The 72,089-nt window shown below is 44.0% G+C and overlaps 2 protein-coding genes and 1 pseudogene across 3 annotated transcripts; 2 read left to right on the forward strand and 1 right to left on the reverse strand.

The window, feature by feature from the left end:
* The first annotated feature begins 25,724 nt into the window (after positions 1-25,724).
* LOC125508737 lies at positions 25,725-28,707 on the forward strand. Its single transcript, XM_048673529.1, has 3 exons — positions 25,725-26,266; positions 26,450-26,586; positions 27,659-28,707. The coding sequence occupies exons 1-3, from the start codon at positions 26,009-26,011 to the stop codon at positions 28,335-28,337; spliced, it is 1,074 nt and encodes a 357-aa protein (XP_048529486.1). The 5' UTR covers positions 25,725-26,008; the 3' UTR covers positions 28,338-28,707.
* Positions 28,708-30,040: 1,333 nt separating this feature from the next.
* On the forward strand, positions 30,041-42,360 carry LOC125508749 (endoribonuclease Dicer homolog 3b-like). Of its 2 annotated transcripts, XM_048673546.1 has the most exons (26): positions 30,042-30,310; positions 30,398-30,581; positions 30,702-30,815; positions 31,393-31,527; positions 31,685-31,754; positions 32,257-32,321; positions 32,406-32,537; positions 32,691-32,843; positions 34,527-34,662; positions 35,306-35,411; positions 35,505-35,697; positions 35,772-35,932; positions 36,300-36,521; positions 36,793-37,058; positions 37,554-37,828; positions 37,910-38,412; positions 38,509-38,606; positions 38,728-38,936; positions 39,020-39,229; positions 39,693-40,169; positions 40,292-40,573; positions 40,729-41,055; positions 41,255-41,341; positions 41,428-41,503; positions 41,667-41,778; positions 41,918-42,360. In XM_048673546.1, the coding sequence occupies exons 1-26, from the start codon at positions 30,219-30,221 to the stop codon at positions 42,114-42,116; spliced, it is 4,884 nt and encodes a 1,627-aa protein (XP_048529503.1). In that variant the 5' UTR covers positions 30,042-30,218; the 3' UTR covers positions 42,117-42,360. The 2 variants fall into 2 exon arrangements, with proteins under 2 accessions (XP_048529495.1, XP_048529503.1); XM_048673538.1 differs by having other exon boundaries at positions 30,041-30,310; positions 32,257-32,537.
* Positions 42,361-42,498: 138 nt separating this feature from the next.
* Positions 42,499-47,893, reverse strand: LOC125508759 (annotated as a pseudogene).
* Positions 47,894-72,089: the final 24,196 nt, after the last annotated feature.

Raw genomic sequence — 72,089 nt, forward strand, 5'->3', positions numbered from 1 at the left:
AAACCACTTGTGGTTGAAAAAGATGAATCTATCGGATCAAAAAGGATTGTAAAAAGAGTTTTTATTTACCACTCGAGGAACCGCTAGATGGAGTAGGAGATGAGGCCAAGCAGTTTGATCTTCCATGCCCTAACTTGGCGACGTAGGACACCTACGGCGACGGTGGAGAAGACGATGTCCGCGGCCGGCGTGAGGACGGCGTCAGTGAGGTCGCGGCAGTTAAGCGCTTCGTCGTTGGTGTCGTCGAGAGCTAGCGGTGGCTCTAGGGTTTGTGCGAGAAGGAGAAGTGGAAGAAGAGATAATGACTGGGGTGTGGCGTGTATTTATAAGGACAGGGACGGTGCAGCGCTATTACGCAGGTGCCCCTGGCGGTTCACATCTGAAGGACACGTGGCGAACATGCAACACATTGGAGGTTGTTCCATGTTCCCACGCACGCCTGGATTGTCGGGTGGTCGTTCCCGCTTCTCCGGGTTTCAGGAAAACGGATTGAGCATTTAAAACAGATTTAATGTTTTTCTCTGTATCTTCTGCTGACAAGGACGTAGAGAAGACATTCGACAGCTTCAATAGAATGCATATGATTTGGATAGATAGATTTGAGATGGGAGCATAGAAAGGTTAGGGTCCGATCACATTCACTTAGTTCAAAAGATTCAAAACGAGAAGACATAGCTATAAGTAGGGATGAAAACGGAGCAAAAACGGACGGAACTGAGTGCTATCATATTTGTTTTCACATTTTTTGCAGAAGCGGAAACGAATACGGAAATAGATACTACCAGAAACGTACACAGAGCGAATAGAAAGCGGATATGGAAACAGAAATAGGCATTGATCGGAACTTAAAAACCCTTTGAATCATAGAGAAATAAACACAAAAACAAACAAATTTAATGAGTTGTTAACATGGCTACAAAATAATATCATTATGTTAGTAACTTAGCGTAGTATTGTAGTAGTACCGGACAATTGCGTATGGGGTCAAGCTTAGTACATGTGTGGTAGTAGAAGTTGGGCCTTAGATCCATTCTAGTAATTGTGTCATTGTGTTATCTTTGGTGCTTGGGCTACAAAGCAGCTATAGGTCCATAGTAAAAACAGAAATTCCATATTCACGGAAATGAAAAGTTCCATTTCCATGCATGTTCGACCGGAAAACACCGTTCCGTTTTTGTTTCCATTTCCGCATAAAAAATTCCATTTCCACTTCCGTTTTGCAAATTTCCGTTTCCGTTTTCATATTTCCTCTCCGTTTCCATTTTTCCTCTGGAAAAACGGAAAGTTTCCACTCCATTTTCATCCCTAGCTATAAGTGAATGCTGTAGAGGACAGAGCGCTAATATATGAATATATCCGAATAAGACTAACTCGATAGTGAAGATAAACATGAGGACATGTTAAAATTTGAAGACAAACCAAATGTGAAGACATAGCAAATGTAACACCAACAAAAAACACTCCAAACAAAAGTTTGGTGGTGGCGTTACCCACCATATAGAAAGTATTAGACCTAGACACGGCGCACAATTATCGTGGTGCTCCGAAGTCAAATTGTAACATCCCAATTTTCAATTTGGAATGTTATACATTAGAGCATCATGCATATCATATTTTATTTTGCATTTTGGTTGATCCTAGAAATTCTATGCAACTCAATGACCCACGAAGAGAGTTGGGGATTTCGTTATTTTCATATTTGAGTTCTCTCAAATTTTGAGAATAGGATCATTTGATTTTATTTATTTTATCATCAATTATTTCTATTACAAAAATATGAGAGAGGGAATAAAATGACTTTCCCAAAATAAAGAAATATTGAGGATTTAATAAAAAAAATCAAATAAGATTTTATTTCGGAGTTTTTCGGTGTTTTATTTGAATTTAGGAAAAATGTGCGTTTTTCAAAATTGCATTTAGGGCCCAAATAAATGTTCACCTTGTGCGGCTTGATTTTAGAAGCCCGTGAAAATTTATTTCGGAATTTTTGGAGTCCGTTTAGTATTTTTTTATTTTTCTTCCGAGCGGAATAATTAAGAAAAACGAACCGACTTCGGGCCGTACCCGAGCGGGACACCGCCCGGGGGCAGCCTTTAAATAGCGCCGCCCCGAGCCGCCCCAGCCCATCAGCCTCGCCTCGATCCGCATGCGCTGCCGGAGCCGCCGACGACGACGACGACGATCCCGCCGCCTGAGGTTCGACACGCCTCGATTTCCATGCCGAAAAAAAAGAAAAAAACCGCGTTCATCGTTTTTCTTTTTCTCGGATTAAATCCGCGATTTTTCTGATCGTGATTCCTGATCCGATTTTCGTTTTAGTTTAACTTTTCGCTCGTTTATCGGAATCAGGCGATTCAAGTGCCTAGGGATTCGTCTCGAAACCCTCTATCCATTTAACCAACTTAAACAAGTTTTTGCTACTGTAAAATTTGCCCTAGATCCAGATTAGTAGAACGAAGTTGTTTTCTTTCACCGTTTGACTTTCATTGTTTCGTTCGATTTGATTCTTTTTGCCAACTGGAGTTCTTAAGTTGAACCTTCTGGTTAGATCTCTTATTTGAGTTTTACCTGTGCATTAGATGAGTACTTATTGTATGCTTGTTTGTTTGTCTGCGATAGAATGCCCGGAGTGCGCCGCCTGTTACTTCGAAACGTTAGGTTTCGCAGATCATCGGCAAGGCAAGTAACACTTTGATCATACCTTTTCTACTACCCAGTTTTATTGCATTAGATCAATCCTCACACATTGCATGAATAGGATCTAATTAAATTGTGGGATGGGAAGTAGATGAGGTAGTACCTATTACCTGTTTATTATCAAACCTTTGGGAGTTACTTCTATGTTTGCTTATTATGCCATGCTATGCTAGTAGACGTGGATTGGGTGAGTGAAATCCATGACAGATGTGAGATTGTTAATTAATGGTTTATCTAAGGTGGCAACTTAAACACACATCTGGGTGGATTGAGGCACCTGGGTATTCCAGGACTTGCCTGTTTTCTTTTGGACCGCCACCCAGGCTCAAAGGGATCATGAGACTATTCATACTAGAAACTTCCGTGTGCAGCCACAAGCTATTATGGGCTCTAGCATAGTTGACTAAGTCGTGCGAACTCTTACAGTGGTAGACTAGCAGATGTAGGGGATGTAGGTGGTACGGTCTACCCATCGTAAGGTGCTAGCGCTTCTGAAAGACTATGTCTCGGTCATCCGTCTTCTCAAACACCATGTAGTGCGAGAAACCAAACGGAGGCGATCGAGTCTTGTGGGGAAAAGTGCGCAAACCTCTACAGAGTGTAATAAACTAATCATGGTTAGCCGTGTCCCCGGTTATGGACATCTTGAGTATCTAGTACTTGGATTATCATGTGAATCTCAACATGTTACTCTAAATTAATTTTGTTGGGTTATGTTTAATGATGATTTTTAATTGGGATTGAGAATGCTGTCAACCATTCTCAATGTTTAACAACCACCATGATAGTAATTAAATTTTATTCCTTTGAAGTAGGGAAAAATTGGCTTTATGCAAAACTGTAACCATAGAGCTTACACCAGCCAAATATGCATATAGTATAGCTGTTTCATTCCATTACTCTCTATGTGTTACCTTGCCAGCATATTCCATGTGCTAACCCGTTTCGGGCTGCAACGTTAATGTTGCAGACTTTTCAGACGACGATTAAGGAGTTTTAGGTCGTGGTCCTATACTCAGTGATGCCATTGGAGTTGATGGACTCACTTATCTTCCAAGCCTTCCGCTGTTATCGTTATTAGATGGCCTTAAGCCATACTTATTGTAATAAGTTCTCTTTTGAGACACTCGATGTAATAAGTGTGTGATTGCTACTCTGCTATAAATCCTCCGAGTACTATGTGGTGTCAGCATTACTGATCCAGGGATGACACCGGAGCACAGAGATCAGACTGTTTGAGGTCTGGTCGCTACACAAATTCTGCGTTAATGTATTCACACTCAGAGTGTAAGTCTTAATTAATTGAAGATATATGTTACTTCGTGTGTTGCACATCTAAGTCATCAATCATGCATAAGTGTTAGGATGTGTGCATGATCACAGGACATTTAAGGATTCCAAGATATTTAGCTCACACCACAACTTGCAAAACCTTTTCTCATCCAAGGGCTTTGTGAAGATATCTGCCAGTTGCTCTTCAGTGTTGACGTGAATGATATCAATATCTTCCTTCATGACATGATCTCTGAGAAAGTGATGACGGATCTGAATGTGCTTTGTCTTCGAGTGCTGGACTGGGTTGTTGGAAATCTTGATGGTGCTTTCATTGTCGCAACAGAGTGGCACTTACTTCAGATGAATGCCATAGTCTTTGAGTGTTTGCTTCATCCATAGAAGCTGGGCGCAGCAAGATCCAGCAGCAATGTATTCAGATTCAGCAGTGGAGAGAGATACACAGTTCTTCTTCTTTGAAGACCAACACACAAGTGATCGTCCCAGAAAGTGACATGTGCCTGATGTAGACTTGCGATCCACCTTGTCACCAGCATAATCAGCATCCGAGAATCCAACTAGATCAAACTCTGAGCCCTTTGGATACCATAATCCTAGTGTTGTGGTGTAAGCCAAATATCGAAGAATTCTCTTCACAACTAAGTGATGCGATTCCTTTGGTGCCGCTTGGAATCGAGCACACATGCAAACACTAAGCATGATATCTGGCCTAGATGCACATAAATAAAGCAAAGAACCAATCATGGAGCGGTATACCTTTTGGTCGAACTCTTTACCATTGGCGTCAGGACCCAGATGACTTTTGGTTGGCATTGGCGTCATATAACCTTTGCAGTCTTGCATTCCAAACTTCTTCAGGCAATCTTTGAGGTATTTCTCTCGAGATATGAAGATGCCGTTGCGTTGCTGCCGTATTTGAAGACCAAGGAAGAACTTCAGCTCACCCATCATGGACATATGATATTGCTCTTGCATTATCTGTCCAAACTCATCACTGTATTTCTGATTAGTGCAGCCGAAGATAATGTTATTCACATATATTTGGCACACAAACAGTTCACCATCATATGTCTTCGTGAAGAGTGTGGGATCCAGGGAACCAGGTTTGAAGCCTTTGCTCTTCAGGAAGTCTTTGAGTGTGTCATACCAAGCACGAGGGGCTTGTTTGAGTCCATACAGTGCCTTGTTGAGCTTGTAAACCATGTCAGGATGTTTTGGATCTTCAAAACCAGGCGGTTGTGCAACATGCACTTCTTCTTCAATCTTGCCATTGAGAAAGGCACTCTTCACATCCATTTGATACAGAAGGATGTTATGATGATTTGCATAGGCTAGCAGTATGCGAATAGCTTCAAGCCTAGCCACAGGAGCAAATGTTTCATCGAAGTCAATTCCTTCAACTTGAGTGTATCCTTGAGCAACAAGATGAGCCTTGTTTCTGACAACTTGACCATGCTCATCTTGCTTGTTGCGATATATCCATTTAGTGCCTATGAAATTGTGTTTACGAGGATCAGGACGCTTGACCAGTTCCCATACATTATTCAGCTCGAACAGTTGAAGCTCTTCTTGCATATCTTGAATCCATTCAGGTTCCATGAAGGCTTCATCAACTTTCTTGGGTTCAGATATTGAGACGAATGCAAAGTGCCCACAAAAATTTGCTAGCTGTGTGGCCCTTGAACGAGTGAGTGGACCAGGTGCATCGATGCTATCAATTATCTTCTCAATCTGTACTTCATTTGCAACACGATGATGAACTGGACGCATATTTTGCTCTTGCTGATCATTGTCAACGTTTGAAGGATTGTCTTCAGGCTGAGCATTGTCTTCAGGTTGATTAGGTGCAGAAATGATAAGTTCCTCTTCAGGATATACTTTAGATGGTATGATTTCTCCAGTTCCCATAAGCTTGATGGATTCACTTGGTGGAATTTCATCTAGCACATTTGGCAGGTGCTCTCTTTGTGAGCCGTTAGTCTCATCGAACCGCGCATCCACAGTTTCAACCACTTTATAGTGAAAGAGGTTGAAGACTTTGTAGGAGTGTGAATCCTTTCCGTAACCAAGCATAAAACCTTCATGTGCTTTCGGTGCAAATTTTGAAGTGTGATGTGGATCCTTGATCCAGCACCTAGCACCAAATACTCTGAAGTAACTGACATTTGGCTTCTTACCAGTGAGGAGTTCATAGGATGTTTTCTTCATAAGCTTGTGAAGATAAACACGGTTGATGACATGGCATGCAGTATCAATAGCTTCAGGCTAGAACTTTCTTGGTGTCTTGTATTCATTGAGCATCGTCCGAGCTATCTCAACGAGTGTTCTGTTCTTGCGTTCCACGATGCCATTCTGCTGCGGCGTGTACGGAGCTGAGAACTCATGAGTGATGCCCAATGTATCAAGATAAGTGTCGAGGCCGGTGTTCTTGAATTCAGTGCCATTGTCACTTCTGATGTGCTTGATCTTGACGCCATAGTTGTTCATGGCTCGATTGGCGAAGCGTCTGAAGACATCCTGCACTTCAGTCTTGTAGAGGATTATATGTACCCATGTATATCTTGAATAATCATCAACAATGACGAAGCCATAGAGACAAGCAGTAGTAGTAAGGGTAGAGTAGTGAGTAGGGCTGAAGAGGTCCATGTGTAGCAGTTCGAAGGGTTGAGTCGTTGTCATGATTGTCTTCGAGGGATGCTTGGCCCTCGTCATCTTTCCAGCTTCGCAGGCACCGCATAAGTGATCCTTCTTGAACTTGACGCCCTCGATGCCTATGACGTGCTTCTTCTTTGCAAGAGTATGCAAGTTCCTCATGCCAGCATGCCCTAGCCTCCGATGCCAGAGCCAACACTCTGAAGCTTTTGCTAGAAGACATACGGCAAGCTGTGGTCCTGCTGAGAAATCTACCATGTACAAGTCATCTTTCCGATACCCTTCAAAGACTAGAGACTTGTCAGATTCCATTAGAATAAGGCAACGATATTTTCCAAATATCACAATCATGTTCAAATCGCAAAGCATTGAGACAGACATTAAGTTGAAACCAAGGGATTCAACAAGCATCACTTTATCCATGTGCTGATCCTTTGAGATTGCAACTCTACCTAGACCCAATACCTTGCTTTTACCAGTATCAGCAAATGTGATGTGACTTTTGTCAGATGGACGTAAGGTTGAGTCCATGAGAAGACTTCGTTCGCCAGTCATGTGATTAGTACATCCACTATCAATAATCCATTCTGAAGCAGCTTGTGTCATACCCTACAGTGCAGTTAGGGGGATAGGCTTCACGAAGAGCATTGTGAAGCATAAACATTTGACGAGCAAGAGGATTATGAAAGCTTAGATCGAGGTTAGGACTGATAGGACAAATAGCAAGCGACTCAGGAACAAAATACATAATAAGACCATTTGGGCATTTGATCTTGCACCCTACAAGATGTTTTAGGTCCCCAGCAATAGCTTCAGACGCATTTGATTTTCGGCTTTAGACCTTTCCCTGCAAAAGAGAGTTAAGCTTTATTAGACACCCACATCTTCAAGGGTGGCTTCGAAGCAATGAGTCTAAGTGCAGAATCTGAGAACTTTGGCTTTGAAGCCTTGGCAAATAGTTTTGCAGGAGGTGAATGATACTCATAGGAATAAGTAGAGTAGTTCTTGGTCTTATGAACATGGCAGTTCGATGAAACACGCTCATATTCATAGGCATGGGTATGATTTCCCTGCAAAACATTTGTGTTAGTGCGACTCAGGTGAGTCCTCTGTCTGTATGAAGCCTTTGGACCATATGAAGCATGTGGTCTAGGGTTTGTCTTCTTCCCTTGTGGTGTCATGACAACATTCACAGGAAGATTCTCTAGACACCTTTTGGGCACCCAGACTTTCTTCATAGGTGGCCCATTCCTGCAGTTAGTACCAATATACCTGGCAAACACTTCACCATTCTGATTCTTAAACAGTTTATAGTTTGCATCAAAGGATTCATCAATGACAATAGGATTAGCACAAGTGAAGCCAGATAGGGTGGATGGATCCACTGAAGGTTCCTTTGCAGCAACCCATGTGGTTTTGGGGTACTGCTCAGGCTTCCAGTAAGAGCCATCAGCATTCATTTTCCTTTCGAACCCAACACCCTCTTTCCTAGGGTTTCGGTTCAGAATCTGCTTTTTGAGGACATCACATAGTGTATGATGCCCTTTGAGACTTTTGTACATCCCTATTTCAAGCAATGTCTTCAACCTAGCATTTTCATCAGCAATAGCAGTGGCATCCTCGGCAGAGGGGTTAGTTACCACATCAACAGTTGAAGATATTGCAACAGTAGTAGCAGTAGAACATTCAGCAACAGAAGTAGCGTTATCACGCTCAAGGCATTTAAGACATGGTGTTTCACATCCTTCCTGAGCGGGACTGATCTGTTCAGCATGAAGTGACTCGTTTTCCTTTTGAAGATCTTCATGAACCGCTCTCAATTTCTCAAGTTCTTGCTTCCTTTTAAGATAATCATAGGAAAGCTTTTCATGAGTTGTTGAGAGCGTTTCATGACGACTTTCAAGTTCCTCATACTTAACATGAAGATTTTTTATGTCTTCAATTAGGGACTAAGATCGAGTCATTTCAGCGTCCAACAGGTCATTGCTTTTGTCTAACAGTTTTTGAATATGTTCCATAGCTTTCTGTTGTTTAGTTGCAATTTTAGCAAGTGTTTTGTAGCTGGGTTTGGAACCACAATCAGAGTCATCTTCACTGGATGTTTGATAGTGAGCATTGCGTGAGTTTACCTTGGCACCGCGTGCCATGAAGCAATAGGTGGGAGTGGAGTTGTCCTTGTCATTAGCATCGGCGTCGGTGACGAAGTCATTGTCTTCAGTGTTGAAGATGGACTTGGCAACGTAGGATGTAGCCAGACTTGCAATGCCAGAGTCGGACTCCTCCTCGGACTCCACCTCCACCTCCTCAGAAGCAGAATCCTCCTCTGAATCCATTTCCTTGCCAATAAATGCAGGAGCCTTGCCAAATGAGCTCTTCTTGTGTGATGAAGACTTTGAGGAAGACTTGGAAGAAGACTTTGAGTATTTCTTCTTCTTCTTGTCATCAGAATCATATTCCTTGCTCTTCTTCTTCTTGTTGTTCTCATTGTCCCACTACGGACACTCAGAGATGTAGTGACCAGGTTTCTTGCACTTGTGGCATGTTCTCTTCTTGTAGTCATGAGTAGAAGCTTCATCATTCCTTGAGCTGGATCGTGAAGACTTTCTGAAGCCTTTCTTCTTGGTGAATTTCTGGAACTTCTTCACAAGCATAGCAAGCTCCTTTCCAATGTCTTCAGGATCATCAGAACTGCAGTCAGATTCTTCTTCAGATGAGGAAACAGATTTTGCCTTCAAGGCGCAAGTTCGGCCATAGTTGGGACCGTAGATATCTCTTTTATCAGATAGCTGAAACTCATGTGTGTTGAGCCTTTCAAGTATGTCAGACGAATCGAGTGTCTTGAAGTCAGGGCATTCTTGAATCATCAGGGCTAGGGTGTCAAACGAGCTGTCAAGTGATCTCAGGAGTGTCTTGATGATTTCATGCTTGGTGATCTCAGTAGCGCCGAGAGCTTGAAGCTCATTTGTGATGTCAGTGATGCGATCAAACGTGAGCTGAACATTCTCATTGTCGTTTCTCTTGAAGCGGTTGAAGAGGTTGCGAAGGACACTGGTCCTTTGATCTCTCTGGGTTGAGACGCCTTCGTTGACTGTGGCACCCCGGCTCAGAGCGACCGGTTTACCATACATTGCCAGCCCAGAGACCATGTCTTCTGGCAACGCACAACATCTTGGTACAGAATGACAACCACTTTATTAATGCTAGCGGAACAGAGTTACATTACAATAGCTATCGAGGCCAAGCAGCACACTCGGTGCGGCTGAACAATATGTACATTATTTAGTGAACATAAATGGGCCTAGATCTGAACAACTACGTGGCAGCGGAATAACGTCGTGGCGGAAGCTCCATATCATAGGGACACCGATGTGGACACGATCTAGACTCGGACAACGCTCTCCTCCAATGATACTTTCCTGAAATCTGGCATGACATGCCAGGTCAGTACATTGAATGTACTTGCAATCTCACAACAGGCATCGTCATAATGACAAACAATATCATGATATTTAACCAATTATTAAAAATGCAACACTATATGCCTCAAATGTCCCTCGGGATAGCTTACCAACCGTGATCATCTCTAGATCACAAACACACCACCAAAGTGGTCAGATCACAAACACACCACCAAAGTGGTCAGAATACACCACCAAAGTGGTCTTTCTCAAGAACAACTCGTGATCCTTATGGCGATCACAACCAGGACCATCATTTGGTCCCAAATGCCTCGATGGCCTTTCTGCCATCCATCAACAATGCAAAGTTCATCACTTAGTGTGCAATTTTTATTAAACATTGACTCATGGTGGAACCTACTACGAGGTGTCCGTAACCGTGGACTCGGCTATCGATAGATTACACACTCTGCAGAGGTAGCACACTGCACCCACACCACAGAACCCATGGCCTCGCACTCCCATTTGGGTGGACCAACGACATTCCGACAAAACCCCTCCATTGCCACAACACTCTCCCGGCTACTCAGACCCAAATCCCCCAACGGGCTGGCCCTGGGTGGCCCCGTGTCTACCAAAGACACCCCGACCACCGTCGTGGTCAAAACACTCCCACTCGGGGACTCGGTACCATAATCTCATCAACGAGCACACAAGATTATGTCTACTCACCGGGCCAGGGCAAGCACGACATAACCTTCCCTAGATGGAGGCACCGACCAGAGGCCGTGTCAATGGACCGGATCAAGGCCTTCCCACAAAGGCAAATGTGGTTGCACTGGAAAGAAACTCGATTCAGCGGCACCATGACCCAGTCAACGGTATATTCAAGTGGAATTATATTCAGGTTTAACTTTAAAAAAAATGACCGGTGTCATAGCATGCCATGAAATGCAAAATAACACATGCATCATATACTGATAAAAATGACCGATGTCATCCTTATACACACCAAGCATATCGTCAACAACTCAATTTACTCTACTTGCTCAAATGACTCACAACTTAATCAAAATATTTTGCGACAAGTTTTATTAACTTCTTATGCAAGAAAGTAACTTTGATAAATTTCTCATATGCTTGTCAAAAAGATTTCATTATCAACAACTCTTACTTTCTTTATCACTAAGTTGGGTTCAAACATTCTGTAAGACAAACAATATGATTAAACAAGTATTTAACAGAACATTTTCTAACAACTTTTTATCAATCTAAGAGGGCAAAAACATAGCTTTAAATAATTGCTAACATACATAACAAAATTATTTCTAACATCACCTCAAATAAATCTTAGCTTGCTTTATCCACTAAACTAGTTTCAACCATTATGTAACTCAAGCATAACAACTAACCAATATTTAACAGAATATAAATAACTCCATAATCATTTAAATGCATGGATTAATCCTTCCATTCAAGTAAGAAAATCACAAATATTGAAATGGCACCATGAAAATGCTGTTGTGGCTTGCCTTAGTGCAGATGAGGTTCACAAGCCTCCTGGTGATCCTCAAAACAAGCTTCACCTTCTAAAAATAGTTTAAAACACAAAAAGAAAATATCAAGAACACTTCTGAAAATCACCAGAAATTCTAGACAGCTCAGAAAAATCTCATCTTTGGTGAGCTGCTAGATTTCTTATCAAAGAACACAATGCAAAATGAATCAATTCATTTGGACTTATGGTTGAAGAGTTATGACTGTTTGAAGTGTTCTGTAAATTCAAATGAATTTGAAATAGACTGGGGGGGTGACGTCGAAGGCGTAAAGCCCAGGGGCGCCACCACTCGTACCGCTTCACGCACATACTGAGTGGCTGACTAGCGGGCCCCGCTAGTCAGGTGGGGGAAAAGGGAGAGGGGAACAGAGGGGGCCGCCGCTTCGCCGGAGCTCTCGCCGGTGATGAGGGCTCCTTGGCCCAAACGAGAGGGAAGGATGGCAGGAGGGGGTTGAGGCGCACCTGCCCATACACGTAGCGTAGCTAGGGGCAGTCGGACGGCGTCGGAATCAACCTCGCAAGCGGAGGCAGAAGGTGGAGGTCACCGGAGTTGAGGAAGACGGCGAGCAGAGGCCACTCCAAGGGCTCCAGGCGGGCGAGACGGCCTCACCGGAGAGAGGCGGAGGCCCTAGAGGGGTCGCCCAGACCTGGGTGGGGCTGGAGCTACCATGGCGATTAGAGGGGATCGTCGGCGAGCTCAAGCTCAGGGACGGCGGCCCGAGGCCTGCCCGGCCGGGCTCCGGCTTCCTACTCGATCGTGGGGTGTGTGTGAGTGTTGGCTGGTGCTCGAGGGGGCTGGGAAGGGCTCTATATATAGGCGAGCGGCGAGGGTGCTTCGGGCTCCGCCGGTGGACACCTGTCCACGGTGCCCGGTGACGAGCGGCGTCAGTGAGAGGGGGAGAAGGCGACGGAGGTCACGCGGCCACTGTGGGCGGGCGGAGACGAGCACATGATCAAGAGGGTGGCGACGAGCACAGTGCGCTCCGCACTGTTGGGCTGGCCGGACCTTGCCCGTGCTCGTTGCGGCGAGCTCCGGCATCGGCGAGCGCCAGGGAGGAGTTAAGAGCATTGAGAAGATGATGGTGATGAGTTTTGGCATGGTTGGGAAGGCGGGGAAGTGAGCACGCAAGCAACAGAGGCTCGGGCGCGTCGCAGAGCGCGTCGGCTGTATGCCAGCACGCCTGGACGAACGCGGTCACCGTGTGAACTATGACATCAGGTCGATCTAAGAATAAACTCAATGTCTAGTGTGTGGTTCGTGGTATTTTTGAGTGTTACCACGATTTGGTTTGGATCCAGGTGCAGTAGAGAAGTTTTCACACACCAAGTAAGTTTCTGGTCAGTAACTTTGTGATGTTACTGTGGTCAAATGGCTTGGAGTTTGAAGCTGTGCTTTGGAGGCTAGTGATAAGTTACTAAGGTAAAGACGCACAAGAAATTTCAGGTCAAATGGATCAAGTAAAATGGTAGTTGCTATAAAAACCACCATTTCTGTCCAGAATGGAAAAGATTTTCTGTAGCAAAAATATTCCAAAAAGTGATGAAATATTTTTGCTTAGGAAGGTGCACTAGGGTTCATAGAATATTTGTGAATTATCTCATATTTTTCTGAGCCATAAAAATTGGGGTTGCTTTGAAGCAAACAGATCTGGCTTAGGGTTTTAGAGAGAAAATGAATCTTTTTCTTTTAAGAAAAATATTCCAAAGATTATTTTTGGGGTGGATCAGAAGTGAAATAATGATTTAGAAGGGAAGTGAAGCACTTGGGTGAAAGCCAAGGATGCCCAAGTGTTGAAGTCCATATGAAAAGATTCAGAAACCCCAAGTTTCAAAAAATTTCAAATGAAAAATCAAGCAAATAAGAATGGGCAAAACCCAGGCTGTCACATTGACCTTGGAGAGCCAGTCCCAGACTAGCTTCGATGTTTCCAGAGCACTCACACGGCCATACTGCTCTTTGGTCAGATGACCACAGATGATGTTCTTGGCAGTGGAATTCAGTTGAACGAACTTCTTGACATCAGCAGCGGTGACACCTTCACCAGCCTTGAGAACGCCATTCTTGACGACATACCAGAGGTCGACATCAATGGCTTCAAGATGCATGCGCATCTTATTCTTCCAGTAGGGATATTCAGTTCCATCGAAGACGGGGCACGCAGTGGAGACTTTGATTATCCCTGCAGCCGACATAGCTACAACTCCAGGTGGTTAAACCGAATCACACAGAACAAGTGAGTACCTTGCTCTGATACCAATTGAAAGTGCTAGTTATCGACTAGAGAGGGGTGAATAGGCGATTTTTATGGAAGTCTTCAAAACATGGGAGTTTCGAAGACAAACGATAGAAATGAACCTATAACCATGCAGCGGAAGGTAGACTACACTAGAAAAGCCATAGTCAAGTATCCAATGAAGTGAGAGCACGAAGACTAATAGCAGCTAGGCAGTATGGATCAGGATGGAAGATAGTATGAAACCAATCAGAACAAACAATCACACAGTGAAGACAAATGGACAATGCAAACAGGCAATGACTTCACAAGGACCAACTGTAAATAAAGAGATGGGAAGGATAGAACCAGTTGCTTGTTGAAGACAATGATTTGTTGGACCAGTTCCAGTTGCTGTGATAACTGTACATCTGGTTAGGGAGGCTGAGATTTAACTCAGAAGACCGTGTCTTCACTTTATTCCCCTTGAGCTAAGGACACCCAGTCCTCGCTCAATCACTCTGGTAAGTCTTCAAGGTAGACTTCCAAACCTTCACAGACTTCGTTCACCGGCGATCCACAATGACTCTTGGATGCTCAGAACACGACGCCTAACCGGCTGGAGGATTCACAGTCCTCAAGTGTAACAAGTCTTCAGATCACATAGACGAGAAGACTTCAGTGATGCCTAACACTCTTTGGCTCTGGGTGTTTAGGGCTTTGTCCTTGCAAGGATTTCTCTCTCAAAGGCTTTGAGGTGGGTTGCTCTCAAACAACAAAAGCCGTGCACTAACTCTGAGCAGCCACCAATTTATGGTGTAGGGGGTGGGCTATTTATAGCCACTAGGCAACCCGACCTGATTTGTCTGAAATGACCCTGGGTCACTAAGGAACTGACACGTGTTCCAACAGTCAGATTTCAAACACACGCGGTAACTTTACTTGGGCTACAAGTAAAGCTGACTTATCCAGCTCTGGATAAGTTTTGCTCTCATTGTCTTCGCTCGAAGACATAGGTTTTTGGTTAAGCATCACTTCAATCACTCTGACTTTGTTCACTGGGACCCCACTTAACAGTATGGTGGTTCCTATGACTTAACAAAGAAGAAAAAGAAACAACGAAACAACTAAGTCTTCGCGCTCCATAGTCTTCACGCGATGTCTTCTCTTGTCATAGTCTTCAATGTGAATATCTTCACATACCACCTTTGTCTTCAATGTCTTCATACATTTTTAGGGGTCATCTCCGGTAGATAAACCGAATCAATGAGGGACTACTACCTGTGTTATCCTGCAATTCTCACAAACACATTAGTCCCTCAACCAGGTTTGTCGTCAATACTCCAAAACCAACTAGGGGTGGCACTAGATGCACTTACAGTATTGTAAGATAGAAGGAGTAGAGACCGAGCCGGACACGTTTATGATCCGGCCTCGGGATTCTGTAAACCAATGGGCGTCGACCTATGTATATAAAGGGGCGACCCGGTGACGGTTTAGGGACAACACACAACAACTCGAGAGCTAGCCAAAGCGGATTCTCTCCCTGGTGATCGAAACCCTAGCAATTCCATCACAACTGGAGTAGTCTTTTACCTTCATCGTAAGGGGTCGAACCAGTATAAACTCTTGCGTCCTTTGTCCGCTTTAAACCCCTTTAAGCTAACCCGTAGCGATGGCTCCACGGCTAAGTCCTTTCATGAGGACATCTGTCATGACAAAACCACGACAAAGTCCCCATGAGTTGCCTCACATGATCGAATTCATATGATATAATTGGTGGTGTGTTTGTTGGGATATGATGAATTGTCACTTTATGATCAGATTGTTCATTGAAATATACCGAGTCTTTTAAAGTTCCTTTACTATATAATTAAGCAGCTTTGTATGCTCTCTGATTTATTTGTCTACTTTGGCCAAGTTTGATCCGTAGTTCTTCAAAGGGAGTGGTGGAGAGTAGTTAGTTCAATCTTGCGGTGATCTATATTCCAATGATAGAAACATAAAAGACACATATTATATTGTTGCAGTTTTACTGTCTACATTATGCCATCATGCTTACTGCAATGCTCTGTTTATTATAAACTTAATACTTCGAGATGCATGTTGGATAACGGTCTTGGGGTGGAATATTAGTTGTAGATGCAGTTGGATAAGAGTCCACATATCACAGGCGTAATGCCTATATGAGATTATACCGTGAATGATCATAGTCATAAATATAAATATTGCAATTTAATCGTTGCCTAACTGTAATTTGTTTACAATGCTACACTTGTCAGCTTGGAGAGATGCCACTAGTGAACCTATGGCCCGGGGTTCTATTTTACTTCACTGAAAACATCACCAAAAAAATATTCTTTTCTGTATCATATTATTTATTGTATCTATCTATCAGTTCCTACTATACAGTGCAATTTAATCATATAACTGGCAAGACAAGAATCTTGACAGTCTTCTTGACGTGTTGGGGACAAGTTTGCATTGTGTCTTGTATGCAGGTACCCGTGACTTTGTTTGCTGGAAGAACTCTTTCTTGTTTGATAAACCTTGATTATGTACCGAGGGAAATACTTATTGCTAGGTTACTTCACCATTATACTTTAGGGTTACCCAACGACTCTTACAAGAGAGCAAGCACGGTGATGCCAGCCAGCATATGCCAGTCCAACGTGGCGGACGCGTCCGGTCCACTCCATGGTTGGATATAAAGGGCGTCGATCAACCCAGACGTATAAGGGGGGTTTGAGGAGGTCGGTTGGGTCAGAACAAACTGACCAATCACTGACCGGTCAAAACAAAAAGTCTGTAGATACTCTTAGTGAAGACAATATTCCAAATGACGCGCATGTGGTGACTTTAACTCAAGCCTTAAATAGACATTGTATGATTTTTATTTTTGTGAGATAATAGACATTGTATGATGATTTGTATATACTAGATGATACCCCGCGCGTTGCTGCGGGAATTTGAAGCACCATATGAGTAGAATTATGCGGTGAAAAATATTAATAAATAATAAAAAGAGATACAAATATTTATTATTATACCATTGATTATATGATATGATATTAAAAGTCCAAAAATAACTATATAACATTGTATCTTCATATCTTATATACCTAGGAGACTAATGTTGTTCTCCCCGTGCAAATATTATGTTCTTCCCCAATGGCTCTCGCAGCTTCCGCCGAATCTGTTGTTGTACTTCGCCGTTCCAACATCCTCGATCTCGCTCAAAATGAAAATCCCCGGATCTCCCTATGCTATCCTGTGTGTGATGTTGTCCCCTCTACAGCCCCATACTCCATGTGTGTGTTTTCCTGAAGAATCAGTTGATTGGAGTTCTTGGCATAAAAGCATGAGTATATTGTTTGCTTGAGTACAATATCATAAAGAAAAGGTATTCTAGTCAGCCATTCAGTCGACACACCACAACCTGAAGTAGCATAAGAAATTTCAAGATGAATTGCAGTTGAGGGCAGAGCAACCACTCGGCACCATATTGAAATGTACACAGTAAGATTCCATTCTCATATTTAGACAATTTGCAAATAAATATCCTAAATGTTCTGTTTACAAATTTGCTATACTAATGTGTACCAAAGAAAAATAATCTAATTTAATCATAGCGATTCACTTTGAACTATAAGAACACCAAAAACATAGCTCAAAATTACTTCTCAAATGCGCAAACATATGTTAGATGGATTTGTAAGGACCATAATGTAGTTGACAGTAAATTGTAAATAAATAAAATGTGAGATTAATACTTTGTGAATTATATAAACAGAAACCCTGAAGGATAATGACAAATCAAGTGCTTTCATGTGCAACGGACAGTATCATGTATCTCTCCTGGGGATGATATAGTGTTGCTGCAGCTGAGTCACCAATTTGAAGTTGGAGATTAGGATTCTATCAGTCCACTCTACATGGTATGATTTATCATATGTATTTGATGAATCGTAGGTATGTGCCCGTCAGATTAAGGTAAACTGTGAAAAATATTTACCAAGTGGCATCACTAAATATGAACTTGCATATTCCCAATGTAAAAGAGCAACACTCTTCGGAGCATCCCATAACCCGATAAAAAGAGAATAAACATAAACTAAAAGATATAAAAAACATGCAAAAAAATGGTGTGTAGTTTAAGATCAAAAAGGAAGTGAAGTTGTTACCTCAACTGACAAACAAAAGGCTATAAATAGACACTGAACAACATATGTATAGTTAGCAGATACAGATTTATTGTCAAATAACCCAAGAAATGTAATTGTTGTCAGTCCATAATAAAGTAATCAATTGAACTTACCTGTTGAACTACATACCACAGTTTCTAACATATAAAACAAATAATGTTGCAACATAACAATCTAACAGTAAAGAAAAAGGAAGACATGGAATGGAGTAATCAAGACAACCGTATCAGGAAGGACCCTGAGCGACTGGGAGGGCTGCAGATGTGTCCGCCCAGCACACAGGCAACAAAAGGCGATGGATTTCAAGCTTGTTGACTCTCCAGCAGGGTGGAATCTGGCGATTCTATAGCAGAGAAGCGCCAACAAAAATTGGAGAGATTACAGACATGTACAGCTCTATTGTTTCAGTTATTACCAAATCCAAAAATTGCTTAACACTGTCCCAACATGAACAAAGCAGGAAGAAAGCAAAAATATAGGGATGCACTTAAACGTCAATACAACATAGTTCCAGAAATACAGGGGGAGTTCGGGGTAGCAACGAATTAAAAGAAAAGACAAGAAACTGAATCCTGATGAGAACCGAATGACATCTACCTGTTATTGGCAACATAGACACCCATGGTGATGGAGTCTCCAACCAAGCTTCTTCATAACAAACATGGCGAAGGCTGGATGGGAAGTAAATTCTAGCAAATCTATGGCCTCCTTGTATGCCAATAGTTAGCCAGAACACGCAGCGGTAAAAACTGTAAGATGGTGAAGATTGGTGGCGTACCTGGATGGAGTAGTACGCGGTGCGCCGTTGAATGGAAAGAAGACGGAGGATTTATGGGATGAAGCCCAAGGGAGAGGAGCTGAGGGGTCTCGTTGGGAGAATAACTCGGATGATCCGGGAGGGCTCGTTGCGCATCCGTTTCTGCTGCAAGATTTGATGGAGATCAGAGAAGGTGAAAAGAGAGGGGAATCAGAAGGCACATGATCCAGAAGGGCAAGTGGCAAAATCCACGGATCTCCCTATGCTATCCCGCGCGCAAGATTGCCCAGTGCAACACGGGCTATCCTTTGTTTCTATGGGCTTCTAACGACGGACAATCGATTTGACACTTGGCCCAGCCCACCTCCCTGCTTTGCTTCTCATTTAGCCCAGTTTGGGGTCGTCTTCAACCTTCCGCACACGCACTAACAAACATAGGCGCATAGCTACTGTCAAATCCTATCATATTGGAAAATCTAGGCCACGGATTGCATTAACTTCAAACATAAAATTTGTCGTCCTATTCGTCACGGACGCATTCCACCAAAGTCCAGAAGATATTGTATAATAACAAAGGAGATCGAGAAAAGGAGGCAGGCTATGGGGAACGACCGGTGACACTATCGATGGAGCCACCCGAGGGACGCACTATCGAGGGAACCATGCGAGGGGGCAGAAGAGTCCGACTAGGGCGCCACCATAGTTGGAGTGCTTCCACCGCGAGCTAGGTCAAGAAGCCACGGGGACGACCCGTCGCTAGGATGAATGGATGCGCTTTTTTTTGAAAGGAATGGATGCGCTTTTTTTTGAAAGGAATGGATGCGCTTTTGTATACCGTTCGGTTGAAGAAGAAAGCACGGAGAAGTAAGGAACGAAGCGTTATTTCACTTAGCAGTGGCAGCTCTCTGTAATTTTGGCCAACACTTAATCGGACGGCTGTAGAAAGCTGAGCTATACTGCACCAACGGCTGAAACAATTCGGGCGATGTGGCTCATTGTGGTTCTAGTAAAATCAGATAGTGGGGATGAACTTCTTAAGTATATAAGATTGGGGTGCAATATGTGAGTTTTGCCCCGAAACGTTTTCTCTAGGGTTTCGAGTGGCAGGTGGCGGCGCGCGGGCGACTTCACATCTCCGCGGCGTCTCATAGAGATTCAACCCGCAAATCTTCCTATACCGCCTTGATCCTGTAACTCTCCGTGTAGTTGTTCTCGGGGCGATCAAGGGAGACCCTTGGCGGTCTTACCCGCCCTTGGAATGCTCGGGGGAGGGAGGTTTTTAGGGTTTGGGGGTTTGGCGGAGATGGCAAGTTCCAGCAACATGGGAAAGGAGCGTGAAGGAGTTGAGAGGATGATGGAAAAGATGAATCTGACAGAGAGGGAAAGTGCAAAGTTGGTGATCGATGAGGAAGCACAGAAGACACAGGTGCCGCAGTGGGCTCTCATAGGAAAGGTTCTGTACAGGAGGGGTTTTCATGTGAGCACAATTGAGAATGCTTTGCATCCAGCTTGGGGCAATCCGAGAGGGTTGTCCTTTAGCTCGGTGGGAGAGAACATATTTGTGGTTAATTTGGAGACGAAGAGAGATAGGGATCGTATTTGGGAAGGAGGTCCATGGGCAGTTGGAAAGCATGCAGTGGTGTTAGAGATCTTTGACTTCAGATCGAGACCGGATGATTGGAAGTTTGACAAGATGCAGATTTGGGCAAGAGTTACTAAGTTGCCATACAATCTCCTGTGCTCGCCATGGCCAAGTAAGATTGCAGGTTTGATGGGGGATGTCGTGAAAGTAGATGTTGATGCAAGAGGTTTTGCATGGGGGGAGGCTCTGAGAGCAAGAATTTGGATTAAAGTTCATGAACCCCTAATGAGGTGGGTACAGTTAGAATCAGCCGAGACGAAGGAAACAATTTTCTATGATATCCAGTATGAGAATTTACCATACTTTTGTTTTTCGTGCGGGGTGCTGGGCCATTCAGATTTGTACTGCCCAAGGCCAGCAGCGAGAGATGAATTTGGGCGCCTCCCTTACAGTGAAGCCCTTCGAATGTCTAACCAGAAACATAGTTGGGGGAATGCGCAACCGAGGAATCAAAATCATTTTACCGGCAAGGGAAAAGGAGATGAATGGTATGAAGAAGGAGAAGAAGAAGAAGTGGAGGTAGGGGAAGAAGTCACCTCACCGGACAAAACCGCGAAGGGTAAAGTGAAGAATTTTGTGTATCAGTTTAATGCTCGAGGAGGGGGAAACATGGGTCGAGGAGGTGCTGCACCCAGAAATAGAGGCCGGGGTAATGGACAAGTTTATAGGAGGGTAAATATGGATGGGCGAACAGAACCGGTAAATGCTAGTTCTGGACAAGCTCTAATGCTTCTTGACCAAGAGACGTTGGATAAAAAAAGACATAGTGGGGATGATTTGTCTAATGACTCAAGGGAGGAGAAGAGAAAAGCAATGGAGGATGACAAACAAAAGGAGGCGGAGGCTGCGAGTCAGCCCCGCCAGAACCAATGAGTTGTTTGGTATGGAACTGTCGCGGGCTTGGGAACCCGGAGACAGTTCGAGAGATTCACAACATAGTGAGGCTAGAAGCGCCTGCGTTGGTCTTTGTGTGTGAGACGAAGATTGATGGGAAGAGAGTTGGTGAATTGACTACCAGGTTGGGTTTTGCTGGTTGTGTGCCCGTAAGCAGTGTAGGCTTAAGTGGCGGTTTGGCTTTGTTTTGGTCTCATGAAGTGGATGTGACGGTAAATAATGTTTCCTCACAACATATTGATGTTAAAGTTGAAAATATAGGAGGGGATAGAAAGACATGGCATTTTACTGGCTTCTATGCCAAAGCAAGAAGGAGTGAGAGATCTATGAGTTGGGATCTGTTACGTTGGTTGCATGGTCAGTCTGATTTACCGTGGCTTTGCGCGGGAAATTTCAATGAAATTCTTGATAACTCAGAGTATTTTGGTGCAAATGAAAGGGTTGAATGGCAGATGGAAGGATTTCGGTCAGTAATTGATTATTGTCAGTTTCAGGACTTGGGGTACTCAGGGATCCCGTACACTTGGGACAATATGCAGGAGGGTGTTGACAATGTGAAAGTACGGCTGGACCGTTTTTTGGCGGATCAAGCTTTTATACAATTATATGAGGCAACGACGATCAAGCATATCTCTTCACCAAGGTCGGGCCACTGTGTGGTTGCGACAAGGATAAGGAGATTGGTTCAGACTGAGAACTGTGGGCCAAAACCATTCAGGTACGAAGATGCATGGCAGAAGGAGGAGTCACATGATGCAGCTTTTATGGATGGTTGGGAGCAAAGGATTGTCCAGGGTGGATTAGCTGGGCTAAGCAACACACTGATACATATGCAAGACCACCTTAGTGACGGGAAAAATAAGAAGTTTGGAGACATAAAGCGGAAAATTCGAAAAGTACGTAAGGAGTTTGAAAGGGAGCGGTCTAATGCTCTGTACCGTGGGACATCTAGAAGAGAAAGGGAGTTAGCGAGGCAACTGAATGACCTTCTACACAAGGAGGAGATTATGGCGAGGCAGCGATCGAGGGTGGATTGGCTGCGAGAAGGAGACAGAAATACGTGATATTTCCAGGCCCAAGCTTCAGCCCTAAGGAGACAAAACAGAATTCATTCTTTGGTAGCAGAAGATGGGTGAGTATGTGAGTCGGTAGAAGAGATCCATGCCGAGGTACAAAACTTCTACACTGAACTTTACACGGCTCAGCCGGAGTTGGATGTTGAGGCGGTTCTTCATCATGTTCCGGCGAAAGTAGATCAACAAAGGAATGATCGTTTGCTACGGCCGTTCAGAGCAGAAGAAGTGGAGGCCGCATTGTTCTCCATGAAGCCATCAAAGGCGCAGGGGGTGGACGGGTTCACCGCGGGCTTCTTCCAACGCCACTGGCCAGTACTAAAGGAAGAGGTCACTAGTGCAGTTTTGGAGTTTCTTAACGGGGGTGTGATGCCAGAGGTTATAAACAAAACTATGATATGTTTGATTCCGTAAATAAAATTTCCAAAGAACATTACCCAGTATAGGCCGATCTCTCTCTGCAATGTCATTTATAAAATCTGTTCTAAGGTTCTTGCGAACAAGTTAATGGAGATTCTGGATGATGTTATTTCTGAGGAGCGAAGTGCCTTTGTGCCGGGAAGGCTCATTACTGACAATGTGTTGACGGCATATGAGTGTGTTCACTCCATGAAGAGGAAAAGAGGTAAGCAAGGGTGGTGTGCGGTCAAATTGGATATGATGAAGGCATACGACCGGGTAGAGTGGGCATATCTGCAAGGGATTATGCAACAACTGGGATTTGCCGAAGACTGGATATCACTTGTTATGCGGTGTGTTACTTCGGTGAGTTTTCAAGTGAAGGTGAATGGTACGCTCCTCGCACCATTTCAGCCTTCGAGGGGCTTCCATCAAGGGGACCCCATTTCCCCATATCTTTTCTTGCTTTGTGGCAAAGGTTTATCATGTATGTTAAAGAACTATGATAGTGGATGGATTGATCGTGGAGTCCGTATGGGTCTCACAGCGCCATGGATAACGCATTTGCTTTTTGCAGACGACTGTTTGGTTTTTATGAAAGCGGATGGAAGAAGTGCAATGAGACTGAATGAGATACTGGAGGCCTATGAGTTAGGATCCGGTCAGAGGGTGAACAAGTCGAAGAGTTCAGTCTACTTCAGCCCAAACACTGGGGCGTCGATGAAAGTGGGGGTAAGAAATAATTTGCAAATACAGAGAGAAGCCTTGTCTGAGAAATATCTGGGTCTCCCTACAGCAGCAGGCAGAATCACTGAGAGACAATTTCAGCATATTGTGGAAAGCTCAAGGGGGAGAGTTCAGTGGTGGTGTCAAAAATTCATGTCAAGTGCAGCGAAGGAAGTTTTGTTAAAGTCATTGATCCAAGCTCTACCTACCTTCTCTATGAGTTGCTTCAAACTCACTAAGGGGTTGTGCAAGAAAATAACAGCCATCATGGCAAAGTTTGGGTGGGTTGGTTCACTTGACAAACAAGGAATGCATTGGCAATCTTGGGATAAAATGGCAATCCCAAAGAATAAAGGAGGATTGGGGTTTCGAGACCTACAAATCTTTAATGATGCAATGCTTGCCAAGCAAGCATGGAGGTTACTGGATAAACCACAAAGTTTATGTGCTCGTGTGCTTCGAGCTAGGTACTATGCTGATGGTGATATTTTACAAGCAAATTGTCCAAAGAGTGCATCACCAACACGGAGAGCGATTATAATCGGAAGGAATGTGCTAAAGGAGGGGCTTATCAGGAGGATTGGAAATGGACGAACTACAGAAATTTGGCATGACAGATGGTTGCCAGGAACCATCTCAATGAGACCGGTATGCAGGCTGTCCGATGACCCGGTTCAATTTGTTTCGGATCTAATGGATGGTGAAGGACAGTGGGACATGCAATTGATTCAGAGAATGTATACATCCGGATGTAGAAGCTATCATGAGTATACCGCGTCCGAGGAGGGAAACGGAGGACTTTTGGGCTTGGGCATGGGAGAGGTCAGGACTGTTTTCAGTTCGGTCGGCTTACCATGCGATGATGGAGAGACGAGGGACTGAGGCCGCGACACCGTCCAGCTCGACGGACGACTGTGACATATGGAAGGCATTGTGGAAGCTGCGTGTTCAGCCAAAGATCAGAGTTTTTTGGTGGAGGGTTTTAAAAAAATTTCTACCATCACATGGCGAGCTGAATAGAAGGCATATAAGAACAAACAGTGTCTGTCCGATGTGTGGCTGTGATATGGAGATGCTATTTCATGCGTTGACTGAATGCGATCATGCTTGCAGATATTGGGAGGCAGCAGAGGAGTGGTTTGATTTTAAACTACCCAAGTTACATCCATTAACATGGGCAAGGGACTTACTGGACGGGCATGTTGTGAGCAGAGATAAGAGTGCTATAGCTATGTCGGTGATGTGGGCAATCTGGATGAGTAGAAATAAGTACGCACATGAAGAGATCAAGTACCAACCTCTCCGATCTATGGAGATTATTGACGAGTTTATAAAATCTTTGAATTTCCCAGCCCCAGCACCGGTGACTAACTCTTTCATTATAGAGAGGTGGTCACCACCGGAGGAAGGTTGGACGAAAATCAATACTGACGGAGCAGTTTGTAAGCAAAGAAGAGTGGGAGGAGCGACAGCAGTAGCACGGGACCATTCGGGGTCTTTCATTTGTGCGAGACAAACAAAGTATGATGAGCTGACTGATCCTTTGGTGTTAGAGCTGACCGCATGTTGGGATGCAATGCTTTTGGCATTGACAAGAAATCTGCAGAGGATTGTGATGGAAACGGACTGTCAGACAATTTGTAATCTATGGAAGGCAGAGGAGGACAGGTCTGTTGGATCTCTGATGATCCGTGAGATGAAATCATATCTCACAAATTTGCAGGAATTTAGATTGAACTTTGTTCGTAGAAGTGCTAATATCCCTGCTCATCTTTGTGCTAGGGGGCACTAGTTTTGACTGATCAGTCTGTTGATCATGATGTAATTCCTGAATTCCTGATTGCGGCTGAGCAATCAGATTATGTTCCGCCTAGTTAATAAAGTGCCAGGAGGGCGGTTCTCAAAAAAATAAATATAGGATTGGTGTGTGTGCACGTCTATGATGTGCTCAAGAACTTTCTCTTCTAAAAACATCGGTTAAAAAAAACTTTCTCTTCTAAAAACAATGAATGTCAGCTTTCAGATCAGTTTGGCCAAAATACGCAACCAGCCAACCATCCGAAACTGCAATGTCAGGCGAGCGATATAGTAGCGGCCAGCTCAAACCATATCTGGAACCACTTTAGAAAAATCACGGGCACATCAAACCGCCGAACGTTTTCCTTTTACAAAGTTTCGAGCTGAACTGTCAAATGCTTCACAAGAGGAGACGGAGGAGTGCCACGTTTCTCTTTTCTCTTTCCTGCGTCCCCTTCTCCCCCGACCCCGAGCCGCGTCAAACAAAACAACCTCGTGGGAGCTCTCTCTCTCTCTCCTCCGCACCCGGCCTCCTCTCTCTCCTCTCCCCCTCCTCCCCGCTCGCCAATTCCTGCGCCATCATCCACCCCCCGCCCTCGCGGCCACCGGAACCCGCCGCGTCTGACGGCGAGCCCGCGGCGCCCCGCCCGCGAATCCGGGCCGCCCGCGCCCAGATCCGCCCCCCCGCGGCGCCCCCGGATGTCATGAGCCGCCCCCATTTGCCCAAAGACCACGCCTTCCCGCGCGCGAATGGGTTCTTCGACCGCCGCCTCTGCGAGATCGAGGAGGCGGACGCCGCGGCCGCCCTAGCCGCCGACCAGTCCTGGTCGGGGTCGCCGTCGCAGTCCACCTCCCCGTCGTCGGCGTCGTCGCTGCCGATGTCGTCGTGCGGCCAGTACATGCTGCACCGGGTCGGCAAGTTCGACACCCTCGCCGGCGTCGCTATCAAGTACGGAGTTGAGGTAATGCGACGGGACTACTCCTCTCTCCTCAGGGCCTCCGGCTTCTATATTAGTACTATATACATACACATTGGAATACCAGAGGGGATATAAAATAACTGTGTTTAACTTCTAGCTGTTTCAGGTAGCATATTGACGATAATAAGGTGTTTGAATGAGTTGTGTTTTTTGATTGATGCCTAGGTAGCTGACGTCAAGAGGCTGAATAGCCTCTCGACTGACCTCCAGATGTTTGCACACAAGACGCTGCGGATTCCACTCCCTGGAAGGCATCCTCCTCCACCTTTCCAGCAGAATGGTTCATACGAGTGTGATGACAGGTATACGGAATACTAGTATGTTGCTTCCCTTTTTCTTCTAGAAAGGCATTAACATGTGACTACTTTTAAACCATGCCCTTAGTGAGTTGGCAGTGCTGTTGATCAAGTGTTCAGCTTAGTGTTGTGTGTATCGATACTCTAGAATTGTTACTACATCGCTACAAGTTTTTTTCAAATCTGTATCAGGATCAAATGAGTATTCCGCGTTGGATTTTATTGGAGCACTGGTTAAGGTAGTTCTGGATACAAAATTATAGCATTAAGTGAAGCTGGAATGGGAGTATGGTCTCGTAGTCTCATGCAATAACTCCTTAGGCACTCGAAATGGAGCCAGAATTATTACCTTATTTTCTCCTAACCATGTCTCCTTTATGAAACTAAGGTTTTGCTTTTGCATGAAGCTTTTCCTTCACGAATGCATGCATGCTATAAGTCGTATCACGTAACGGGAGGAGTTGAAGTTGCAACAAAATTTCAGTAGCCAATTTATCTGTATGACGTGCCATTAATCAGTTTGGCGGTTACATAACTTCGGAATTTTGGATTCTGACTATGAATGGTTGGATGATTACATTTTTATTTTGGCAGTATTTGCCTGTGCTATAAATTGTCGTGCCCTGCAGTTTATAAATTGTCCATATTGAACATAAGTTAAGCTGACACACCAAGGGCCTTGAAGGCAGGGAAAATGGAGAAACCAGATTTTGACGAACTCTCAAACCCTCAATCTTCTTGTGCTTACACATACTGGCCACAATTTTCTCCTTTGTAACAAGGCATGTAGATTCTCGTCACTTTCTGAAATAAAGTCAACAAAAATAGCATTCACTGTGAGGATGAGGTACTTTTGGATATATTTGACTACGGCAGTGTTTTGCCCATAATCTATTACTACATGTTTTAATATTCTGTTCTACGTACTTGGGATCGCAAATGACTCTTGTTTTCTGCCTTTTAGATCTTACAACACTTCATGAACCTACTACTTGCTACGTTTCTGTTCGTATCATTACAATTTTTTGCTGGCTCTATTTTATGTATCATCAGGTATAATAGTATAATACTATTTCAGGGAATGTACTCCACGGCGTCTTCATGATGATCTATTGGAATCAGTTTTGCGAACACCAAGACACAAGGTTTCGCCAGCCATGAGCCTTTTGCAGGGATACTATGGTCTCACACCACCCCCAAAGAGGGATCCAACACAAGAAGGCACTGAGATGCCAGTATATGGAAAAGGCAAATCAATTTCCTTGGTTGACGAGCCGTGGTCTGCAGAGACACCAAGTCCCAACACGTTCATGTTTGAGCATAGGAAACCCAGAAGCCAGACAATGGGTTCTCTTGTGAATGGCGAGTCTGAGGAGAATGGAGATGGTGAAAGGCCAATAAGGAGGCGCCCAAAAGCTGACGGCGAGTTGCTACCTAGGGAGGAAAATGGCAGTGCCTTGTTGTCACGGGCGGGAAAAGGCCTCGCATTGAGGCCAAAGTCGGGCACTCGACCAGACATGAACAAGAGCCATCAGAATCTTATCGCGATGTCGGAGCCTTCGTTTGACGGCGGGCTTCAAACCGTAAAAAAATCGTCGAGCACCCCTGAGTTCCAAGAGCCAGAGAGCAACAGCAGCTCCTCGTCCATATGGTCAGCAAGCAAGTGGAGCTTGAAACCAGACGCTTTCGCCCTCCCTCTTTTTGACAGCATTCCAAAGCCAATCGCTGCTTGGAAAAACAAGGCGGCCCGAGATTAGCAGCTTTCCCCATCTCTTGGCCGCCCACCTGATTCTTTGCCTGAACTCTGGCTATATCCCATGTAAGCCCGTGGAGGAGCTTGAGCTCAGGCCGGCACCGGTCCTCCTAGCTACGAAAGCAATGCAGGAAGGACCTCGATGGCAGCCTCTGATTTGCATGGTTTGTCATGCTATATATGTTGGAGATGTTGTGGCGGGTAGAGGCGTTACTTGTCTTCACATAATCTTATAGAAGATGACACAGAGCCTTGGGTATTCTTTTGTACACAATTGGAGATAATGTAGGATGAATAGGTGGGCTATATGTTGTATGTGTGATCCCATTCCCATACACTAATATAGAAAAGATTGGTCTTATTTCACGAGTTTATTCATGTGCCTTTTGGCGTGTGCTAGCTGTTCAACTATACTGTGTATCTCAAGAAAAAAGAATAAAATGCAGCTCATTTCTCTACAGTTGGGTGTTCGTAAACGTGCTGGTTCGGAGGTCCTGTCGGTGATGCGGGAATCTCCTCAAAAACCGAACATCTCATGTGAAGTTCATGCAAAATTAGGTTGAAAACATTCATAATGCGTTTCAATTTATTGATAGAAAGAAACAGTCATTGATAAAAAGAAACAGAATAAGTACATGAAAAGATACACCACATGGCACAAACAAATACATGAGAAGGCATGGGCATATCATTTCATTGATAGAAAGAAACATAATAAGTATATGAGAAGATACAATACATGGCACGAACAAATACATGAGAAGGCATGTGCATGGTACCTGGAGCAGAGAGACAAGTGGCACTCACCCCGAGCATAGAAAAAACACAAACTAAACCCATCAAGCCTAGGGCCAGGCCGAACTGGCATGACGTCTAACATCTCTAAAGCCAACACCGTCGACGCAGCGAGGAAGCATGATAGCGTCTTCAAAAGAGGAGTGATGCTATGAGGCACCATCATCCGTCCTGAAGAACCAGACCTAAAATTTCCCCCGTTGCTTAAAGAGGAGCATAGATAAACACCATGACAACGCCTTCAAGAAGGAAAACAACACCCGCGAGCGGCGCCGCTGCTGCCATTGTGGGCCTGGCCTAAGTCCGAGCAATCCCATTGCCGCCAGATCAAGGTCCAGAGGTAAGAAAGCCAGCCTACTGGTCGAGACCACCACCTCAAGATAGGGGAGGGGGGGTTGCGCTTGCCGGCATGGGGTGGCACCTGGGCGTCCTCAAAAAAAGCGAGCTTTGTGACTGGCACACCATGAAGGTGGACATGGCTGGGAAGGCGACATAGTAGAGAGTGCCGATGCCGTCGGCAAAGCCAGGAGCTGAATGGGAAGGCAGGTCCGAGCTGGCGGAGGCGGAGCCGACAAGCCGAAGGCTACAAAGGACACAACAACCGGAGCGTCGAAGTCGAAACCGCACCGACAAAGGACGCTGGCAGATCATGTATGCTGAAGAACGCATGTCCATGGGCGAGAAACTGTCGTTTCTTCGAAAATAGAAAAGAGAAAAAGAACAAGAAAAACAATGGGTGCAAAGGTTTGAGACGTTCATGCGGTTGGCATGATGACCCCACAAAGAATACCGCGGACAAGAAGCATTTAGGCTTTTCTGACAAGATGACCCCACAAGTCAGCCGCCCGGATGAAGCCTCCATCACTCTCACTCATTTCCTCCCCCCAAACCCCCTCTCCGCGCCAACGAACGCCGCGCAACCCACACCTCCGCTTCACGCACTTCGCCTTCTCCCCTCCTCCTCCTCCGCCCAGTGTCCCACCTCCCGTCCCACCACCGGCGCCGATTTATATACACGGCTGGCCTACAGACATGCGCTTGCCCCACCCCACCCCCGCCTCGCCCACTCGCCCGCACCGAACCCAACCCCATGGCCATGGCCGACGACGACGACGGCCCCCTGCCCCCGCCTCCGCCGCCGCCGCCGCCTCGCCGCCCCCACAGGCAGCTCCAGCCGAGGAGGTCGCGCATTACTCTCTCCACAGCTCTCTGGCGCCCGCATTCCTAGAGCTGACGGGGGTTACCCATTCTGTGTCTGTGTCGGCGCAGGTACCAGGTGGAGGTGTTCGAGGCGGCGCTGCAGGGGAACACCATCGCGGTGCTCGACACCGGCTCCGGGAAGACCATGGTCGCCGTCCTGCTCGCGCGCCACCACGTGGGCCGCGTGCGCGCCGGGGAGGTGCCCCGCCGGATCGTCTTCTTCCTCGCGCCCACCGTGCACCTCGTCCACCAGGTGCGCTTCTGCACTCTGCAGCGACCGATTCGCGACGGCAACGTCTGCGCCATTTTTTCGCCTCGCGTTCGCAGCTTCCATGGCCCTGATCGCTGGTTGCTGTCTGGGCTCGCGCTGTAGCAATTCGAGGTGATTCGGGAGTACACAGACCTCGACGCCGCGGAGTGCTACGGAGCTTCGGGGGTCGGCGACTGGAGTACAGACCGCTGGAACAAGGAAGTTGGGAGCAAGGAGGTAAGTGTCAGGTTTTACTCTATCCCGCGGCACGGTCATTGGTTGATCCGAATGCACACTGAATTGGTACACGTACCGTGCTCACCAAGTGCTTGATGAATGACTTGTTGACAAGGAACCAACATTGTTAGTTTCTGGGTCGTAGCAGCTTCGGATCGCATGTAGATTGAGGACATTTGTTATCGGAGTAGTATTCTTTAGCGTGAGGGCAGTCGACTAAAGCAATTTGCTGAAGGGCCGTGACTATGAAATAGCTGGGGTCTGGAGTCTGGACACAAGTCCTAATAAAAGAAAATTTCCTTTCAATGCAGTCACTGCTAAATTTGGACACTGCTTCGAATCCACATGTTCTCACAACTCTTGTAAATATGTTGCTTAAAAAAACTCTTGTAAATATGCCACCTGGTAAAGTTATCTGGATTATGTGTCTTTCTAAATTCTAATCCAGTTTTGTGGATATTCCTATGTTTTTTACCTGCCGTATTGCGCTTATTATGCGTTCTATTGACAACTTTGATTGAAAATATGAATTTTCCTGGGACAATGATCTTATTATGCGTTCTATTATGTGTTTCAGATTGCTGTTATGACGCCCCAGATATTGTTGGATGCCCTGAGGCATGCCTTTGTAACAATGAGTGCAGTGAGCCTGCTAATATTTGATGAATGCCATCGTGCCTGTGGAAACCACCCATATACACGAATAATGAAGGTAATGGGATTTTTCTTGTTTTAACAACATCTGTAGATATGCTTTGGCTTGCCTCATGCAGTTTTTTGAAAGTAAAGAAGTTTCGTAGGATAGCAGTATTTTTCATAGTTTGGCATGTCGAATTTCCTAACGGTTTATTTCTCTTTTGAGTCTGTAGGAATTTTACCTTGGTTCTCAGTGGAGGCCAGCTGTATTTGGAATGACAGCATCTCCTGTTGCTACTAAAGGCAAGAATTCTACACATGACTCGTGTGCTTCCTTTCTTTCTACCCTCTGCGATTATTCTTCAGCAAATATTTCCAGCAAACGACCGCTATTTTGGTTCTTGAAATCAGCATGTTGTATGACTGTTATGTACCATGTGTCGTGCTCTTATCTTCTCCCCCACAAGATCATACACTTGCTGAAGTGCGATACTCTGTTGTGCCAACAGTGCCCTACTGCTGTACACTATATATAAATTGCAGTTAGCTACCTGTACATTATTGCTTCCTTCTTCATCTGGATGACTGGGAACACAACTTGTACGTTTGACATGATTTTTATTGGTTTATTTCATTTTGACAAAAAGGAAAATTGTGCCTGCTATTCATCCTACCTGAAGGCACTTGCGACTCGGGACCAATTTATCAAATCAAAATTATTTTCCTGCACTAGGATGATTTGTTAGACGCTAACTTCAGTGGTGGAGAGGCAAGTTTCACTTCTAAAAATTACCGTCCTTTTCAGGCACTTGCACGGTACAAGATTGTGAAGCACACATTGGTCAACTTGAACTTACATTGGATGCAAAGGTTACCTCAGCATCCTCAACTTCTTTCACTTTGAATTTCATTGAGCCTTTGGAAATGGTCTCCATACCTTACATGCCATTCCAGGTATATATCATAAAAGATCGTAGTGAACTTGAGAGCTTTTCCCCTCCTGCAACAATTGTGCACGAATACTATGATGCTTACTCGATTGATTTCGAAGATCTGAAATCGAAGCTCCAGATATTGTATGAAGAGGTGATTTAATTTAACTATGTTTTGACTCATTCATAAGATACATCTGTAGTTTGGACTTTGGATTAGCCACACCTATAATGCGTTGTATTTCTCGCTTTGCATCTATATTACTGTACAAATGTTTATTTGTTAAAAGTTGGCATTGTTGGGCAGTATGATGCTTTGTTGGCTAGTCTGCAAGAATCGTCACCAAATAAATTTGAAGACACGAATAACATATTAGAGACATCAAGAAAGACCTTGTTCAGATACCATGAGAAGATATTTTATGGCCTAAATTATCTTGGTCCAATCATCACCGCTGAGGTATTGTATAATCTAATCATTGAGTAGCTTTACCAAATTTTTCGTAAGAGTTACAATGGTTATTGTTCTATCTGATCTAATTCGTTGACTTCACATAAGTCCCTGATTCTAACTGAAGTTATTCAAACTTTTTGGCCATGTGTAGAATATTCGCGTTGGCAAATTCCTAGCCGATATACTATCACAATATCCCTTATGTTCAGCAGTTGCTGATAAGATCTTTGAATTAGCGATGATGGGCAGAAATTTTACCTAACATTAAGAAGATTAACTGCTTTGCAAGGTCATTTAATATGTTTTTAGTGTGGAGAAAATCGTGCGCATCAAGTCTCTTGTACACTTTGAGGGAAGAAATGCTGCATCACGAGCAAGTAGACTAGCGATTTAGCTACCTATATGAACCTATCATTTTCCTCTCAACGGAAAAGTATATTTCTTAGCATTATGCTGCTGTTGAGTTCGTCCCTAATCCTTGAAGGCCAAAATAATGGAGTAAATGGACTGTTAAATTGCCAGGATTGTTTTTTATTTGAGGGAATGCCATCATGACTTAGCTTTATTAACTTCAAAAAACGTTTACATCGTCTATGAGCTTACTGACCACAAAGTCAGGTGGCTCGTCCAACCAACTAAAGGAAGACCTATTACAATAACTAAAGTTTGCTAGGACATGAGTCACTTGATTACATGAACTATAACAATGCTTATAAATGACCGTCCCAATCAAGGAACTAATATCAACACATTCCGCGAAAATTGCCGCCGCCGAATCCCACCAACTAGTTTGCCCGGTGTAATAGTTAATGACCTGCAGGGAGTCTGATTCTGCTTCTACTCGATTAAATCTGAGAGAATTAGCAAGAGCAAGTCCATCTCTCATCGCCATTGCCTCCATTGTGATCACATCTGCTGCAAGAGGAATGAATTTACCATTTCCAGGATTGTTGGTTAACAAAGGATCGCTTTATGTTGATATGGAACATATCTTCTCATGAAGTATAAGCTGCATGTGAGGAGATGCTTGAGTCTACTAAAAGGTCTACTAGTATTGTCATTCAAATGATTGTGAAGCGTATTAATTGGTCACAATACTACTTTTTAATTTGCTGTGAACTGACCATTACACTTACACCTATTATCTTGGTAAATACATTAAAATTCTAAATTAAGATGCTCACAAGGGGGGGGGGGATATGGACGCCCCGGTAATGTTGCTTTGGTAACATGACGGACCGAATGTGTTAGATGAGGCAAAATAGCGTAGTTAGAAGTCGGACAGAATAATTTAGTTGAGGTAGTTACTGAACCATCTGAGCTGCAACTTGAGTTAACCTATATTGAGTTGAGTGTAGAGTTTGCTCCTGGGACATTGTACGAAACATCACGAAGAAACCATACACTGAGATTTCTTGAGAATAATGGTACCATTTTTCCATTTTCTTGTGCCTCACCATATAAATTGTAAATTGGGTCTCTTTAATGTATACTATTTGGAAAAAGATACTAGATTCTTCCCTACCATTTCCACAGTTCCAGTCTTATTAAGAAGGTTGTGGTCCAACCATTTCCCTTGCCTGTCGCAGTTAGCATACCTTTTTCATCATTCTTCCATACCATTTTTTATTATATGAAATACTAGATTTTTTCCCCTGGAGAACAAACTGTGTATTGTTTTCTTAACAGGTAGTGAAGATATATAATGAAAGCATTAAGACACTGGGTGATTCTGAAGATTTTCTCTTCTCGAAAGCTAGCTTCAGCCTGCATGTAGCTTATTTTAAAGAAGCTTTAGATTTAATTGAGGAAGTATTGCCACATGGTAAGCCACAAACAAATATCCATCAGTTAGATGTGTTATATCTGTCTGTTTTCACTTGTTATTGCTCATAAATAGTAATATACTCCCTCCGTCCCATAATGTAACGTCTTACATTATGGGACGGAGGGAGTAGTATACAACTAGAATCTGCAGTATCTTTCTGTATATAATAAAGGGGTAGGTTATAAAATCAGTTGCAAACTGCATTAAGATCCTCCGAATCCTTAGATAAGTTGTATTTATTTCAGTACTTTGCCTGCTATATCTCGAAATAAAATAATGGTTCTACACAAACCTCTTAATTTGCACACTCTATGGAGGTGAGCTATGAGGAAGTACCTGCAATGTGTATTTCTATAGCAAATAGCCGAATAGGGAGTTAAGTGGGTGATCATCAACCATTCAGTAGCCATATGTGCTGCACATATACTGTCCATTATTTTGGGTTGAATGTAGGGCACTCCTCGTTGTGTGAATCTATATCCTTAAAGACTGAAATCGCCTGTTTCTTAATGCACCTATGTGTTTTGATTTCTGAAGCATTGCATTATTGATATCTCACTAGACTGAAGCAGCTTGGAAACTACAATGTAGTGCATTGATAGTTTCTTCTTCTAATTCTGCTGATGTAATTGCATCATAGGTTATGGTGAACTAATGAAATCAGAATCTGGTTCTGCGGAATTAATTAAAAGGGGGTATATTTCTTCAAAAGTGGATGCTCTAATCAACATTTTTAAATCATTTGGGTAAAGCCATATTCTGCTCAAGATGCTTAGTTTTGCCTACTTGTGCTCTCGTGTCAGCAAAAAAGGGTAAATCCACATGTATTTTCTCCACAGGTCATCAAACGAAGTGCTTTGCCTAATTTTTGTAGATAGAATTATGACAGCTAAAGCTGTTGAGAGGTTCATGAGAGGAATTGTTAGTTTCTCTAGTTTTTCAATTTCTTACTTGACTGGAGGGAGTACATCAAAAGATTCTCTGAGCCCAGCAGTGCAGAGATATACTTTAGACTTGTTCCGATCTGGAAAGGTATGCCATTTAAATTGCAAAGATTGATTTAAACAGGATTCAAAATGATACATTAACTCCATGTCAATTTCTAGGTGAACTTGCTTTTCACCACAGATGTAACTGAAGAGGGTATTGATGTACCTAACTGTTCTTGTGTCATACGCTTCGACCTGCCCAGAACTGTTTGTAGCTACGTTCAATCTCGTGGTCGTGCCAGAAGGAGCAGCTCAAATTATGTTCTTATGATTGAGAGGTACAATAATCGTCGCAGTTCATAAGTTGCATGCTGGTATAGCATATTAAATTATAGAGAAATTTTTTGGCCACCATTTATTCTTATTCTAAGCACATTTATCATGCATATTATATTCATAGATTGGGTACAATTTATGCCTCATAATCATTAATTTTTCTGGAAAAGGATATGCTCTTCTACATAATTTGGTTTGGCATGAACGGTATTTTTTGTCAGTCAGCACTCAGCAGTCTGAGTTTCTAGCCCAGGAATTCCTGAATCTCGATCCTCTCATCTAAACAATATTACAACCATGTTTAAACATTGTTTTAATAATTTTTATGACTACCTATTCACCTTTTGATACTTCACATGAAATTTTCAGGGGAAACATGGATCAGCAGGAACAAATATTCCGCATAATACGGACTGAGTACTATATTAAACACTTCGCTCTGTATAGGCACAAAAACCCCAATGTTTCATCCTCTGAGTGGCCTATGCAAGATAAGTATGCATACTATGTTGATTCAACAGGAGCAACTATAACTGCAGAGTGCTGTGTTGATCTGATCCGTAAATATTGTGAGAAACTTCCTAAAGATAGGTACACATATGCTTACCATTTTTGTAGCTTTTGTTGCTCTGTCAGCCTGCTTGGTAATGCATCTCATGCATAATCACTAAGAATTCTGGTGTGCTTAAGATTCCTGAACTGTGATGCAACCAATTACATGGATAGCATGTTGGCGAAAATGTTGGTTAATCTGATTGTCACACACAGCACAACGAAAAACTATTTCTCATACTTCCCATGGCACGATCTTACTGTCTTTCATTAGATAGAAGTGATTGATCATTGTAACATTCTTCTGCAGGTATTACATGCCAAAGCCTTCCTTTGCGGTGGCTATCGAAGATGGATCATACCAATGCACCTTGACTTTGCCTCCAAATGCGGCGTTTCAAAGGATAGTTGGCCCTTTATGCAGTACAAGTAATTTAGCCAAGCAGCTTGTATCCCTAGATGCGTGCAAGAAATTGCATCAGCTAGGAGAACTCAACGATCATCTTCTACCCTTCACCGAAGAACCTATTGAAATTGATGTTGCTTTAAGAGATGGGAAATTCCTTTCTGGACCAGGTATGTGTATACCCTTTTTCAGTCTTGCTCTCATTAAAATTCTTTAGATAAGAACATTTATTTGCCTGTTTTGCTATTTTCTTTCACTCATCTATTTTATACACTTCATCAATATAACAGTGATCAGAGTAAGACTGAGCTTGCCCATTTGTCGTACATGGTTAAACTTGTGCAACTAATGCTGGTGGGCTTTGTTTTTATTGTTTTGCACAGTAATGCAACTCTGTGTGTATGAGGTTGTCTTTTGGTCATGTTTGTGCAATGTTTGGGGCAAATATGAAGTATCTCCCGACTGTTGAGATCTGCTGACCTTACGTAGTTATTCTCCATTCTTTACTTTACCATTCCATCTGAGTGGTGCTGTTACATTGCATACTGCTGTCTGTAGTGAACTGTGCAAGTTTCAACAGCAATCCCTTCTTCCAAAATGGTATGCATGCTTCTCTCGTCGTAGATGATAACGATGTTCCCATTGTTTTTTTCTCATTTTGGCAGGAACGACCAAAAGAAAGGAGCTCCATGGAACAAGAAATGTTCTTGCCCTGTCAGGATCGTGGATTCATGAAAGTGAAAGTGTCACATTGAATGCTTATAGATTCGATTTTCTTTGTGACCAAGAGGGTGAAAACTATGCTGGGTTTGTTCTCTTAATGGAATCAGCACTTGATGATGATGTAGCTTGTTCTAAAATGGATCTATTCCTGATCCCTAATAAAATGGTGTACACCACCGTAACTCCGTGTGGAAAAGTTCAACTGGACAAAAAACAGGTTGTTCAAGAAATAATTGCATACTGTAATTCTCTTCTATAAAGTTTGTTTGGCCATCGCTTATTTTTGTCATTTCTTCAGCTACGTGACGGGAAGTTGTTCCAAGAATTCTTTTTCAATGGAATATTTGGTAGATTATTTCATGGATCTCGAACAAGTGGAGTGCAAAGGGAATTTCTTTTCAGAAAAGGTCATGAAATACAATGGAGCTCAGAGAGCATGTACTTACTTTTACCTTTGAGGCACTCACCACACATCCAGCAAGATTTAAACATATACTGGGAGGCAGTTGAATCCTGCACCCAGGCGGTGGAGCAGTTGAGAAATTTGTATCTGGAAGATGAAAATATCCGTGCAAATTTTATTCAACATAGAAGTATCAAGGAGAAAGACATTATTCATCTGGCCAACAAATCTCTTCATTTTTCTAGCATCAAAGATTCAGTTGTGCTATCGCTTCATACTGGAAGGATATACTCTGTTCTTGACTTGATCTATGACACAACTGCTGAAGACTCGTTTGAAGAGATGTATAATGGAAAAGCTTCACCGTTTTCTTCATTCATGGACTACTACCGTGAAAAGTAATACCTCTATTACATGTCTTAAACTCTTAATTACAGTAAAATTTATTCTGACATGCTTCCTGACAAACTTCTCTTTTTACTACTCTTTTGTAGGTATGGTATTGTTATTCAACATCCAAAACAACCGTTGTTGCTGTTAAAGCAAAGCCACAATGCACACAATCTTCTTTTTTCAAAATCGAAGTACATAGGTACTAGCTATAAATCCTAGTCCGGTCCAGTTCCCCTTTTCCCGTTATGATGAATTGCAAGATAGCTGTTGCTTTACTATTTGGTCTGCTTTTACATGAAACTCTACATAACCTATGGCAGATGGTTCTACGGGTGATCCTTTGCTCATGGGAAAAGAGCAAATACACGCCCGGGTCCCACCTGAATTGTTAATCCACATTGATGTGACAATTGAAGTTCTCAAATCTTTTTATTTATTGCCTTCTGTAATGCATCGACTTCAGTCTCTCATGCTAGCCAGCCAGCTCCGCAGAGATATTGGTTACACTCAACATATACCAAGTTACCTGGTCTGTTCTCTTTCGTGAGAATATAATTTTATTGCTATGGCTGGTTATGCATACCTGAATAATTTGATCCGTTTCAATGTCAGATTTTGGAAGCTATCACAACTTTAAGGTGCTGCGAAACATTTTCCCTGGAGCGTTTAGAATTATTGGGAGACTCAGTACTAAAATATGTGATAGGATGTGACCTGTTTTTAAGGTATCCTATGAAACATGAAGGTCATCTTTCTGATATGAGATCAAATGCTGTCTGCAATGCTACGCTTCATAAGCACGGAATCTGGCGATCCTTGCAGGTGGATGGCCTAAATCCAAGCCTATTATAATGGTTTCCACTTCCTGAAGTTTATGATGAGTTCTAGTATTAGACAAATAATTTTAATTTAGTTAGTTCATGTGCACTTGGCCAGTCAACCAGTTATATTTGAGCCTTCCCTGCATTAAATAAATAAATATTTGAGCCTGAGGGCCAACAGTCACATATGAACTTCATATAGCAAGTGGTTTTCTTCTGTTCTGCTCTTGAGTTTTAATTTTGTTTGAGCCCATGCCAGTCAGATGTTTTCTAGAGGTGCTTCGTCAATGTTCATTCAAAAAGCATGTTTGATGATATTGTAAAAAGGCAGAATTTATATACAAGCAGAGTCAAGTTGCGTATAGGAGATAGAATATAACCTAGATACCGTTGAGATTTGCAAGGTTGAGAATACAATTCCGAGGTGTGTATGTTTACTGGCTATTTGTTATCTTGCTTTCCAGGGTTACGTGCGGGATAGTGCATTTGACCCACGGCGTTGGGTTGCTCCTGGGCAGATATCTTTGCGCCCTTTTCCTTGTAACTGCGGAATTGAGACTGCATTTGTTCCAACTAATGGAAGGTATATCAGCGACGACCCATCTTTTGTCGTTGGAAAACCATGTGATAGAGCTCACAGATGGATGTGCTCGAAAGCAATATCTGATTGTGTTGAAGCCCTAGTTGGAGCATATTATGTCGGTGGTGGCATAGTTGCTGCACTTTGGGTTATGAAGTGGTTCGGTATTGAAATAAAATGCGATAGGAAGTTGGTACAGGAAGTAAAGCTCAACGCATCTTATATATGCTACTTACCTAAAATAAGTGTTATTGAGGAGTTGGAAGCAAAACTGAAGTACAACTTCTCAGTCAAGGGCCTTCTACTGGAAGCCATAACTCATCCATCTCTGCAGGAATTAGGGGTTGACTACTGTTACCAGGTCAGTGTATAGCAGCATATTTCTATATTGGTTCGTGGGCAATCAGAAATTGCTTCAAAACAAGATATATCCATGTCTTCTGTCCTTAACATTTTTGCGTCTAACTTGTGCCTTTATTTCAGCGTCTGGAATTTCTGGGTGATTCTGTGCTGGATCTACTAATTACACGCTATCTCTATGTTACCCATACTGATGTTGATCCTGGAGAATTGACAGACTTACGTTCCGCTTTGGTTAGTAATGAGAATTTTGCAGAAGTAGTTTTAAGAAATAACATTCACAGTCATCTACAGCATGGGTCTGGAATACTTTTGGAGCAAATCACAGAATATGTTAGATCCAATTTGGAGTGCCAAGGGAAGGTTAATAAATTCCTTCAACATGCTACATGTAAAGTACCTAAGGTTAGAAATACAGTTTCACTTATGTTCATTATCTTAACAGCCTACCTTTTCAATTTTGTGCTTTTATTGTTTCTGCGATGGCCTTTTCTCTGTGAAGCCTTTCCCAGCCAACATTACACGTAGAAGTTAATAAGATTATTTTCTTTGTTTTACAGGTGCTTGGAGACATTATGGAAAGCATTGCCGGTGCAATATTTGTAGACACAGATTTTAATGTTGATGTGGTTTGGAAGATTGTTGAACCGTTGCTTTCCCCAATGATAACCCCTGATAATCTTGCATTGCCACCTTATCGCGAGTTGTTAGAGCTGTGTAGTCACCTTGGTTATTTCATAAATTCAAAATGCAGTAGTAAAGGAGAAGAAGTAAGTATAGAGATGTCAGTGCAATTACGAGATGAACTGCTGATAGCGCAAGGACAAGACAGAAATAAGAAGAGTGCAAAGGCAAAAGCAGCAGCTCGTATATTGGCAGATCTGAAGGTAGGTTCTTTAAACATAAAGAGGAATGCTGTATTAGTGTGTAGTTCATGACAGTGCCTCGTGGTTTAAATTGTTGTTCAGTTGAATCGGTAGCAGAACTATATCCTGAGCATACTAGCTGATGTTTTCTGCTTAGAAATTAGATGATTTGTCTATGCCATTTATCTATGACAGAAACTGATGTTTAAGTTTGAAGCAGAAAAGAGGCCTTTCAATGAAACAATGTCCTTCTAAAGCTAAGCAGTCGGGTATTATATCTTCGGACCAGCAGTATCCTTTGGCAAGTGTAAGCTTCCACATAGTTTTCCAGCAAATGCTTTAACAAAGTGGTGTATTTTATTATAGATAATGACTATTATTACTTTTCTGTAGTTGGAATCACCACTTGATTATTGTCAGGTGAATGTCAATCCTAGCCTAGGAGGCCTTCCCTCACTGAAAGAAGCAGGTATCTGACGATTCCCATTTTGATCGTCCTTTGGTTTAATTGTGTTGCTTGATAGTTCACAGCCTGTCAAACATGACATACTAAAATGTATATATACCTTTTTCTCTTTGCACGGATAAGATGCATGTCTACTCAGTAACCATGCAATTTTGTTTGTTTTCAGTTGTTCTTCGGCTCAAAATGGACAAAGGTGGACCACGAAGTGCTCTTTTTAAGCTATGCAAGAGGTTGCAGTGGCCAATGCCAGAATTCGAATTTGTGGAACAAAGGTTCAGGTATGTCCAGGAATACAAGATATATATGACCTCTAGCAGCCAAAACAAAAACTCCATTCCACTTGAATGTTGGCAATGCCGATCCTTCTGGTCTTCTCACGAAGATGTGCTAAATTCTTGTACTGGTTTGATGCAACAGGACTCCTATTGTTCTGGACGGGGTAACCACAACGAACTTCAATAGCTTCGTGTCAACCATCACCTTGCACATACCTGATGTAGCAGCCATTACACTTCAAGGTGAGCGGCGAACTGACAAAAAGAGTTCCCAGGATTCAGCATCGCTGACAATGCTCCACAAGCTTCAAGAGCTCAAGGTCTGTATATGCAAGACTTAGCAAAGCATCATGGATCCACTTGCCAGCTAACTGCTAAGGCTCGTTAACATGGGGATCTGATCCTCCATCCCACAGTGAATTATGTTGAAATTTTTTATGAGAGGCCCAGTGGTGGTGCTAGATTATCCTGCAGGATATCTCAGAAACAATTAGTGCTTGTCTTCCGAAAAAAACAATAGACAATTTCACTTGCTGGACAAAGAAAACATTTTGCAAGAATTGATATCGGTTTGGTTTGAATCCACATTTGGGTCAACTATCGACCTTAGGTTCTTAGTGGAATTGAGTGCAATTTTTTTAGCTCCTTAGCAGAGTTCACATGTAGTTACATTTCTCTACTTCACTCCACAAATGTCCCATCAAACCTGATTTCTATAGTTTTTTTCCAGCTAAACCTGATTTCTATAGTTGGTAGCTCTCTTACTTACTGTACAAATTTAACCAAACAATGTATAATAACTAAGAAACAAGCCCAACATGGCATGCCATATCCCAAAACCACTCCAAACCGAACAATTTACAACACCAGCTGCTGCTGCCACTGCCAACATGACCACTATATACAAAAGCGCGACGACGGCCTCTTGCCGCCGGCTCTGTCCAGCAACCCACACATGACCACCTTCTTGTGCTCCTCCGCGCACAAGTAGTCCAGCGCCACCCGGTCGCCGAGCCTCCGGCTGCTGCCGCCATCGGCAATGCCGCCCCTGGCGTCGGTCCGTGCAGCCCCGAGCCACCGCGCGCCGTACATGCACGAGCACAAGAAGAGCACCGCGGTGACGCGGCCGAAGAACACGATCACGCCCAGCGTCGTGGCCGCCGTCCACAGGCCGCCTGCGGAAGGCTCGGCGCTGCCACGGTCGAGCTGGAGCGAGTGGAACCTGGACGACGGGGCTCGCCACACGCCATCGGCCGGCCTCGGGAAAGGCGGGCTGATCGTCTCCGGCCGCACAGGCGCCGTCTCTTTAGCGCAGCTCGTGGTTGGCGCGGCGTCGTCATCGACCGTTCGCCATGGCTTGCTCCGTTTTTGCTTCTTGGCGCCGCCGGAGCCGCCAACCTGCAGCTGCAGAACATTGGCAATGGGCAATTAGCCATTGAGTAGGACCATAGGCACTGCATTGATCCATAGCTGGAACTAGCTTTTTATTAGCAAAACAAAGGGGCTAAAAGAAGTGATATCATGTCAATCTCAGAGAGTGAACTTTAGAGGTCCATGTACGTAAACTAAACAAATTTGGAAAATGAAGGTACCTTGAAAATTATTTTTTTACTATGATAACATCGTAGATGTTTGACCTAACTCAGGACAGTTTGGCAAGACGCAACTAGCCTGGAAATAAGAATTGCTGTTTTTACCGCAAGATGAGACAATTAGACCTCTCTTCTTTCAATAGAAGTTTGCCCGTGCTACATGACTGGTCGTCTAAGTGGCTCCTAACTTGTACCCACTTGATAGTGTTGCTATTATGTTTGGCAATGAGTTAGACATTTTTGCTCGCAAAAAGGAGGTTGAAACCCCCGGCCTTTGGATGCACACAACCATATTTTATTAATAGAGTTCAAGGCAACAATGCCAAGAACATTAACAAGGAGAGTACAAAACATATGCTACCATGGACAAACCATCACAAGGCATGAAATTAACATCAAAACTTCTTCCGCGGCAATGCCTTCAAGAAGGAAGGAATAGAGATGACTGCAAGCTTCAGAATCCTTGTTTGGGTGGGAGCTACAACTTTGGTTTGGTCATTTTTAGCTATGTATAAATGATATGGTTTTCAATAATTAAAACTTCTTTCACTAGAGGCTTTGTTCTTGGTCTGTTCTTCAGCGAATGGAGTACCAACACATGGCCAAGAAATTTGTTACCTAATATATATGGATGGTGGTGTAGAATATCGGCCTTCCTATAGGCATGACTTTTGTCACCTGTGGTTGTATAATTTTGTCTACTTGTAATGCGTGTGGTGGTTGTATGCATCATATTTATTCAAAGGCTACTGTAAACTCGTTATTCTTGCATCTCTCTGATGTGATGCTATGAATCAGTAAAAATGTCATTATTAAAGGAATAGGCACTAAAAAAGTTAAAGGTAAAAATTGAAGTGGGCCATAATATTGCTACAAGAAGCTCGTGCAAAGGGAGGGGGCGGGACCGAGGGCTTCGGTCCAGTTGTTCTAGGGGTAGGAATAGTTTTGGGTATGTCTCTGATCGACAGTGGCGAGATAAAGGTGCTATTAGCACAAAATAAGGTCTCCCCACCTCGCCCTCGTTAGCGCTTCATACCTTCGGGAGGCATGTGGAGGATGGTGTGGGTCCTTGCAGGCGACACTTGGTGGATGGTGGTGCTTCATCGTTGAGATGGTCTTGTGGGCTCTAACCCACCTTGAATTCGTTCGGTGGGACGAAATCGACGGAGCTCCACAAAGATTCTTGTCGTCTCCTCGGGGCGGCGAGGATAGAATTTCTCATCGTGCGTGCCGACGAGTTTTGGTGTCTGTTGCTTCATATTGATACGCGGTTCAACGGTGGGGGTGCATCATTGGCTCTTTCTAGCGGTAGCTGATAGTGATTGTTCGGTGGTCCAGCAATCTTGGTGAAAATTTTCTTATGTTTGGGGTGCTTTATACTTTCGATGAACCTTTAAAATAGATCGTGGTCCTTTAGAACAAACAAAAACAATTAACATTGGTCTCACCACTAGACCACATTTCCAATGGTTAAAAAATGTCAAAATGGTGTAAAAATGGGGATTGCTATTTCTAGTTAGTTGCCTAAAAATAGTTATTTTTAATTGATTAAGTCGTATGACGATAAAGGGTTTCCCCTCGGTTTATACTATAAAGCAAGGACCAAGCACACGACACAACAAGCTTGCGGGGTTTGCGGCACAACCAAGTCCAAAGAAAAAAGAGAGAAAGAAAAAAAAACAAATGCCAACACCGACAGATCGACGAAACGAAGAAGACTAAAGTTGTTGCACCCACCGGAGAAGTCCCACCGCGCTCCTAGTACTCCGAAGCACCGCGTACCGAGCAACACCTTCAATAAGGAAAGCGACAATGACGCCGCTGCTGCCCGGACGAGTCCTAGGGTTTTCCCCGGTACGCGAAGGCCAGTGGGGAAGGGGTACACCCAAGGCCCTTCAGGAAGGAAAGGCGGACAAGTCGATAGGGATTTCTCCCGACCCCAAGAAACCACCACCGCCGGGGCGATCCGGAGTGCTTCACCCAACTTCTGCCCACCAGCATGCGTCACCATGGTCACATCGCCCACCACAACGCCACATTGTGGTCACCGACACGAGGCCTAGAGGAAAAGGAGGGAACAACGAAATCGGGGGCAACAACAACGCAGTTGAGTGGGAGGGAACAACCTCCGCTGCCCACGCGCTAACCGACCGGACTTGACAACGAGGGACACACAATGCCCCTACCGGCCTGGCCAGGCCTAGGGCCCACGAAGCCCCCTCTTTTTGCGCTGCAGCATGCCCACTGACAACGCTGCCACCACCCGGAGACCACCACAACACCACCCTGACCTCCAGGGAGCTGCGCCGCCAAGCAAGGAACAGCCGGCCTGCCCCGACCCAGATGGGGCCCAAATCTAGGCCGAGCGGGCGCCGCCGTCCAAGCAAGCACCCCGCAGCCAACGGCAGCGCCGCCGCACCAAAGATCATCCAGGTCTGCGGGATTCACACCCCCAAGTCGGACCGCCAACAGCCGCACCGCAACACAAAATACACTTTTCAGTTAAGACAAATACTGCGATCTAAGCATAGCTTAAATGGTTAGGTTCCTTCTAGTGGAACCAACCCAGTAGGGTTCAAGTTCTAGACTTGGCAGTGGCGGTCTCATTTTTCTATTTTATTTTAGGTCTTTCGGCAATGTGCATTCAGTTGTAGGAGACATTCCTGTTGACTACGAACGCGTCTGTGGCGACTTTGTCAATTTTAAGATTATGTGCCGACTCAGTTTTTTGGAGATGCTCATAGGAATAGGATGCATGCATGCGTTCGTATGGGTGATTGTATATGCATATGTACTACGTATGTACTGTGTTCAAAAGAAGTAAGACAAATAGCTAAGAAAAACAACATGGTATCTAAAAACCTAATACTCTCTCCGCCCCAAAATAAATGTCGCTGATTTAATACAACTTTAGTACATCGATACTTATTTTGGGATGGAGGGAGTACGATATCCTAGTTGAAAGATATGTATGGTATACGTGTGCCTGCATGCCTCACCTAGTAAAAATAGCTAAGAAAAGGACCCTAATAAGTATTGAATGTCATGTACGAGCATATGGCAACTCCGAACATTTTTGACGGCAAGTTTAGTGACGTGAGAATGACAACTTTAGTTGTCAATTATGGCAACTTTCATGCTTTAATTTTTTTGACAAGAACTTGCATTGTGTCACTGAAAATTATCATCCTTGCGTAATGAGAATTGCCATCGGAATACATCAAAGCCGGAGTGCCACGCATCTGACGTGTGGCACTTATCATTTGGGTAAGAAAAAGGACAAAGTTACTTAGGCATACTGCGGTTGGAAAAATTGAGTTGCCACAATCCACCACTAATCCACACACAACCCCTTTAGTATACTTGGAGTACTCAGCAAGGCATGACATCCGATTGTGTGTTATTTTAGTTTTTGTAAAATATATATGCCATTTTAGAGGTCCTTCCGCCATCAGGCAAGCTGCCAAGCACGTAGGTGCAAGTTTCATTAGTAAACGCACACGTGACGCGCGGGATAAAAGTCGCTAGTCCAAAACCTCATAACAGTGACGCGCCGGAGACCCAAAACCCCGTCGCCCCTCTGTCTCCGTCTCTCTTCTTCCGCGGAATGGCCGGCGTTGGTGGGTCAACCACGCAGCCCCGGCCCCGTCTCCATCTCCATCCCGTTAAACTACTGCGTACCCACCTGCTAATTAATTAACCAACCACGCAAGCAACTGCCAAGCCTAGCGCTTGCTGATACCAGTCGGGAAACAAGATCATTAATGGCCATGGCGATCGATGGGTGTTCATGCATGTGACGTACCTTTGGTAGGAAGCTGCTTCCCGACGAGACGGACGCGAGCGCCTTCTTGACCTGCAGCGACCTGAGCAGGAGCAGCAGCAGCTTCCTCCTCCGCTTCCCCTTGTTCTTGCCGCCCGCCTCCGAGCTCTTGCCTCCGCGGCTCTTCCGGAGCCACCGCCACGACCACGAGAACCACGACAGGCTGAGCCTCAGCCTGAGCCTGAACCTGCGCCGGCGACGCCTCCGCCGCTCCGGCGCGGCCGGTACACGGGAGCCCCAGAAGCAGAACGGCAGGCACGGGCAGCCTCTGCCCCGGCCGCCGTGGCTGCTGGCGACGTCGTCTTCGTCCATGCCGACGGCGGCAGCACAGGCACAGCTCTCGTGGGTCGATCGGCACGTATGCACTGGTGGTCCGGCCGCGCGCGCTAGAGAAGTGCGTGGCGGTGACGCGGCAGGGACGACGGCGGCGGCATGCTGCGCGGCCCAGTCCGGGGACAAGAAGTCCGAGCTCGGAAGTGCTTGGATTCTTGGTGGCCGGTTGGTCTGATCAAGAGAAGCTTTTAGGCGACGCGATTGTGAGGAATTTGCAAAGGTGGGAGACAGACGCGGTCTCGCTCTACGCTCTAGGCATCACGACGGCAGCTCATGGAAACAGCCCTGGCACGTTGAGCTTGCTAGCTAGCCTCCAGTTTGCAAAAGCTAAGAGGAGAGCAAATAAACAAAATTCAAGGTCGTGGTCGCCTAACCGGCTTTGTAGCTATCAGCAAGCTTGCAACTAAAATGTTTAAAATAGAGGAAAGGAACCCGCAAATACAAAAAGGTGAACATGGCTCCACCCGCACACACGTGAACAATAAATTTTTAAAAATTGCTAGCCAAATAAAAATTTCTTAAATTTCGAGATACCAATTGATCGGTTTCGTGAAGTATTGGCATCCGTGATATTCTTAGTAGAGAAATAACAATTGTGATTTACTATTCATCAAATAGTATTTTTTATAATTAATGTTATGCCCATAGTTGTGTCTCTATTTTTTTTGCCCCTATTTTCAAAAACCGCTCAAGCCACTTTCATTCCTCTTATGCATTTGCCCTTTGACCGTTTGACCGCCACTCTAAAAACTTTATAATAAATTGACATTGACTTAGAAAAATACAAATAAGATGTTAAAATGTTCAGAAAACATAACCTATATATGCATGCCATTTGCATTCACGACAAAAGTGTTGTTTAAAACACATGTGATTGTTAATATTATTAAAACTAAAAATATATGAACAACACTTTTGCATTAATGCAACTGACATGCACATATAAGTGATGTTTTTTTAACATTTTGATATTTTTTAGTTAATATAAATTTGGTATGAAGCTTTTGATGGGAATCGTTGCATGGAAAACAAAAAAAAATTTACGCACACGCAATGATCTATCCATGAAGATGCATAGAACGAGGGGGAGAGTGTGTCTACGGGTACGTAGACCATAAGCGGAAGCGTTTCTCAATGTGGTTGATGTAGTCGAACTTCTTCACGCTTCAACCGATCAAGTACCGAACACACGACACCTCCGTGTTCTGCACACGTTCAGCTCGGTGACGTTCCTCGCCTTCTTGATCCAGCAAGACGTCGAGGTAGTAGATGAGTTTCGTCAGCACGACGGCGTGGTGACGATGATGGTGAAGTGATCCTCGCAGGGCATCACCTAAGCACTACGAAAATATGACCGGGAGAGTAAACGGTGGAGTGGGGCGCCGCACACGACTAAACAAATGTCTGGGATGTGCTAGGGCGCCCCCCCATATATATAGGTGGAAGGGAGAGGGGAGGCAGCCAGGAGGCGCCCCAAGTAGCCCAAATCCTACTTGGGGTCCTCCCAAGTGGTGCGCCCCTGCCTTATTTGTCGGAGGAGGAAGGAAAGAGGGGGAGGGGGAAAGGAAGGGGGAATCCTATTCCCTTTCTTTCCTTTCCTCCTTCCCCTTTTCTTCTCCACTTTGGCCGGTCCATATGGGGACGCACCAGCCCCTCGTGGCTGGTGCATTCCCTCTTGGCCCATAAGGCCCAAATCTTTTGCAGGGGGTGTCCGTAACCCTTTCCGGTGACCCGATAAGTACCCGGTACCCCCCGAAACACTTCCGGTGTTCGAATACTATCGTCCTATATATCAATCTTTACCTCTTGACCATTTTGAGACTCCTCGTCATGTCCGTGATCTCATCCGGGACTCCCAACAACATTCGGTCACCAAATAACATAACTCATATAATACTATATCGTCATTGAATGTTTAAGCGTGCGGACCCTATGGGTTCGAGAACTACGTAGACATGACCGAGACACCTCTCTGGTCAATAACCAATAGCGAAACCTGGATGCCTATATTAGCTCCTACATATTCTACGAAGATCTTTATCGGTCGAGCCGTTATGACAACATAAGTAATTCCCTTTGTCCATCGGTATGTTACTTGCCCGAGATTCGATCGCTGTTATCTTCATACTTAGTTCAATCTCGTTACCGGCAAGTCTCTTTACTCGTTCCGTAATACATCACCTCATGACTAACTCCTTAGTCATTTGCTTGAAAGCTTATGATGTGTATTACCGGGAGGGCCCAGAGATACCTCTCCGATACTCGGAGTGACAAATCCCAATCTCGATCTATGCCAACTCAACAAACACCTTCGGAGATACCTGTAGAGCATATTATAATCACCTAGTTACGTTGTGATGTTTGATAGCACAGAAGGCATTCCTACAGTATTCCGGAGTTGCATAATCTCATAGTCGAAGGAATATGTATTTGACATGAAGAAAGCAATAGCAATAAAACTGAACAATCATTATGCTAAGCTAACATATGGGTCTTGTCCATCACATCATTCTCCTATGATGTGATCCCGTTATCAAATGAAAACTCATCTCCATGGTTAGGAAACCTTAACCATCTTTGATCAACGAGCTAGTCTAGTAGAGGCTCACTAGGGAAACGATGTTTGTTTACGTATTCACACATGTATTAAGGATTCCGATCAATACAATTCTAGCATGAATAATAAACCTTTATCATGAATAAGGAAATATAAAATAACAACTTTATTATTGCCTCTAGGGCATATTTCCTTCAGTCTCCCACTTGCACTAGAGTCAATAATCTAGATTACATTGTAATGAATCTAACACCCATGGAGTCTTGGTGCTGATCATGTTTTGCTTGTGGAAGAGGCTTAGTCAATGGGTCTGCTACATTCAGATCCGTACATGTCTTCCAAATTTCTATGTCTCCCTCCTTGACTTGATCACGAATGGAGGTTAAGCGTCTCTTGATGTGTTTGGTTCTTTTGTGAAATCTGGATTCCTTCGCCAAGGCAATTGCTCCAGTATGGTCACAAAAGATTTTTTTTGGACCGGATGCACTAGGTATTACACCTAGATCAGATATGAACTCCTTCATTTGCTGCTTCCGAAGTAGCTATGTACTCTGCTTCACACGTACATCCCGCCACGACGCTCTGCTTGGAACTGCACCAACTGACAGCTCCACCATTCAATATAAATACATATCAGGTTTGTGACTTAGAGTCATCCAGATCAGTGTCAAAGCTAGCATCGACATACCCATTTATGACAAGCTCTTTGTCACCTCCATAAACGAGAAACATATCCTTGGTCCTTTTTAGGTACTTCAGGATGTTATTGACCGATGTCCAATGATCCACTCCTGGATTACTTTGGTACCCCCTGCCAGACTTATGGCAAGGCACACATCAGGTCTGGCACACATCATAGCATACATGATAGAGCCTATGGCTAAGGCATAGGGAATGACTTCCATTTTCTCTGTATCTTCTGCCGTGGTCAGGCTTTGAGTCTGACTCAACTTCACACCTTGTAACACAGGCAAAAACCCTTTCTTTGACTGATCCATTTTGAACTTCTTCAAAACTTTATCAAGGTATGTGCTTTGTGAAAGTCCTATTAAGCGTCTTGATCTATCTCTATAGATCTTGATACCCAATATATAAGCAGCTTCACTGAGGTATTTCATTGAAAAACTTTTATTCAAGTATCCTTTTATGCTATCCATAAATTCTATAAGTGCATCTAGTGCCCCTTAGTGATTTTGGTGTATTGAAGACTTATAGGTTAAGGGACTAATGCGTTTGTGAGTGTACATAGGTCTATAAGTCTATGAGGAGTTTGATATTTACAGAGAAAGTTGACCCCTAAAAATGAAGTTCTTCGACTGAAGAATTTGGATTTCTGAAGACTTTTTGAAGACTTTGAAAGTGAAGAAATTGGTGTGATCCTGAAGACTTGGTATTCATTCGAGGAACATGAAGCGTGAAGACTTTTGTTTTCATAGTTTCTTTTTCTCTTTCTTGAGTCATAGGAAACACCATACTGTTAAAGGGGGTCGAGGAAATACTAAGAAATTTTTTCCAAGTGATGCTCAAACTCAAATCCTACACCTACCAATCCCTTCGAGTGAAGCCATTGGAAATCTCATACAACTAAGTCAATTTCTTCAGTGACAGAGATGAAGTTCTTCTGGTCTCTAAGAAATTTGTTCTGACTGAGGAGTTAGGAATTCGCTAGTGCGGATTGCCTACACAGTGAGGAACATGATGGCCTTGAGGAATTTGATACTCAAAATTCCGACCGTTGCTATGCTATGTGCCAGCTGTCCCAAAATATCTACCCACCTAACGGTCATATCATTGAAGGGCATTTATGTCTTATCATGTCGGGCTGCTCCCTAGGATATAAATAGCCGCCCCCTACAACCACTAGCTGGTTGGCTGCTCCGAGAGAAACTGGCACTTGTCATTTGAGAGCATCCCATTCTCCGAGGACTTTGAGCGAAAATCATCAAGTGAGGAAAACCCAAACCCAAACACCTACAAACCCCACGTGATTGAGCATCACTGAAGAGATTGATCCTGCGTGGATCCGACGCTTGTTACCTTTTAAGATTGTGCGTCTTCCAGACGGTTAGGCGTCATGGTCTAGAGCATCCAAGAGGAAATTGTGGATCGCCGAGTGACCGAGTCTGTGAAGGTTTGGAAGTCACCTGAAGACTTACCACGAGTGATTGGTTGAGGTCTGTGTGACCTTAGCTCAAGGGGAATACGGTGAGGACTAAGTGTCATGAGCTGCGTGTTCAGGACTGGGTGTCCGGGACTGTGTGTCCTCTAGTTTAAATACCTAGCCGCCCTAACCAGACGTATAACCGTCACAACAGTTGGAACTGGTCTACCAAATCATTGTCTTCACCGAGCTAACCGGTTCCATTTCTTCAACCCTTCCATTTCCTCATTTCTGTTTTGTGTGCTTGTTCATATCTGTTTGGAGACTTTGACTGAAGACTTTCTCTATTTCCTCAGCTCAATTTCTTCAGTCTGTTTGTCTTCATTCTGTTTATCCCGTGTCTACGCTTTCTGTACTCTGTGCTTGTTTTCATTTCATCATGAAGACCATGCTCATGTTCTGTTATGTTTACTTCTGAGTACTTATTCCGCTGCAAGTAGTTCTTCACTCAGGAATTTCCTCACCCTGAAATTCCTCAGTGAAGAATTCATAAAAATCGCCTATTCACCCCCCCTCTAGTCGATATAACGCACTTTCAATTGGTATCAGAGCAAGGTACTCCCTTGTTCTGTGTGATTTTGGTTTAACCGCCTGGAGTTTTAGTTATGTCGACCACAGGAATGAAGACTGTGACATGCCCCATCTTTGACGGTCATGACTATCCCAAGTGGAAGGCCATGATGAAGAAGCGCCTCATGGCGATGAACAGCGAACTCTGGCACCGAAATTTGTCTTACTGACCTATGCAAGATGGCGGAGGCTGATGATATTCGCAAGTACACGCTACTAAACCTCACGGCGAAGGACATCATCTGCTCCAGCTTGTCACAAAACTAGTTCAGGAACGTTATGCATCTCAACCATGTGAAACTCATCTGGGACCGACTCTCTGAGGTCTATGAAAGTCATCGATCTCACCACGAAGCCTGGTTCGAGGACTTCATGGAATCGCGCAAGGCTATGAATTTCAATCCAGAATCATCATCCTTTGCACCATGCCTTATGGCAAAAGGTGCCAAGGTAACTGAATGCTACTTATCTGAGTCTAGTGATGATGAATCTGGTGATGAATTTGGACCCAATTATGTCAAACTTGTTTCCCTTGCCACTAAACAACAAAGAGCTTTGGAAAAAGTTCAAAACATGCTAAATGAGAGCGACGATATGTTGGGTGAAGAAATGGATCGTTCCAAAGATTTGGCTGAAAGTCTTCAGGGACTCCAGTCCAAGTTTGACAATCTTCAAGGTCATCATAACACTCTCCTATCTGATCATGAGAAGCTTTCTTATGAATTTCTTCAAAGAAAGCAAGATCTTGAGCAGTTAAGAGTGAGTTATGAAGATCTTTAGAAGGAGCGATTCATTACTTGCTCAACAGATTAGCGCTACTCAGGATGAATTTGTTCCTTCATGTTTGAAGTGCATTGAACGTGAAACTGCTAACTCTTCACCTGAATGCTCAAATACTTCCATTGCTGCAAATTCTTCAATTGCCTCTGCTATCACTAATTCCTCATCTGAGGACATTGCTAGTATCACTGATGATGCATGGCTGAAGGAATTGTATATGACATGCATGTACAGAAGCCTCAAAGGGCATCAAGCTCTTTGTGACGTGCTTAAAAAGCAGATCCTCAACAGGAACCCTAGGAAAGAGGGTATTGCCTTTGAGAGGAAACTTAATGCTGATGGGACCTACTGGAAACCTGAGCAGTATCCCAAAACCTCATGGGTTGCTGCAAAGGGACCTTCAGTGGATCCATCTACTTTATCTGCTTTACATGTGAATCTTCATATTCTTCTGATGAGTCAATTGACTCCAACTATAAACTGTTAAAAAATCAAAATGGTGAAGTATTTGCTAGATATGTTGGCACTAACTACAGGAACAGTTCTCCTATGAAGAAAATCTGGGTTCCCAAAAGGTGCCTTGAAAATCTTCAGGTGAATGTCAACATGACACCACCTGTGAAGAATAGGAACCCCAGATCAAATTCTTCATATGGACCAAATTTTTCATATGGATCCAAGTCCTCATACGGACCAAACTCCTCACGTGGATCAAATTCCTTAAAAGGATCAAAGTCCTCATATGAGCATCATCGTGCTAACCTGTCTGTTTCGTAGGGAAGATCTAAGGATTATGGATATGTGCATTATTCTTCAAATCATTATGTTCATAAGTCCTCGAAGAATTTCTCTGCATACTCTTATGCTTACCCTAATCCCTCTTATGTGAAACGAAGTGGATTGGCATCTATGCCACCTTTCTCTTATGGAGCTCACAGAATGATGAACTCTTTGCCACCCCTTCAGATGTGGGTGGTGAAGAAAAGGAACTAATCTCTTATGCAGGGTCAGGTCTCTAGACGAACTTAATCATCCGAAGAATTTGCTGGAGACCTGATTATGCTTGAAAGGATGCAAGCTAATCATGAAGAAATGAATTTTCATTTCTCACGTCCTCCATATTGCTTTATCTGTTCTATTGCTTGATGAAATTGAGCTGATGAAATTGATATCATATTCTTCACTGATGAAGTATATGCGTTCGTAAATTGCACTAATTCATCTGCAGGATGATCAACCCAAAGCCACTGAGTGCGTCCTCGATAGTGATGTACAAATCACATGACTGGTGACAGGAGCTTATTGATGGACTCTGCTTTATCTCCATCACACTGAAGCATATCACCTATGCTAACAAAGGCAAAAGCAAGGTATTAGGTCTAGGTAAGGTTGCAATCTCAAAGGATCGACACATGGACAAAGTCATGCTTGTCGAGTCCTTACGGTTCAACCTCATGTATGTCTCAATGCTTTGTGATCTTGATATGGTTGTTGTCTTTGGAAGGTATCATTGTGTTGTGATCATGGAAGCTGACAATTCCAAAGTCTTTGAAGGCTTTAGGAGAGGAGATTTGTATATTGTTGATTTCTCTACAGGACCACAACCTGCTACATGTCTACTTGCAAAAGCTTCAGAAGGCTGGCTATGGCATCGACGACTTGGTCATGCTGGCATGAGGAATCTGCACACGCTCGTGAAGAAGAAGCATGTCATTGGCATCGAGGGTGTCAAATTCCTCAAGGACCATTTGTGTGGAGCTTGTGAAGCTATAAAGATGACCAATGCCAAGCATCCAGCGAAGACTATCATGACTACTACTTGACCATTTGAATTGCTTCACATGGATCTCTTTGGCCCTACTCACTATGCCACATTTACTAATGCTGCATCTTTATATGGCTTTGTCATTGTTGATGATTATTCTCGATATACATGGGTGCATATCATCACTTACAAAACTGAAGTGCAGGAAGTCTTCAAACGATTTTCCTCGAGGGCTTCAACCAACTTTGGTGTGAAGATCAAGCACATCAGAAGTGATAATGGAACTGAGTTCAAGAACACTGGTCTTGATGACTATCTTGATGAACTTGGTATTACTCATGAGTTATCTGCTCCTTATACTCCTCAGCAAAATGGCGCCGTGGAGCGCAAGAACATGACTCTTGTTGAGATGGCCCGCACTATGCTTGATGAGTACAAGACGCCTCCTTGCTTTTGGCCTGAGGCAATTGATACTGCGTGCCACATCATCAACAGGGTATATCTTCACAAATTCTTCAAGAAGACTGCATATGAACTCCTCACTGACAAGAAAACCAGTGTGAGTTATTTCAAAGTCTTCGGTGCTAAATGTTGGATTAGAGATCCTCATCATAGTTCTAAATTTGCATCGAAAGCACATGAAGGTTTTATGCTCGGTTATGGTAAGGACTCGCACACCTATAGAGTCTTCAACACCTATCACCACAAGGTTGTTGAAACTGTAGATGTGCGGTTTAATGAGATTAATGGCTCGCAAAGAGAGCACCTACCTCCTGTGATAGATGAAATACCTCCCGGGGAATCTATTAAGTTCAAGGTTACCGAGGATGTCATTCCTACCGAAGAATCTGCTGAAGAAGTCATTTCAGAACATGAAGAACGTCATGCTGATGCACCCGAGGAAAATGGTGCTGAAGAAAATGCTGATCAAATTCCTCAACGACAACCCGCTCATCCTCGCGTTGCAAATTAAGTGAAAATTGAGAAAATCATCAACGCCATCAACATTCCAGGTCCTCTCACACACTCAAGAGCTTCACATTTATCTAACTTTTGTGGGCACTTTGCTTTCGTCTCTATCATAGAGCCTACTAAGGTAGATGAAGCATTTCTGGAGCCTGAGTGGATTCAAGCTATGCAAGAGGAATTACATCAATTCGAGCTCAACAACGTCTGGGAACTGGTCAAATGTCCAGATCCTTACAAGCACAATATCATCGTCCCAAAGTGGATCTACCGCAATAAGCAAGATGAAAATGTCCTTGTGGTGAGGAATAAGGCATGACTTGTAGTGCAAGGCTACACACAGGTTGAAGGAATTGACTTCGATGAAACTTTTGCACCTGTTGCTAGACTTTAAGCTTGTCGCATAATACTTTCTTATGCTAACCATCATGGCATCATCTTATATCAAATGGATGTGAAAAGTGCATTACTCAATGGTAAGCTTGAGGAAGAAGTATATGTTGCTCAGCCCCCAGGTTTTGAAGATCCAAAGCATCCTGACAAAGTCTTCAGACTCAATAAGGCCCTCTATGGCCTCAAGCAGGCCCCACGGGCGTGGTATGATACTTTGAAGGAATTTCTCATGAAGAAAGGCTTCAAACCCGGTTCACTTGACCCAACTCTTTTCACTAAATCTTATGATGGTGAATTGTTTGTGTGCCAAATTTATGTTGATGATATCATTTTCCGCTGTACTGACCAACGTTACAGTGATGAATTTACCTATATGATGAGTGAAGAATATCAAATGTCTATGATGGGAGAATTGAAATTCTTCTTAGGTCTTCAGATTCATCAACAGCGCAATGGCATATTCATATCTTAGAAGAAATACCTCAAGGATGTACTGAGGAAATTCGGCATGTAAGATTGCAAAGGAGTCAAAATCCCTATGCCCACAAATGGCCATCTATGCACTGATGAAAATGTTATTGACTCGATCAAAAGGTATACCGCTCCATGATTGGTTCTTTATTGTACTTATGTGCATCTAGGCCAGATATTATGCTTAGTGTTTGCATGTGTGCCCGATTTCAAGCTACACCGAATGAATCACACCATAAGGTTGTGAAGCATATTCTTCGATATCTACCTCACACACCAACGCTTGGATTATGGTACCCCAAGGGCTCGACTTTTGATCTCATTGGATTTTCAGACTCAGACTATGCTGGTGATCGTGTGTACCACAAGTCAACATCTGGCACATGCCATTTCCTTGAACGATCCTTGGTCTGTTGGTCCTCGAAGAAACAGAATTGCGTATCACTATTTACTGCTGAAGCTGAGTACATTGCTGCTGGTTCTTGCTGTGCTCAACTGCTATGGATGAAGCAAACTCTCAAGGACTACGGCGTCAACGTGAAGAATGTGCCACTCTACTGTGACAATGAGAGTGCCATCAAGATTGCTCATAACCCAGTTCAGCACTCGAAGACAAAGCACATTCAGATTCGTCATCATTTTCTTCGTGATCATGTGTTGAAGGGCGACATCTCTATTGAGCATGTGAAGACTGAAGAACAGCTAGCCGATATCTTCACTAAGCCCTTGGATGAGAAGAGATTTAGCAAGTTGCGGTGTGAGCTAAATATCTTAGAATCTTCAAATGTTCTTTGAAAAGGACACACATCCTAACACTTATGCAAAATTGATGACTTAGATGTGCAACACACAAAGTAACGTTTTTCTTCAATCAATGAAGACTAACCATCTAAGTGTGAAGAAATTAATGAAGAATTTGATTCTCAGAACCCTATGACAATTGTACGCGGTGTCTGAAATCATCATTCTTATACGGTGGGTAACGCCACCACCAAAAGTTGAAAAATCCTCAATCTGAGTTTTTCCTCTCTATGAAATCCCTCAGTTGTTATTCTACTTTGCATTGTCTTCACTCTTTCCGTTGTTATTCTTCATTGTCTATATATATGAGTTTATGTCCTCTACAACATTCACTTATTGCTAATTCGTCAAGTTGCTTGTTCTGCTAAGTGAATGTGATCGGACCCTTCCCCCTCTATGCTAAACTCAACCCAGTCTATTCACAAATTCTTCATGTGCGTTCTATTTGAAACTCATTCAAAATCTTCATTGTGTCCTTGTCAGCTGAAGAATTTGCGAATGAAACTTTAAAACGTATCTTATCTAAATTTTCGACTTTGCCACTCAAACAGTTACACATTCCATGATAATACTTATCCTATTCACCCACGATCGCACACGATCATCACCTCTCAGTACATGGGTGACACATGTCACACGAGTGAGAAGGGCCAGGGGCACGTTCGTCCAATTTCCTCGGGCGAGCAGTTTTTCACTTTGGCTATAAATACCCCTCTCCTTTCCTCACTTTGTTTTTACTCTGCTCGACCTCACTCCCTCGCTGGAGCTCTCAAACCCTAGCGCCGCCGCTACTTCCATCATCGCCGGTGAGGAAGAGCTTCACTGCCTCGACCTCGTCGCCGCCGTACTCACGCCGGCCGCGGATTTCTTCACTCCGCCGCCGCCGTAGCTGTCTTCCTCAGCCAAGTTAGGGCGTGGAAGATCTGAATTGATGAGCTTCAAGTCTACACTTCACATTTCGTCGTGTTCTTTGTCAAGGGTAATTAAAAGTTACTTTTACTGCCCTTGTTGATTCGGATGTTTTCTTCAAATCTTCAAAAGGTGTTTATTCTTCAAATCTTCACACACTGGACACCTCTCATAACATTTGTTCTTGATCTGTTTCCCTAAGCAACATTTTTCTTCAAGATTCCTCAATTGTGTGGATTTTTCAATCTGTACAACTCTGGAACCTAAGTCAAAGAACGCTTAGTGAAATTCTTCAAGACTCAACTGGTCAAATTCCTCAAACTTGTTCTTATTGCAAAACCTTCTGATAACACATATGACCTCTCCAAATTCCTCGCAACTATACTCTGTTCACAGGTACACATGTCCGCTGCTTGTCGGATGTGGGGTTCCGGCAAACTCTTAAGGTTCGAACACTGGGGTGCGCGCGAAGTCTTCCCTCCTATCGATCTACGCTCTAGCTCTCTAAGATCTTGCGGTCTAACTCGACGAACTCGCAACACAGAAAGACACGGGGTTTATACTGGTTCGGGCCACCATTCTGGTGTAATACCCTACTCCAGTGTGGTGGTGATGGATTGCCTCTCGGGCTGATGATGAACAGTACAAGGGGAAGAACAGCCTCCTGAGGTTGAGGTGTTCTTGTGCGTATGAACTTGTAGGGTCTCTCCCGATCTCTATCCCTCTCCACACTATGGTGGCGGCTAGTCCTATTTATAGACGCCCTGGTCCTCTTCCCAAATATTGAGCGGGAAGGGAGCCAACAATGGCGGGCTAATTTGAAGGGGGACAGCTAGTACAAGCTATCCTGACAAAAATAGTCTTCGCCCGCGCAAAGCTCTGGTGGTGACACCGTCTTGGGCTCCACGATGACCTCGGTCTTGCAGTCCTTCTGGTCTTGGTCTTGTTGCACCAAAATGGCAACCTTTGCCTGATGCCTCGGTACTCCGCGGCTGTGCTTGCCTCCTTTGCACCAAAGAGGAAATAAGGACGCTGCACGCGCTGGCGCCCGCCTGGTGTTGTGCGTCATGGCTCACGTCACGAGAGCCTCGTGAGGTTCACCTTGCCTTGATATCTCCGCTCCTCATGAGCCTGCCTGGCTCGGGAACCCCAGAGGAGGTCTTGCGTCGTCCGCCTCGCGAGGCTTGGCCCCTCGCGAGGGTCTTGAGTGCCTTGTTGGTGAAGATGGGTCGTACGGCCTGCTGGCTCAGCCACGCCACGGGCCGTAGGCAGGCAAGTCTGGGGACCCCCATTCCCAGAACACTGACACTAGCCCCCGGGCCGCTTCGCGGTGAAGCCAAGGGTCAAGTTCGGAGCACCGCGGGCCCCCAAAAGCCTGTGACCTTGGTTGATGCGTGGCGGTTGATTGGACGTGGGCGTCTCCGCTTCCCCACATTGCCTCGGCAACTGCTTGACCTGACAAAAGGCTGGCGTGGGCGGCACTTGCCTTTATTGCTTCTTCCTTGCCTCGCTCCAGATCTGCTTTCTCGCTCTTCGCCGCCACTATCTCCAGATTTGCTCCACCCGTGCCCTGCTTCTGCCGCTCATGGCGCCACGCAAGGTCAAGACTTCCTCGGCCCCGGCTTGGTACGAGCCGGCCCTCGAAGCACCCACAGTTACGGAGAAGAGCCTCGCCTCCGTGCGCTTGCTGACGGCGGGCGAGAGCAATGAGTGGGGGAAGACGGAGCTCCGGCTTGCCTCCGACGAGCCGGAGCCTGATGGGAGCACCTTCTTCCCCTTCTTCTCGAGCAGCGTCGCCGTTGGGTTGGTCCCTCCTTTTCTGATTTCTTTTACAAAGTCCTCGACCACTATGGTCTGTAGGCGTTGCATCTCCATCCCAATTCTGTCCTCCTTCTGTCCATCTTCGCCTACTAATGTGAGGCATACATGGGCATCATGCCGTCTGTGGCGCTCTTGCGCCATTTCTTCTTCCTCCGTGTCAGCGAGGGTCACGTCTCCGGATGCGCCAACTTAGTTGCGTCCGGCAAGTCCAACTCGATCTCAAGCACCAGGAAGAGGGCCGACAACATTCGATCCAAATGGATCATGGTGGACGCCAAGCTCGCCCATCCGTGTCTGGTGCTGCCGACGGAGGTGCCCCGGCAGGGCAAGGAGTGGCCTAGGGCGGAGCTTGCCGATGAGCGGGCATCATCAGTGTTGGTACAGATGATGACTGACCTAAAGCCGGGCAATGCGAGGGCGGCCAAAATAACGGGAGCGATGCTCCTGAGGGAGTTCTTGACGCTGCGGGTTGCCCCACTCCAGGCGCACGCGCGCCCCTTCTGGGAGCTTGAAGGAGGGGAAAACAAGGCCCGCCCGAGGCCGGGGGACCTGCCTGACGATGAACTGGACGCCGTCCTGCGTCTCATAGTCGGAGAGAATCAGGAGTACCCGCCTAGCGCCTTCATTCCCCTATTCCAACGCAGGGACCGGGAGGAATTCATTGTCTCCAGGCCGACCTTTGATGCGCGCGGGCTGGTGCCGCCGGTGTTTTCGGGAGCTCCTACGGCGCAGAAACCGGTGGAGGTGTCTTCTGGCGAGTCCCGCGGAGAGGGGGAAGAGGAGGCGGACTCGGAGGAGACCCCGGAAGAGGTGGGGGAGACCTCCCCTCCGAGCAAGGCCGAGATTCTCCGCGCCCTTCCTGATGATGCCGAGGCCGACGCCTACCAAGGGGAGAAGGAGCAACCCCTCGTCCCGACGAAGGGTAGGTCGTCGCTGGTGGCCCGTGGTGCCGCCTCCACCCCAACACCTCTTGGTGCTGGATCTGGTTCTGCCTCCACATCGCATGGCGCCGCCGGAGCCCGAACGCCTGCTCCTCAGGCCCCGACGCTGTCAGGCTTCAAGCTTCTCAAGCGGTCGGTGGAATACATCACAGTGGATCGGTAAGTGTCTTAAGCTTCGTATTGCCCTTGTTTGCACCCGTTGTTTCCTGATGCTCGCCCCTGGTTGATCAGGCTGACATCTTCGGCGAAGAAGAGGAAGGAGGATGCGGCAACCGTGCCCCCCTCCGCAGGGAAAGGAGGCAGCAGCGCCCGCATCTTCCTAGCTCGGTCGTCCTCGCGGGGCCAAGAGGAGCATCACCGCGTGGAGTCAGCCCCCATGGCCCCGCTGGCTCCGGAGGTGCCGGTACTTGGCGCGGCTGATGAGGTCCCAGCTGCTTTGGAACCTGCGGTCTCCCAAGCCCTGGTGATGATGTCGCTTCCTCCTACTGCTGCACCTCCACTCCCCGGTCCTTCTGCTCCTGCTGCCATCTTGGAGTTCGGAGATGACCCAGCTACAGGCAGATGTTCTGAGCACAGACCCGCGCCTGGTGGCCGGGCGCCTGGAGCTGGCCTCTGGCTGGCTTCACTCCGATCTGGCGGTTCCCGCGGCGCTGGGCCAGGCTGCTGTGGCTTCCGAGAAGGAGAAGCAAGAAGCCGTCGGCGCTGCAGCCGATCGTGAGGCGGCGCTGAAAGACGCCAAGGCCGCCCGTGACCTATGCCAAGTGCTGGAGGGCGAGTTGCAGAGCCTGTGCGACAAGCACGCCAAAGAGGTACGCCACCGCCAAGCAAGGGAGGAGGAGATGAAGGTCCGAGAGGAAGCCGTCAAGATCCGTGATGCTGAGCTGGCGGAGCTGGGGAAGAAGCAGGCCGCCGAGTGATACGTCTCCAATGTATCTATAATTTTTTATTGTTCCATGCTATTATATTATCTGTTTTGGATGTTTATGGGCTTTATTAGACACTTTTATATTATTTTTGGGACTAACCTATTAACCCAGAGCCCAGTGCCAGTTTCTGTTTTTCCTTGTTTGAGTATCGCAGAAAAGGAAAATCAAACGGAGTCCAATTGACCTGAAACTTCACGGAACTTATTTTTGGACCAGAAGAAGAGGTCCACCGACGTACTTCTTCCTCCCATATATACCCATATACCCTAAAACTTCGAGGAGCATAATAGATCGGGAGTTCCGCCGCCAGAAGCCTCCGTAGCCACCAAAAACCAATCTAGACCCATTCCGGCACCCTGCCGGAGGGGGGAATCCCTCTCCAGTGGCCATCTTCATCATCCCAGTGCTCTCCATGACGAGGAGGGAGTAGTTCTCCCTCGGGGCTGAGGCTATGTACCAGTAGCTATGTGTTTGATCTCCCTCTCTCTGATGTTCTTGAGGTGGCATGATCTTGATGTATCACGAGCTTTGCTATTATAGTTGGATCTTATGATGTTTCTCCCCCTCTACTCTCTTGTAATGGATTGAGTTTCCCCTTTGAAGTTATCTTATCGGATTGAGTCTTTAAAGATTTGAGAACACTTGATGTATGTCTTGCCGTGCGTATCTGTGGTGACAATGGGATATCACGTGATTCACTTGATGTATGTTTTGTTGATCAACTTGCGGGTTCCGCCCATGAACCTATGCATAGGGGTTGGCTTCGTCGTGATTCTCCGGTAGAAACTTTGGGGCACTCTTTGAGGTTCTATGTGTTGGTTGAATAGATGAATCTGAGGATACTTTAGGTGACATTGGAGTATCTAGGTGACATTAGGGTTTTCGTTGATTTGTGTCTTAAGGTGTTATTCTAGTATGAACTCTAGGGCTGTTTGTGACACTTATAGGAATAGCCCAACAGATTGATTGGAAAGAATAACTTTGAGGTGGTTTCGTACCCTACCATTATCTCTTCGTTTGTTCTCCGCTATTAGTGACTTTGGAGTGACTCTTTGTTGCATGTTGAGGGATAGTTATGTGATCCAATTATGTTATTATTGTTGAGAGGACTTGCACTAGTGAAAGTATGAACCCTAGGCCTTGTTTCCTAGCATTGCAATGCCGTTTATGCTCACTTTTATCATTAGTTACCTTGCTGTTTTTATATTTTCAGATTACAAAAACCTTTATCTACCATCCATATACCACTTGTATCACCATCTCTTCGCCGAACTAGTGCACCTATACAATTTACCATTGTATTGGGTGTGTTGGGGACACAAGAGACTCTTTGTTATTTGGTTGCAGGGTTGCTTGAGAGAGACCATCTTCATCCTACGCCTCCTACGGATTGATAAACCTTAGGTCATCCACTTGAGAGAAATTTTCTACTGTCCTACAAACCTCTGCACTTTGAGGTCCAACAACGTCTGCAAGAAGAAGGTTGTGTAGTAGACATCAAGCTCTTTTCTGGCGCCGTTGCCGGGGAGGTGAGTGCTTGAAGGTATATCTTTAGATCTTGCAATCGAGTCTTTTAGTTTCTTTCTTTTATCACTAGTTTAGTTTATAAAAGAAAACTACCCAAAAATGGAATTAAGGGTACCTCATATGCTTCATCTTTTTAATATCTATCATGAAAATAAGGATTCCGATAATTGTGCTCAAGTGCTAGAAGAAGAATGCATTAGAATGTTTGGCACTAAATATTTGAATGATGAGCATGATTGCAATGTTGCTAGTATGAATTCCTTGAATATCTATGATGCTAATGATATGCAAAGCCACAAGCTTGGGGAAGCTATGTTTGATGAGGATGATATTTTTTGTCCCCCAAGTTTTGATGAGCAAATTTATTATGATGAAAGCATGCCTCCTATCTATGATGATTATTGTGATGACACATATGCTTTAAAGAATAATGATAACAATGAAACTTGTCATCTTGATTTCAATTTTCAATCCCATGATACTTAATTTGTTGAGTTTGCTCCCACTACTATTCATGAGAAGAAATTTGCTTATGTGGAGAGTAATAAAAATTCTATGCTTGTAGATCATGAAAATAATGCTTTATGTGATAGTTATATTGTTGAATTCATTCATGATGCTACTGAACATTATTATGAGGGAGGAACATATGCCTGTAGGAATTGCAATAATATCAAGTTTCCTCTCTATGTGCTTAAAGTTTCAAAGTTATGCTTGTTTTGCTTTCCTATGCAAGTTGATTCTTATTCCCACAAGTTGTTTGCCCACAAAATCCCTATGCATAGGAAGTGGGTTAGAGTTAAATGTGCTAGCCATATTCTTCATGATGCTCTCTTTATGTTACAATTCTTATCTTCTATATGAGCATCATTGAAATCATCATGCCTAGCCAGGGGCGTTAAACGATAGCGCTTGTTGGGAGGCAACCCAATTTTATTTTTGTTCCTTGCTTTTTGCTCCTGTTTAGTAATAAATAATTCATCTAGCCTCTGTTAGATGTGGTTTTATGTTTTAGTTAGTGTTTGTGCCAAGTAGAACCTTTGGGAAGACTTGGGGAAAGTCTTTGCGATCATGCTGTAAAAAATAGAAACTTTAGCGCTCACGAGATTAGCTACAACTTTTTACTGGAGAGTGCTATTTTAGTTGATTATTTTTGAAGATGATTAATAGATAAATTACTCACGTCCATAAATTTATTTTAGAATTTTTGGGGTTCCAGAAGTTTGCGTTAGTCACAAATTACTACAGACTATTCTGTTTTTGACAGATTCTGTTTTTCGTGTGTTGTTTGCTTATTTTGATGAATCTATGGCTAGTAAAATAGTTTATAAACCATATAGAAGTTGGAATACAGTAGTTTTAACACCAATATAAATAAAGAATGAGTTCATTACAGTACCTTGAAGTGGTGTTTTGTTTTCTTTCGCCAACGAAGCTTACGAGTTTTCTGTTAAGTTTTGTGTTGTGAAGTTTTCAAGTTTTGGGTAAATATTCGATAGATTATGGAACAAGGAGTGGCAAGAGACTAAGCTTGGGTATGACCAAGGCATCCCAAGGTAATATTAAATGACAACCAAAAGCCTAAGCTTGGGAATGCCCCGGAAGGCATCCCCTCTTTCGTCTTCGTTCGCCGGTAACTTTACTTGGAGCTATATTTTTATTTACCACATGATATTTGTTTTGCTTGGAGCGTCATTTTATTTTATTTAGTTTTGCTTGCTGTTTGAATAAAATACCAAGATATGAAATTCTTAAATGTTAGAGAGTCTTCACATAGTTGCATAATTATTAGGCTACTCATTGATCTTCACATATATCTTTCGGAGTAGTTTGTTGTTGCTCTAGTGCTTCACTTAAATCTTTTAGAGCACGGTGGTGGTTTTATTTTATAGAAATAGATGAACTCTCATGCTTCACTATATTATTTTGAGAGTCTTTAGAACAGCATGGTAGTTTGCTTTGGTTATGAAACTAGTCCTAATATGATGGACATCCAAGAGGGATATAATAAAAACTTTCATATAGAGTGCATTGAATACTATGAGAAGTTTGATACTTGATAATTGTTCTGAGATATGGAAATGGTGATATTAGAGTCATGCTAGTTGAGTAGTTGTGAATTTGAGAAATACTTGTTCTGAAGTTTGTGATTCCCGTAGCATGCACGTATGGTGAACCATTATGTGATGAAGTCGGAGCATGATTTATTTATTGATTGTCTTCCTTATGAGTGGTGGTCGGGGATGAGCGATGGTCTTTTCCTACCAATCTATCCCCCTAGGAGCATGCGCGTAGTACTTTGTTTCAATAATTAATAGATTTTTGCAATAAGTATGTGAGTTCTTTATGACTAATGTTGAGTCCATGGATTATACACACTCTCACCCTTCGACCATTGCTAGCCTCTCTAGTACCGCGCAACTTTCGCCGGTACCATAAACCCACCATATATATTCCTCAAAACAGCCACCATACCTACCTATTATGGCATTTCCATAGCCATTCCGAGATATATTGCCATGCAACTTTCTACCGTTCCGTTTATTATGACACGCTTCATCAATGTCATATTGCTTTGCATGATCATGTAGTTGACATCGTATTTGTGGCAAAGCCACCATTCATAATTCTTTCATACATGTCACTCATGAGTCATTGCACATCCCGGTACACCGCCGGAGGCATTCATATAGAGTCATATCTTGTTCTAAGTATCGAGTTGTAATTGTTGAGTTGTAAGTAAATAAAAATGTGATGATCATCATTACTAGAGCATTGTCCAAGTGAGGAAAGGATGATGGAGACTATGATTCCCCCACAAGTCGGGAGGAGACTCCGGACGAAAAAAAGAGGCCAAAGAAGCCCAAATAAAAAAAGGAGGCCACAAAAAAAAGAGAAGGCCCAAATAAAAAATTTAAAAAAAATAAAAAAAATGAGAGAAAAAGAGAGAAGGGGCAATGCTACTATCCTTTTACCACACTTGTGCTTCAAAGTAGCACCATGATCTTCATGATAGAGAGTCTCCTATGTTGTCACTTTCATATATTAGTGGGAAATTTTCATTATAGAACTTGGCTTGTATATTCCAATGATGGGCTTCCTCAAAATGCCCTAGGTCTTCGTGAGCAAGCGAGTTGGATGCACACCCACTTAGTTTCTTTTCTGAGCTTTCATACCCTTATAGCTCTAGTGCATCCGTTGCATGGCAATCCCTACTCACTCACATTGATATCTATTGATGGGCATCTCCATAGCCCGTTGATACGCCTAGTTGATGTGAGACTATCTTCTCCTTTTTGTCTTCTCCACAACCACCATTCTATTCCACCTATCGTGCTATGTCCATGGCTCACGCTCATGTATTGCGTGAAGATTGAAAAAGTTTGAGAACATCAAAAGTATGAAACAATTGCTTGGCTTGTCATCGGGGTTGTGCATGATTAAATACTTTGTGTGATGAAGATAGAGCATAGCCAGACTATATGATTTTGTAGGGATAGCTTTCTTTGGCCATGTTATTTTGAGAAGACATGATTACCTGGTTAGTATGCTTGAAGTATTATTATTTTTATGTCAATATTAAACTTTTGTGTTGAATCTTATGGATCTGAATATTCTTGCCACAACAAAGTGAATTACATGGATAAATATGTTAGGTAGCATTCCACATCAAAAATTTTGTTTTTATCATTTACCTACTCGAGGACGAGCAGGAATTAAGCTTGGGGATGCTGATACGTCTCCAACGTATCTATAATTTTTGATTGTTCCATGCTATTATATTATCTGTTTTGGATGTTTATGGGCTTTATTAGACACTTTTATATTATTTTTGGGACTAACCTATTAACCCAGAGCCCAGTGCCAGTTTATGTTTTTTCCTTGTTTTAGAGTATCGTAGAAAAGGAAAATCAAACGGAGTCCAATTGACCTGAAACTTCACGGAACTTATTTTTGGGCCAGAAGAAGCCCACGGAGTATCGGAGATGCACCAGGAGAGTCCCGGGCTGCCCACGAGGGTGGAGGGCGCGCCCACCCCCCTGGGCGTGCCCCCTGCCTCGTGGATAGCCCGGAGGTCCACTGACGTACTTCTTCCTCCCATATATACCCATATACCGTAAAAACTTCAGGGAGCACAATAGATCGGGAGTTCCGCCGTCAGAAGCCTCCGTAGCCACCGAAAACCAATCTAGACCCGTTCCGGCACCTTGCCGGAGGGGGAATCCCTCTCCGGTGGCCATCTTCATCATCCCGGTGCTCTCCATGACGAGGAGGGAGTAGTTCTCCCTCGGGGCTGAGGGTATGTACCAGTAGCTATGTGTTTGATCTCTCTCTCTCTCTCTGATGTTCTTGAGGTGGCATGATCTTGATGTATCGCGAGCTTTGCTATTATAGTTGGATCTTATGATGTTTCTCCCCCTCTACTCTCTTGTAATGGATTGAGTTTCCCCTTTGAAGTTATCTTATCGGATTGAGTCTTTAAAGATTTGAGAACACTTGATGTATGTCTTGTTGTGCATACCTGTGGTGACAATGGGATATCATGTGATTCACTTGATGTATGTTTTGGTGATCAACTTGCGGGTTCCGCCCATGAACCTATGCATAGGGGTTGGCACACGTTTTCGTCGTGATTCTCCGGTAGAAACTTTGGGGCACTCTTTGAGGTTCTATGTGTTGGTTGAATAGATGAATCTGAGATTGTGTGATGCACATCGTATAATCAAACCCACAGATACTTTAGGTGACATTGGAGTATCTAGGTGACATTAGGGTTTTCGTTGATTTGTGTCTTAAGGTGTTATTCTAGTATGAACTCTAGGGCTGTTTGTGACACTTATAGGAATAGCCCAACAGATTGATTGGAAAGAATAACTTTGAGGTGGTTTCGTACCCTACCATAATCTCTTCGTTTGTTCTCTGCTATTAGTGACTTTGGAGTGACTCTTTGTTGCATGTTGAGGGATAGTTATGTGATCCAGTTATGTTATTATTGTTGAGTGGACTTGCACTAGTGAAAGTATGAACCCTAGGCCTTGTTTCCTAGCATTGCAATACCGTTTACGCTCACTTTTATCATTAGTTACCTTGCTGTTTTTATATTTTCAGATTAGAAAAACCTTTATCTACCATCATATACCACTTGTATCACCATCTCTTCGCCGAACTAGTGCACCTATACAATTTACCATTGTATTGGGTGTTGTAACATCCCAAATTTTCAATTTGGAATGTTATACATAGATCATTCATGCATATCATATTTTATTGCATTTCCATTCCACAATCCTCGAAATCCTAAGCAACTCAACGACCCTCGGAGAGTGTTGGGGATTTCCTGGTTTTCATATTTGATTTTTATCAAATAATGAAATGAGGATTTTTGATTTTGATTATTTTTCTCTCCAAAAAATATTTCATAATAAAATATATGAGAGGAGATAATATGACTTCTCCAAAATAATTGAAATATTGGAGGAAGAATCTTAAAGTCATTTATTTGATTTTATTTGATTTTATTTGGATTTTATTTGCATTAGAAAAATTGCACGTTTTCAAAATTGCATTTTAGGGCCAAGAAAATGTTCATCTCGTTCTAAATATTTTATTTAGAAGGTGAAAATTTGTTTTGGCATTTCTGGATTTTTATTTTATTTTCTAGGATTTCTTTTCTGTTCGGCGAAATTATTAAAAAAAAACTTCCAGCCGATTAGGCCGAAACCCAGCCGGGCCGGCCCACTCCCCCCGCGCGCCGTCTCCCACCCACAGACCGAGCCGCCGCCGCCTCAGACGAGGAGTCCGACCGGGACCCCTCCTCGCCGCCGCCTTGGCCCCTCCTCCAAGCCGCCCCCTTTACATACTGCGCCGCCCGAGCCGCGCCGCCGCCTCCCGCCGCCCGCGCCTCGCCACCGCCGCTGCAGCCGCGCCCCGTCGCCGCTCGCCGTGCCGCGCCGCCGTCGCCTCGCTGCCGCAAGCCGCCACCCAAGCCCCGCCTCGCCGGAGGTACCACGCCGATCCGCCGCCGCCGGTTTTTTAAGAAATCGATTCGGTTTTTTTGAAAACCCTAGTTCGTTTTTTAGATCGGTTCGCCGGTTTTTCCCGGTTCCTCTATTTAGTGGACGTTGGTCCGTACGTTCGTTTTAACGAACGGTTTTCGCTCGTTAGTTATAGATAACGAACGCTCGTTCGTTAGTTTTCTTTTTATCGGATTTTTCCGCGATTATTCTTGATCGTGATTTCTGATCCAATTTTCGTTTCTGTTTATCTTTTCGCTCGTCTATCGGAATTAGGCGATTCAAACGCCTAGATCTTCGTCTCGAGACCCTCTTTTCGCTTAACCAACTTGAACCAGTTTTTGCTACTGTTAAATTTGACCTTAGTTCAGATTAGTAAACGGATCTTGTTTCTTTCGCCGTTTGAGTTTCGTTGCTCTGTTTGGTTTGATTCTTTTTGCAGACCGGAGTTCTTAAGTTGAACTTTCTGGTTAGATCCTCTTATTTGAGTTCTCCCCGTGCATCTTTGCTTGCTGTTTATGTATGCTATTGTTTGTTTGCGATAGAATTCCCGAAGTGCGAAGTGTGTTATTTGGAGTCTCTAGGTTTCGCGGATCGTTAGCAAGGCAAGTAACACATTGATCATACTTTTTCCATACCCAGATTTTATGCATTAGTTTCAATCCTCAAACATTGCATGATTAGGATGCCATTAACATGTGGGTTGGGAAGTAGTTGTTGAGGTAGAACCTATTGCCCTGTTATATTCCAACCCTTGGGAGTTACTTCTACGCGTTGCTTATATTGCTATGCTATGCTCGTAGATGTGGTTTGGGTGAGTGAAATCCATGACAGCTGTGAGATTGTTAATTAATGGTTCAACTTAAGGTGGCAACTTGAAATTACATCTGGGTGGATTGAGGCACCTGGAGTACCCAGTGTTGCCTGTATTTTTGGAAATCCCGGAGTACCCGTGTGATCTTCCTATGGACCGCCACCCAGGTTCAAAGGGAACTGAGATGATTCATGCTAGAAACTTCCGTGTGCAGCCACAAGCTATTATGGGCTATAACATAGTTGAGTAAGTTACGTGAAGCTCTTGAAGAGGTAGATCAGTAGGTAGTGGGTTTGTAGGTTTGGTATGGTCTACCCGGAGTAGAGAGTTAATGTTTCTGAAAGACTGTGTCTCGGTCATCCGTTTCTCAAACACCATGTAGTGCGATAAATCCAACGGAGGCGATCGAGTCTTGTGGGGAAAAGTGCGCAAACCTCTGAGAGTGTACAAACTAATCATGGTTAGCCGTGTCCCCGGTTATGGACAATCTTGAGTATCTAGTACTTGGAGTATCTTAAGTATCTCATCACTCTTAATTAATATTGTTGGGTTGTTAATTACTTTAATTGGGATTGAGTTGGAGGAACCTTCTCAATGATGTTTCAACTACCATGATAGTTCAAATAAAACTTATTCCTTTGTTGTAGGAAAAAATTGGCTTTTCGCAAAAACTATAACCATAGAGCTTTCCACCAGCCAAATATGCATGTAGTGATAGCATTATTCTGTTCTTGCTCTACTGTGTTACATTGCCAGCATATTCCATGTGCTGGCCCGTTTTCGGGCTGCAACGTATTATGTTGCAGACTTTTCAGATGAGGAGTAAGGTTCGTTAGGTCGTTGCCGTGCAGCTCAGCTATGCCATTGGAGTTGATGGGCTCACTTTATCTTCCAAGCCTTCCGATGTTATCGTATTAGATGGCCTTAAGCCATACTTATTGCAATAAGTTATCTTTTGAGACATTTGATGTAATAAGTGTGTGATTGCTACTCTGTTATAAATCCTTCGAGTACTGTGTGTGTCAGCATTACCGATCCAGGGATGACACTGAAGCACAGAGACTTGACCATTTGGTGTCGGGTCGCTACAAAGATGGTATCAGAGCACACGCTAAGTGCAGGACACGACCACTAAGCTAAAGCCCTAGAT

This window comes from Triticum urartu, chromosome 1, assembly GCF_003073215.2.
Source record: "Triticum urartu cultivar G1812 chromosome 1, Tu2.1, whole genome shotgun sequence".
Classification (NCBI taxonomy): Eukaryota; Viridiplantae; Streptophyta; class Magnoliopsida; order Poales; family Poaceae; genus Triticum; species Triticum urartu.

Excerpts from the sequence above, each read along its gene's own strand:
- LOC125508737 (XM_048673529.1), top strand. The coding sequence starts at position 26,009 with ATGAGCCGCCCCCATTTGCCCAAAGACCACGCCTTCCCGCGCGCGAAT. Across the intron at positions 26,267-26,449 it reads CTATCAAGTACGGAGTTGAG|GTAGCTGACGTCAAGAGGCT; the intron begins GTAATGCGACGG and ends ATTGATGCCTAG. Across the intron at positions 26,587-27,658 it reads TCATACGAGTGTGATGACAG|GGAATGTACTCCACGGCGTC; the intron begins GTATACGGAATA and ends ATACTATTTCAG.
- LOC125508749 (XM_048673538.1), top strand. The coding sequence starts at position 30,219 with ATGGCCATGGCCGACGACGACGACGGCCCCCTGCCCCCGCCTCCGCCG. Across the intron at positions 35,412-35,504 it reads AACATTTTTAAATCATTTGG|GTCATCAAACGAAGTGCTTT; the intron begins GTAAAGCCATAT and ends TTTTCTCCACAG. Across the intron at positions 40,170-40,291 it reads GGGTTGACTACTGTTACCAG|CGTCTGGAATTTCTGGGTGA; the intron begins GTCAGTGTATAG and ends CCTTTATTTCAG.